The sequence below is a fragment of the Pectinophora gossypiella genome, chromosome 11 (genome assembly GCF_024362695.1).
Source record: "Pectinophora gossypiella chromosome 11, ilPecGoss1.1, whole genome shotgun sequence".
In the NCBI taxonomy this organism is placed as follows: domain Eukaryota; kingdom Metazoa; phylum Arthropoda; class Insecta; order Lepidoptera; family Gelechiidae; genus Pectinophora; species Pectinophora gossypiella.
Window position 1 is genome coordinate 9173472 of NC_065414.1, and position 69257 is coordinate 9242728.

General features: G+C 38.0%; 1 protein-coding gene across 1 annotated transcript; it reads right to left on the reverse strand.

Annotated features, from left to right (window-relative positions):
• Positions 1–30516: 30516 nt before the first annotated feature.
• Positions 30517–37535, reverse strand: LOC126371016 (uncharacterized). The gene is made up of 6 exons (XM_050016209.1): positions 36865–37535; positions 36268–36574; positions 34245–34341; positions 33574–33684; positions 32897–33064; positions 30517–30875 (listed from the first exon to the last, which is right to left on the reverse strand). The coding sequence occupies exons 1-6, from the start codon at positions 37319–37321 to the stop codon at positions 30822–30824; spliced, it is 1194 nt and encodes a 397-aa protein (XP_049872166.1). The 5' UTR covers positions 37322–37535; the 3' UTR covers positions 30517–30821.
• Positions 37536–69257: the final 31722 nt, after the last annotated feature.

The window sequence follows — 69257 nt, forward strand, 5'->3', positions numbered from 1 at the left end:
AGTTAAGCTAAGTTAGTTTAGCTTAGCCCGTATAGCTGACACAGTTTTACTAGTGTTTGCATAGATTGCAGTCAGATTTTTATATATATAAAAGGCTCTCGTTTGACCACAATCTCACCTGACGTTAAGTGACGATGTGGTCTAGGATGGATCACGCTTACCTAGCAAATGCCTATTCACTCTAGCCTTGACGACTCCTAGAATATAACGAGTCGGAAAAACAGACTATGGCAGACAGTTGCAAGAAAAGCTAAACTAACTTAGCTTAAATCTAGGTCTGCAATGCAACCCATCTCAGACTCGAAGGAGTTTAGAAAAGTGCGTTTTTTTATTTCGAAATAAACGAAGTACTATTTTACTGTTCAATGCTGCACAGAAACCATAAAAAATAAATTAAATCACGGTAATATGAGAGTTTGCAGCGAAGGCCAGAGTTTTTCTCATTCAAGACCAGCACGCTTGAGGTTTCCTGAATCGTGATAGCTGTTCAGTTACAGGTAGTTTTGTTAGCAGTTTTAACAATCCCTGCTCTGGACGAGTGGACCCAGAGCAATTTATTCCACTTTAGTGAAATTCTCGGTTTATAGTTACAGTAAAATTCGTACCGCCATTTAAATGGGTCCCAGAGCTGGGTTACCGTAGTTTCGAACTAGCCGAATTTGCGTTTTAGCAGGAAATACGAAATATTAGGTATGAATGTATTAGCTTTGTAAGCGACCCACTTTGGAATCGTGAGTCTTAATTACAAGTTGTGAACTTTGTTTTATATTACAGTACCAACGCATGATATGTGTAAAAAAATATATTCAAGAAAAAAAAATAGAGAATAGAATAGAGAGAGAGACTCTAATTCATCATCTCCATAACGTTATTCAGTTTTCACAGGGTCGGCTTACCTAACCTGAAGATGACAGGTTCGGTTTCGGTAATCGTTATTTCTCTAATTAAAAGTCACTATTACTTTCTGAATTGATAATCAGCAATCTTTTCTCTGGATATAACACTTCAAACTATTTTTTACAGTACATTGAGGATTATAATAGTGAGTACCCTCAATCGTTATAAACCGACTAAAGGTCGTTGGAATGTATGACATTGGTGTCTATATAAATAATGTACAGTAATGTAGTAGTGTATGTAGTGCAATAAAGAGATATTGTATTTTTGTATTGTATTGTAATCGCCTGTATCACGACCACACATCAGTATGACGACAATCTAAAAACAAATGTCGGCCAATATAAGTAAATTAAATAGTGTGTTTCTTGGAACAATCTTGGTAATGAGGCAGTAAGAAGGCGGAAGCAGTGTAATGGTCTGACGGCTGACAAATCGGGGAGTAGATCGCATGAAACTTTTAACGAGCCCCCAAATTACAAGCAATTACACCGACTTTCATTCCTTCTGCTATTTACTAAGAACACAGCTGTAATACTTTATTGTCGCCTTTATTAACATACGTAATGTTTATTAAACTTTGTGTAGTCGAAACATCATTTTAATACCTACCTACGTTCTCCTACAACAACAGTGTCTTGAACTTACTCGTAACCAGTAATGTATTCTTCCCGGACATTGCCAACAACAATAAACATTTTCTTCCTTTGGAAAAAGCGGAAAACCTATGTAACCGTAGCTTTATTACCTAACTTTTAGGCAGATAAGACCAGAGGACAAGGAAGAACAATTTGAAAAAGAAAAACAGCCAGTGTCTTTACTATTACTTTATTATTAAAGAGTTTTTACAACAGGAACAATTCCTCTTTGGGAACGTCCCTTGGAATGGCACATCACTGCTCGTAACTGCATAACATACGCTCACGAGTATATCCCAATTGGGGTAGTCAGAGGTACATCCATCGCCAGATGAAATAAAAAAGTCACTAATTAAGTGCCGAGGTTTTTCTTGCAGCTTCTTTTCCCCGGCTATACAGGTTGTGAGAAGCTGCAGTAGTTTTTGGCGGATGAGACAAAGTGTAACTATGTTACCTACTGAATAAAGATATTTTTTAATTTTGAATTATATATAAATGTAAGTTACTAAGAATAGCTTATCGCTCATTTTATAACATACTTCTTGACTAAATATAAAAGTCTAAACTTGTATTATTACTATCGCGATAGATTTAATATATAGGCTTTTGGTCTTGGTTCCATACAAGACCATTAACCCGGCCCCAGGGGGGACAGAGTCATCTTCTCTGCCCTCCACTGGGGCAATTCCTGTTCGGCGCGTCCTTGCCGCGGGGGTGGGCGCCTCTTACTTCAGTAGGCCGGAGTGAGATGGTGGCTGAGTTTGAATAGGGACCCAGACCTAAGGGGTAATAACGTAGAACCCTTGCCCAGGGATACGGGTGAAGATCTCAACGGTTGCAGAGGCGAAGATGGGAACCATCGGTACGGCAATGCAGGACGAAAGGGGCAAGTCTGTAACCTGGAACCTGACAGAGGGCAACAGTAACTGTCAGTCAGAGGCGGAGGACAGGAGTCCTAGTATGGCTTTGTAATAGCCTACTTTGGGCGCTATTCCACTTGCGTCAGACAGAGTACTGCGGGGCGGAAGGCAAGAGGGAAACCACTGCCCTATTTTTCCCTAAAAAAGTAGCATGGAAAATGCTGCACCGACAAGAGCGTGGCTCTTTAATTGATGATGATGATGATGATGATGAGATTTAATATCATAAAGCTACCCTGTTCGGACAATGCGTGACTTACATCGTATAGTCGCTGGTGCGAATCCCGTCTCGGGCTCTAAACCACTGCATTCAACTTTATGACTCTGAATTCATGTTTGGATCATAGACAATCGATATCACGTGTTTTGTCCACAGGAAATTAGGCAGTAGACTTGATGGCAGCATTACAAATAATTTTTGTCTATTGTAATCGCTTGTAGAAGTTTGATAGCCCCCTCCTACCGCAAGTTATGTGTATTTAAAACAACAGTTTAACAGTAATTTATAAAAAAATTACAGCCTCTGTAGTCTATTGGTTGGAACGTTAGGCTCCCGATCTAGAGGTCTGGGTTCGATTCCCAATGGGGACATTGTCGAAATCACTTTATGACACTGTCCTTTGTTTGGTAACGACTTTTCAGACTTGAATCACCTGATTGTCTGAAAAAGTAAGATGATTCCGTGCTTCGGATGGTTCGTTAAGCCGTTGGTCTCGGCTATTAGCCGTAAAAAAAAAACACCTCCATCAACATGCAATGGAGCAGCATGGTGGAGTATGCTGCATATCCCCTCTGGACGGGAGGCCTGTGCCCAATAGTGGGACGTATGCAGGCTGCTTATGTTATATTATTTAAATAATATAGAATTTAAATAAAACTGAACAACTACGTAAGTGTAGACGCACATAGTTGAAAGAAATACCCCGCGCACACAGATACGGTCCTCAAAAATTATCTGAGATATTGCTACGTTCACTCGTAGCAAATGCTACGGCGTAGTATATTGTAGCACAGCCCTATTATAAGGTACATAGATAAGAAAGCTTACAAAAAGCTCACCCGTCCGAAGCGGGCGGTTGAGATGAAGCAATTAATAGTTGTGAGCGGTTCGACTAACTTTTTCGGATTGTTCCCAACACTAATTACAAGGAGTTAGCGCGAACTTGACCCCCGGTTAACCAACGCCGCGATCCAATAACAAGTTTAATTTGAAGAAGCTACTGTTATTACTTTGATTCCTCTTTGTAGATAATTCATTAGGAATCTCACTGGATAATAATTGATGTTTGAGATATCATCGCCATACAGTCGAAACCACGACAAAGGCCTTTGTGATTTTTGTGATGAAAACCTCGTAGTAGATCTAGTTTCAAACCAGGTAAAAAATTGTGGTACTTATTAATATTAACTGTATCGATGAGGAGAGCGCCTTCTCTGGACACTTTTAAGAGTAGTGTGAGGGCATTTTTCTTTGCTGCATAACTGTGAAAGATTTTTACCTTCTACTCTATGTATGTGTTATAATACATTATGATATTTTATATGATTTATGTATGTATATATATATTTGTATATATACATACATATATATATATATATATATATATATATATATATATATATATATATATATATATATATATATATACTAGATGTCGCGTGGTTCGCTCGCAGCAAGCTGCTCGCGTGTCTTGTTTTCCCGCCATTTTTTTACCGCGATAGAATTTGACCAAGACTTGAATAGGTATCGTGAAATCAAAAAAGTTCTAGAAGCTATAGTTTTGCCAGGCCGTAGGGTGACCCCTGATGCGGAGCAGTTTTCAAAGATGAGGTTCCGAACAAATCCCCCACACATAAATTTTACCCCCGAGGCATTTTCGGGAAAAACGAAAATTTTGTATGGCGGCCATCTTGTTTTTCGGCCATTTTGTTTTTTTTTCATCGGCGATAAAATTTGACCAAGACTTTAATAGGCTTCGTGAAAACAAAAAAGTTCCAGGTGTGATACTTTTGCCAGGCCGTAGGGTGTCTTCCTGATGCGGAGCAGTTTCTGAAGATAGAGAAGTATTTCCATACTCGACAAGACACTCCGATCACATTCCTATACATCATTTTTACCCCCGATGCATTTTCAGGAAAAACGAAAAATTTGTATGGCGGCCATCTTGAATTTCCGCCATTTTGATTTTTTTTCAACGGTGATTGAATTTGACCAAGATTTAAATAGATTTCGTGAAAACAAAAAAGTTCCAGGTGCGATAGTTTTGCCAGGCCGTAGGGTGTCTCCCTGATGCGGAGCAGTTTTTCAAGATCGAGAAAAATTTCCATAGTCAACGGGATGTTCCGATAACAATCCCATACACAGTTTTTACCAACGAGACATTTTCTGGAAAAACAAAATTTTGTATGGCGGCCATCTTGTTTTTCCGCCATTTTGATTTTTTTTCACCGGTGATTGAATTTGACCAGGAATTAAATAGGTTTCGTGAAAAAAAATTTGATCCAGCTATAATAGTTGCGCCAGGCCGTAGGGTCTCTCCCTGATGCGGAGCAGTTTTCCAAGATCTGGAAGTTTTCCCATACTCACCGGAAGATCTCGATCACACCCCCCATACATCATTTTTACCCCCCGACGCTCCTTCTGGGAGAACAACCCTGTCAGTGAGTCAGTGAGTCAATGGGTTTGTAGCTATATATAGTATAACTAGATGTCGCGTGGTTCGCTCGCAGCAAGCTGCTCGCGTGTCTTGTATTAGTTCGCAGCTTTGAATGGCGGCCATCTTGTTTTTTTTTAGGCGATAGAATTTGTCCAGGATTTAAATAGGTCTCGTGAAATCAAAAAAGTTCTAGGTGCTATAGTTTTGCCAGGCCGTAGGGTTTCTCCCTGATGCGGAGTAGATTTCCAAGATGACGTTCTGATCACATCCCTATACATCATTTTTACATTTTTACACTCGAGACATTTTCTGGAAAAACAAAAATTTGTATGGCGGCCATCTTGTTTTTCACCCATTTTTTTTTTACAGGTGATAGATTTTGACCAAGATAAAAATAGGTTTTGTGAAAGAAAAATTGGTTCAAGTGCGATAGTTTTCCCGGGCCGTAGGGTGTCTCCCTGATGCGGAGCAGTAATCGAAAACCGAGAAGTATTTCTATACTCGACATGACGTTCCGATAAAAACCTTCATACACCGTTTTTACCCCCAAGGCATTTTCAGGAAAAACTAAAAATTTGTATGGCGGCCATCTTGTTTTCCCGCCATTTTTTTACCGCGATAGTATTTGACCAAGACTTAAATAGGTCTCGTGAAATCAAAAAAGTTCTAGGTGCTATATTTTTGCCAGGCCGTAGGGTGTCTCCCTGATGCGGAGCAGTTTTTCAAGATCGAGCAGTATTGAAATACTCAACATGACGATCCGATCACATCCCTATACATAATTTTTACCCCCGAGACATTTTCTGGAAAAACAAAATTTTGTATAGCGGCCATCTTGTTTTTCGGCCATTTTGTTTTTTTTCACCGGGGATAAAATTTGACCAAGATTTAAATAGGTTTCGTGAAAAAAATATTGCTCCAGGTATTATAGTTTTGCCAGGCCGTAGGGTGTCTCCCTGATGCGGAGCAGTTTTTCAAGATCGAGCAGTATTGAAATACTCAACATGACGATCCGATCACATCCCTATACATAATTTTTACCCCCGAGACATTTTCTGGAAAAACAAAATTTTGTATAGCGGCCATCTTGTTTTTCCGCCATTTTGTTTTTTTTTCACCGGCGATAAAATTTGACCAAGATTTAAATAGGTCTAGTGGAAAAAGAATAGTTCCAGGTGTGATAGTTTTTCCAGGCCGTAGAGTGTCTCCCTGATGCGGAGCAGTTTTTCAAGATGGAGCAGTATTGAAATACTCAACATGACGATCCGATCACATTCCTATACATCATTTTCACGCCCGAGGCATTTTCAGGAAAAAAGAAAAATTTGTATGGCGGCCATCTTGAATTTCCGCCATTTTGATTTTTTTTCAACTGCAATTAAATTTGACCAAGATTATAATAGGCCTGGTGGAAAAAATAATGTTCTAGGTGCGATAGTTTGGCCAGGCCGTAGGGTGTCTCCCTGATGCGGAGCAGTTTTTCAAGATGGAGCAGTATTGAAATACTCAACATGACGATCCGATCACATTCCTATACATCATTTTCACGCCCGAGGCATTTTCAGGAAAAAAGAACAATTTGTATGGCGGCCATCTTGAATTTCCGCCATTTTGATTTTTTTTCAACTGCAATTAAATTTGACCAAGATTATAATAGGCCTGGTGGAAAAAATAATGTTCTAGGTGCGATAGTTTGGCCAGGCCGTAGGGTGTCTCCCTGATGCGGAGCAGTTTTTCAAGATGGAGCAGTATTGAAATACTCAACATGACGATCCGATCACATTCCTATACATCATTTTCACGCCCGAGGCATTTTCAGGAAAAAAGAACAATTTGTATGGCGGCCATCTTGAATTTCCGCCATTTTGATTTTTTTTCAACTGCAATTAAATTTGACCAAGATTATAATAGGCCTGGTGGAAAAAATAATGTTCTAGGTGCGATAGTTTGGCCAGGCCGTAGGGTGTCTCCCTGATGCGGAGCAGTTTTTCAAGATGGAGCAGTATTGAAATACTCAACATGACGATCCGATCACATTCCTATACATCATTTTCACGCCCGAGGCATTTTCAGGAAAAAAGAACAATTTGTATGGCGGCCATCTTGAATTTCCGCCATTTTGATTTTTTTTCAACTGCAATTAAATTTGACCAAGATTATAATAGGCCTGGTGGAAAAAATAATGTTCTAGGTGCGATAGTTTGGCCAGGCCGTAGGGTGTCTCCCTGATGCGGAGCAGTTTTTCAAGATGGAGCAGTATTGAAATACTCAACATGACGATCCGATCACATTCCTATACATCATTTTCACGCCCGAGGCATTTTCAGGAAAAAAGAAAAAATTGTATGGCGGCCATCTTGAATTTCCGCCATTTTGATTTTTTTTCAACTGCAATTAAATTTGACCAAGATTATAATAGGCCTGGTGGAAAAAATAATGTTCTAGGTGCGATAGTTTGGCCAGGCCGTAGGGTGTCTCCCTGATGCGGAGCAGTTTTTCAAGATGGAGCAGTATTGAAATACTCAACATGACGATCCGATCACATTCCTATACATCATTTTCACGCCCGAGGCATTTTCAGGAAAAAAGAACAATTTGTATGGCGGCCATCTTGAATTTCCGCCATTTTGATTTTTTTTCAACTGCAATTAAATTTGACCAAGATTATAATAGGCCTGGTGGAAAAAATAATGTTCTAGGTGCGATAGTTTGGCCAGGCCGTAGGGTGTCTCCCTGATGCGGAGCAGTTTTTCAAGATGGAGCAGTATTGAAATACTCAACATGACGATCCGATCACATTCCTATACATCATTTTCACGCCCGAGGCATTTTCAGGAAAAAAGAAAAAATTGTATGGCGGCCATCTTGAATTTCCGCCATTTTGATTTTTTTTCAACTGCAATTAAATTTGACCAAGATTATAATAGGCCTGGTGGAAAAAATAATGTTCTAGGTGCGATAGTTTGGCCAGGCCGTAGGGTGTCTCCCTGATGCGGAGCAGTTTTTCAAGATCAAGCAGTTGTTTCATATTAAGCTTGACGTTCCGATCACACCTCCCATACATCATTTTTACCTCCGAGACATTTTCTGGAAAAACGAAATTTTGTATGGCGGCCATCTTGTTTTTCCGCCATTTTGTTTTTTTTTCACCGGGGATTGGATTTGACTAAGATTTAAATAGGTATCGTGAAAAAAGAATCGTTCTAGGTGCGATAGTTGCGCCAGGCCGTAGGGTGTCTCCCTGATGCGGAGCAGTTTTCCAAGATCTGGAAGTTTTCCCATACTCACCGGAAGATCTTGATCACACCCCCCATACATCATTTTCACCCCCCGACGCTCCTTCTGGGAGAACAACCCTGTCAGTGAGTCAGTGAGTCAGTCAGTCAGTGGGTTTGTAGCTATATATAATATAACTAGATTTCGCGTGGTTCGCTCGCAGCAAGCTGCTCGCGTGTCCTGTATTAGTTCGAAGCTTTGTATGGCGGCCATCTTGTTTTCGTGAAATCAAAAAAGTTCTAGGTGCTATAGTTTTGCCAGGCCGTAGGGTGTCTCCCTGATGCGGAGCAGTTTTCCAAGATGACGTTCCGATCACACCCCAATACATCATTTTTACCTCTGAGACATTTTCTGGAAAAACAAAAATTTGTATGGCGGCCATCTTGTTTTTCGGCCATTTTGTTTTTTTTTCACTGGCGATAAAATTTGACCAAGACTTTAATAGGCTTCGTGAAAACAAAAAAGTTCCATGTGCGATAGTTTCGCCAGGCTGTAGGGTGTCTCCCTGATGCGGAGCAGCTTTCGAAGATCGAAAAGTATTTCCATACTCAACATGATGTTTCGTTCACATTCTTCATACATCATTTTTACCCCCGAGGCATTTTCGGGAAAATCGAAAATTTTGTATGGCGGCCATCTTTTTTTCCCGCCATTTTGATTTTTTATCAACTACGATAGAATTTGACCAAGAATTAAATAGGTTTCGTGAAAACAAAATAGGTCAGGATGCGATAGTTTCGCCAGGCCGTGGGGGTGTCTCCCTGATGCGGAGCAGTTTTCGAAGATCCAGCAGTATTTTCATACTCGACATGACGTTCCGATCACACGTCCTATACTTCATTTTTATCCCCGAGGCATTTTCTGGAAAAACGAAAATTTTGTATGGCGGCCATCTTGTTTTTCCGCCATTTTGATTTTTTTTCACCGGCACATAAATTTGACCAATATTTAAATAGGTATCGTGAAAACTAAAAAGTTCCACGTGCGATAGTTTCACCAGGCCGTAGGGTGTCTCCCTGATGCGGAGCAGTTTTTCAAGATCGAGAAGTATTTCCATACTCAACAAGACGTTCCGATTACAACCCCATTCACAGTTTTTACCCCCGAGGCATTTTCTGGAAAAACATTTTTTTGTATGGCGGCCATCTTGTTTTTCCGCCATTTTGATTTTTTTTCACCAGTGATTGAATTTGACCAGGAATTAAGTAGGTTTTGTGGAAAAAGAATCGTTCTAGGTGCGATAGTTGCGCCAGGCCGTAGGGTGTCTCCCTGATGCGGAGCAGTTTTCCAAGATCTGGAAGTTTTCCCATACTCACCGGAAGGTCCAGATCACATCCCCCATACATCATTTTGACCCCCCGACGCTCCTTCTGGGAGAACAATTATGTCAGTGAGTGAGTCAGTGGGTTTGTAGCTATATATAATATAACTAGATGTCGCGTGGTTCGCTCGCAGCAAGCTGCTCGCGTGTCTTGTTTTCCCGCCATTTTTTTACCGCGATAGAATTTGACCAAGACTTGAATAGGTCTCGTGAAATCAAAAAAGTTCTAGGTGCTATAGTTTTGCCAGGCCGTAGGGTGTCTCCCTGATGCGGAGCAGTTTTCCAAGATGACGTTCCGATCACACCTCCCATACATGATTTTTACCTCCGAGACATTTTCTGGAAAAACGATATTTTGTATGGCGGCCATCTTGTTTTTCGGCCATTTTGTTTTTTTTTTCACCGGCGATAAAATTTGACTAAGATTTAAATAGGTTTCGTGAAAACAAAAAAGTTCCAGGTGCGATAGTTTCGCCAGGCCGTAGGGTGTCTCCCTGATGCGGAGCAATTCGAAGATCGAGCAGTATTTAAATACTCAACATTACGATCCGATCAAATCCCTCATACATAATTTTTACCCCTGAGGCTTTTACTGGAAAAAACAAAATTTTGTATGGCGGCCATCTTGTTTTTCCGCCATTTTGATTTTTTTTCACCGGCGATAAAATTTGACCAAGATTTAAGTAGGTTTTATGAAAAAAGAATCGTTCCAGGTGCGATAGTTGCGCCAGGCCATAGGGTGTCTCCCTGATGCTGAGCAGTTTTCCAAGATCTGGAAGTTTTCTCATACTCAACAATACGTTCCGATTACAACCCCATACACAATTTTTACCCCCGAGGCATTTTCGGGAAAAACGAAAATTTTGTATGGCGGCCATCTTGTTTTTCCGCCATTTTGGTTTTTTTTCACCGGGGATTGGATTTGACCAAGATTTAAATATGTTTCGCGAAAGAAAAATTGCTCTAGGTTTTATAGTTTTGCCAGGCCGTAGGGTGTCTCCCTGATGCGGAGCAGTTTTTCAAGATCAAGCAGTATTGAAATACTCAACATGACGATCCGATCACATCCCTATACATCATTTTTACCCTCGAGGCATTTTCAGGAAAAACGAAAATTTTGTATGGCGGCCATCTTGTTTTTCCGCCATTTTGATTTTTTTTCACCGGCGATAAAATTTGACCAAGATTTAAATTCTTTGTGCGAAAAAAGAATTGTTCCAGGTGCGATAGTTTCGCCAGGCCGTAGGATGTCTCCCTGATGCGGAGCAGTTTTTCAAGATCGAGAAGTATTTCCATAGTCAACAAGACGTTCCGATTACACTCTTATAAACAGTTTTTACCCCCAAGACATTTTCTGGAAAAACTAAATTTTGTATGGCGGCCATCTTGTTTTTCCGCCATTTTGTTTTTTTTTCACCGGGGATTGGATTTGACCAAGATTTAAATAGGTTTTGCGAAAAAATAATTGATCTAGGTATAATAGTTGCGCCAGACTGTAGGGCGTCTCCCTGATGCGGAGCAGTTTTCCAAGATCTGGAAGTTTTCCCATACTCACTGGGAGGTCCCGATCACTTTTCTTATACATTATTTTCACCCCCCGACGCTCCTTCTGGGAGAACAATTATGTCAGTGAGTCAGTCAGTACATGGGTTTGTAGCTATATATAATATAACTAGATGTCGCGTGGTTCGCTCGCAGCAAGCTGCTCGCGTGTCCTGTATTAGTTCGAAGCTTTGTATGGCGGCCATCTTGTTTTCGTGAAATCAAAAAAGTTCTAGATGCTATAGTTTTGCCAGGCCGTAGGGTGTCTCCTTGATGCGGAGCAGTTTTCCAAGATGACCTTCCGATCACACCCCTATACATCATTTTTACACCCGAGACATTTTCTGGGAAAACAAAAATTTATATGGCGGCCATCTTGTTTTTCGGCCATTTTGTTTTTTTTTCTCCGGCAATAAAATTTGACTAAGATTTTAATAGGTTTCGTGAAAACAAAAATGTTCCAGGTGCGATAGTTTCGCCAGGCTTTAGGGTGTCTCCTTGATGCGGAGCAGTTTTTGAAGGTCGGGAAGTATTTCCATACTCAACATGACATTTTGATCACATCCCTCTTACATCATATTCACCCCCGAGGCAGTTTCGAGAAAAACGAAAATTTTGTATGGCGGCCATCTTGTTTTCCCGCCATTTTTTTACCGCGATAGAATTTGACCAAGACTTGAATAGGTCTCGTGAAATCAAAAAAGTTCTAGGTGCGATAGTTTTGCCAGGCCGTAGGGTGTCTCCCTGATGCGGAGCAGTATTTCAAGATCCAGCAGTATTGAAATACTCAACATGACGATCCGATCACATTTCTATACATGATTTTTACCCCCCGAGGCATTTTCAGGAAAAACGAAAAATTTGTACGGCAGCCATCTTGATTTTCCGCCTTTTTGATTTTTTTCACCGGCGATTAAATTTGACCAAGATTTAAATATATTACCCGAAAAAAATATTGATTCAGGTTTTATAGTTTTGCCAGGCCGTAGGGTGCCGCCCTGATGCGGAGCTTTCAAAGATTGAGAACACTTTCCGTACTCGACAAGATACTCCGATTACACTCCTATACATAATTTTTACCCCCGAGGCATTTTCGGGAAAAACGAAAATTTTGTATGGCGGCCATCTTGTTTTTCCGCCATTTTGTTTTTTTTTCGACGGCGATTGGATTTGACCAAGATTTAAACACGTTGTGCGAAAAAATCATTGTTCCAGGTGCGATAGGTTAGCCAGGCCGTAGGGTGTCTCCCTGATGCGGAGCAGTTTTTCAAGATTGAGAAGTACTTTTATACTCAACAAGACGTTCCGATTACAATCCCATACACAGTTTTTACCCGCGAGACATTTTCTGGAAAAACAAAACTTTGTATGGCGGCCATCTTGTTTTTCCGCCATTTTGTTTTTTTTTCACCGACAATAGAATTTGACCAAGATTTAAATAGGTTTCGTGAAAAAAGAATCGTTCCAGGTGCGATAGTTTCGCCAGACTGTAGGGTGTCTCCCTGATGCGGAGCAGTTTTCCAAGATCTGGAAGTTTTCCCATACTCACCGGGAGGTCCCGATCACTTTTCTCATACATTATTTTTACCCCCCGACACTCCTTCTGGGAGAACAACCCTGTCAGTGAGTCAGTCAGTCAGTCAGTACATGGGTTTGTAGCTATATATAATATAAAACTAGATGTCGCGTGGTTCGCTCGCAGCAAGCTGCTCGCGTGTCCTGTATTAGTTCGAAGCTTTGTATGGCGGCCATCTTGTTTTCGTGAAATCAAAAAAGTTCTAGGTGCTATAGTTTTGCCAGGCCGTAGGGTGTCTCCCTGATGCGGAGCAGTTTTCAAAGATGAGGTTCCGAACAAATCCCCCACACATAAATTTTACCCCCGAGGCATTTTCGGGAAAAACGAAAATTTTGTATGGCGGCCATCTTGAATTTCCGCCATTTTGATTTTTTTTCAACGGTGATTGAATTTGACCAAGATTTAAATAGATTTCGTGAAAACAAAAAAGTTCCAGGTGTGATACTTTTGCCAGGCCGTAGGGTGTCTTCCTGATGCGGAGCAGTTTCTGAAGATAGAGAAGTATTTCCATACTCGACAAGACACTCCGATCACATTCCTATACATCATTTTTACCCCCGATGCATTTTCAGGAAAAACGAAAAATTTGTATGGCGGCCATCTTGAATTTCCGCCATTTTGATTTTTTTTCAACGGTGATTGAATTTGACCAAGATTTAAATAGATTTCGTGAAAACAAAAAAGTTCCAGGTGCGATAGTTTTGCCAGGCCGTAGGGTGTCTCCCTGATGCGGAGCAGTTTTTCAAGATCGAGAAAAATTTCCATAGTCAACGGGATGTTCCGATAACAATCCCATACACAGTTTTTACCAACGAGACATTTTCTGGAAAAACAAAATTTTGTATGGCGGCCATCTTGTTTTTCCGCCATTTTGATTTTTTTTCACCGGTGATTGAATTTGACCAGGAATTAAATAGGTTTCGTGAAAAAAAATTTGATCCAGCTATAATAGTTGCGCCAGGCCGTAGGGTCTCTCCCTGATGCGGAGCAGTTTTCCAAGATCTGGAAGTTTTCCCATACTCACCGGAAGATCTCGATCACACCCCCCATACATCATTTTTACCCCCCGACGCTCCTTCTGGGAGAACAACCCTGTCAGTGAGTCAGTGAGTCAGTGAGTCAATGGGTTTGTAGCTATATATAGTATAATAACTAGATGTCGCGTGGTTCGCTCGCAGCAAGCTGCTCGCGTGTCTTGTTTTCCCGCCATTTTTTTACCGCGATAGAATTTGACCAAGACTTAAATAGGTGTTGTGAAATCAAAAAAGTTCTAGGTGCTATAGTTTTGCCAGGCCGTAGGGTGTCTCCCTGATGCGGAGCAGTTTTCCAAGATGACGTTCCGATAACACCCCTATACATCGTTTTTACACCCGAGACATTTTCTGGACAAAAAAAAATTGTATGGCGGCCATCTTGTTTTTCGGCCATTTTGTTTTTTTTTCACCGGTGATAAAATTTGACCAAAATTTAAATAGGTTTTGTGAAAACAAAAAAGGGCCAGATGCGATAGTTTCGGCAGGCCGTAGGGTGCCGCCCCGATGCGGAGCAGCTTTCAAAGATCGAGAAGTATTTCCATACTCCACAAGACGTTCCGATTATAACCCTATACACAGTTATTTTCCCCGAGACATTTTCTGGAAAAACAAAAATTTGTATGGCGGCCATCTTGTTTTTCGGCCATTTTGTTTATTTTTCACTGGCGATAAAATTTGACCAAGACTTTAATAGGCTTCGTGAAAACAAAAAAGTTCCAGGTGCGATAGTTTCTCCAGGCTGTAGGGTGTCTCCCTGATGCGGAGTAGCTTTCGAAGATCGAAAAGTATTTCCATACTCAACATGATGTTTCGATCACATTCCTTATACATCATTTTTACCCCCGAGGCATTTTCGGGAAAAACGAAAATTTTGTATGGCGGCCATCTTGTTTTTCCGCCATTTTGGTTTTTTTTCAGCGGGGATTGGATTTGACCAAGATTTAAATATGTTATGCGAAAAAAAAGTTGCTCTAGGTATTATAGTTTTGCCAGGCCGCAGGGTGTCTCCCTGATGCGGAGCAGTTTCTGAAGATCTAAAAGTATTTCTATACTCAACAAGACGTTTCGATTACACCTCCCGTACATCATTTTTACCCCCAAGGCATTTTCTGGAAAAACGAAAATTTTGTATGGCGGCCATCTTGTTTTTCCGCCATTTTGTTTTTTTTTCAGCGGGGATTGGATTTGACCAAGATTTAAATATGTTATGCGAAAAAAAAGTTGCTCCAGGTATTATAGTTTTGCCAGGCCATAGGGTGTCTCCCTGATGCGGAGCAGTTTTTCAAGATCAAGCAGTATTTCCATACTCAACAAGACGTTTCGATCACATCTCCCATACATCATTTTTACCTCCGAGACATTTTCTGAGAAAACAAAATTTTGTATGGCGGCCATCTTGTTTTTCCGCCATTTTGATTTTTTTTCACCCACGATAAAATTTGACCAGGATTTAAATAGGTTGTGCGAAAAAAAAATTGATCTAGGTATAATAGTTGCGCCAGACTGTAGGGTGTCTCCCTGATGCGGAGCAGTTTTCCAAGATCTGGAAGTTTTCCCATACTCACCGGGAGATCCAGATCACACCCCCCATACATCATTTTGACCCCCCGACGCTCCTTCTGGGAGAACAACCCTGTCAGTGAGTCAGTCAGTCAGTCAGTGAGTCAGTGGGTTTGTAGCTATATATAATATAATATATATATATATATATATATATGTGTGTGTGTGTGTGTGTGTGTGTGTGTTTGTGTGTGTGTGTGTTTGTGTGTGTATAATTATGTATGTGTACTACACCGTCCCCGACTCCCAAATTTAGTAAGTTCTTTCACCCAAAGGTTGCCTGGAAGAAATTGTTATTTAGCGAGAAGGCCGCCGATTTTGTTTCTCTTGTCACGTTTGTAACTGTTTTCTTAATCTTGTTTTTATATGTGCAATAAAGCGTATTTGTAATAAATAACTGGTAATGTAAAAGGCCACTATTCAAATAGTGAAGTAAATTCTCTTACTTCAAATAAATAGCAGCAAACAATTATCACTAATTAGGTAATCCTAATTAGGTATAGACTCTAATTAGGTAATCCTAATTAGAGTCTAATTAGTGATATAAGTTTTCTGCTGAAAGTTGAATACTTGTATTAACAAGTATTCAACTTTCCTACGATAAAATCCAACCAAAATGTAAACATTATTAAGTGAAACAAAAAATAAGAGGAAATTGTGTACGCAACTCAATTATCAACACAGAGAGTGAAATCGCGCCACCCACTGCTAAATGAGCCGCATTGTTCCACAACTACTGTGGTTGCACTGTGAGTTCTAAGAAGCATACATAGTACACTAGCTGTTTCGCGCGAATGAAGCCGTAATACACTTTAAAATAAAAGTTATCGCATGAAAATAATATGTGGAGCTAAGTTTCGCTGTAAAATGTCGACTGTACTTACATAAAACATTCTTGAGAGCCGTAGTAACCCAGTTGGAAGAACGCTTGACTCTTACTTTGAGGCTCCAGGTTCGAAACCCAGCACAGGACTAAACCAATGATTTTCGAATTTGTATTCGAATTCATGTTTGGATCATAAATAATTCGGAAGTATGTGACCAAATCTAATCTAACTTAACCTGTATTGGAGTGGCATTTCCTTCGCGGGTTGGAAGGTCAGACAGGCAGTAGCTTCTGTAAAAAACCGGACCTGACAACACTTCAGGTTAGGTAAGCGGACGCTCTGAAAAAACGGGATATGAGTTTAATCTATCTAATAATAGCCGCCCGTAGTCGTGTAGAGGTGGCTAGGGCTGGCCATCACCAGAAAACAATTTGTGGCTACGCCTGGGGCTCTAGAACGCCATATTGAATTAATAATTTTTGATCTTTGCGCATATACGTAAACATTGCGCAACAAATAACAATGTTACTTTTTTTGAATTGCTATGATATAGCCTTTTCAGACCCCTATCGATATCCTGATATGAATATGTTGAACCATACGACAGAATATGTTGTGTTAGATACATAGATACCTTAAGAAAAATCGAGTGACCGAATCTCAACTGAATCACTAATGCTACACAGAGCACTGACTTTTCCCTTTGACAGATCTAACTGGTATCGCGCTTTAGAGCTATTGTGAAACTTAGTCTACTTATTGAAATATAAGTACTTACCCGTTAATTTTAGTGAACTAGACTGACTAATAATTTATATACTTATTTTTTTTTTGTTTTTTTTTTATTTTTTTGACGTGACTTATTGTAGATTTGCCGCAGATGGCATTAACTACTTGGCCGGACAAATGGGGAGCGCTGAAGGCTCTAACCCGGTAATTTATACAGAAATAGCGATATAATACTACGTATCGTTGTGTAATTGGGACACATATTCTGTACTACTAATATGTAGTGTATTCGTCTGAATATAATATATGTATAACTTAAATATCAGCTCACTCCCACACACTACATCTTCTTTACTTTTTAAATTGTGACCACCGCATAGTGCATTGCCCGAGACAACAGAATATATATATGTGTATCCATTATATCGAATCGACTAATTTATAGTATATTATATATTTAATTATACCTGCGTGTATTACAATAAGATGTATTTATGTACTTACCTATAGACAATACATAAGAACCGTGTCCCTTTTAAATAAAATATAGTTGTTTTTACTCCTAATCATTCAGCAACATGAATTAACCCATATTTTTTAACCAGAACAAAAACAATTTCCAAAGTATTTCATTATTTTTTTTTTCACATAAAACCACAGTGACAAACAAACAAATCTCAATGTACTGTGCGCAGCGTTCCGTACGTGTAACCACATTTCTCGGTGGTGTGTACTTACTCTGTGGCCGACAAAATGAGATGTAAAGCGTCTGTTGTTAGAGTTCACCAGACAAACAATCTGTTTGGATACACAGACCTGACATGATGAGCATGTTATTTGTTCTCCCACCACCTCTGACATTTGAAGAATTTAAATCAACTGGGGTGAAAGTGGCTTGCTCTTTCAAGTGAATTGTTTGTTTGGAATTTGTTACTAGGGTGACTTTTAACATAAAATGTCGCCAAGATGTTTTGATTGTCTAACGCAGACGAGATGTCGTTATCAAATATTAATAGAAAGTTCTCAGTAAGTACTCATTTGGTTTTCAATGAAAAAGTTTTTTGTAATATTTAATATTTTGAGGACACCACAGATACTGATTTTTGTTTTAGTCTGTAGACAACGTGATTATTCCTGTATATCTTTTGGCACAATAATATCAGTATCAATTATTCGTCCAACTGGAATAATTTAAAGCAGCTTGATAACCATTGTAACTGGTTTGAATATTCGCTCAAGAATTTAATAACAGTCATTGACATTGACGTTTGATGTTTTGCTCTTTATGTTGTGGAACAAATATATATTTAAGAACTTGTAAAACTTGTAATCCCATTAATTCCAATTTGCACAATACTTTGTACAAACAAACACACTCAGTAGATGGATTTACGACCATCATATCACGAAATTCTCGAAGGAAATGAAACAGAAAGTATAAAGTCCCGCAAACCCTCTGAAGACGTTACCCAAATCTCACAAACAAGTCGTGTTCATTTGATAAGATTCCTTCGAATACCTTCTAAATGAGTTAGAAAGAGTTATTTGGGCCGGCGTCAGGTAATTTCCAAGCTAAGAAGGTACATGAGCCGTGAAACATCCGCAGGGAGCGGCTGCGTCGCGGATCAACAGTTTTTCTGCCATGATTAATTCCAATTGCACGCTTAGGGGCAAACTCGATTAGGTAAATTCCCTTATCTTTACTTTTTGTGATTCTTTTCTGCAGGTACGAAAAATGTGTTACAATCTTTTTATTAAGTATGAGTGTTCCCTCAATGAAACGATCAGGTTGTTTAACTGTTAGTAATCTTCACTGTTTTTGTAAAACTGTTTTTTTTTTTATTTCAAGACTACTCAGATCTGGCTTTCTCTGGTTGATAGCAAGAACAATACTTATGTTTGATTTTTATCACATTCTGTAACTAGCATAAAGATTTATGTAACAACGTTGAGAGTGAAGATGTCACCCAACTTTACAACTAACAAGCTTCTTGTTTTATCACAACATCTGTTGTAGTGTCCCTCGTCCAAATACGTATACAAATGTGGAGAAAAAGTTGGTTGTAGTAGAAAAAGCCGTCAAGTGTTACTTGCTATCTGTTGGCTGTAGTAAAACACTGCGACGTCTTTCTGGGTCACGTTATTGTGTCGCAGCTTTATCCAAAATGGGTATCTGCTCTGAGAATGTTGTATGCATTCTATACACGAGTATATAACTAAAGCCAGAATGTAACATCGTTCGTTTTTTAAAATCTGATGCAGAAATTTTGTTACTCCTTTGTTACTATTAACTTGCGTTTCTATGTTTTGTCCTAGTTAAAATGAACATATAGACAATGCGGCTTATTTCTACTACTCAGATTTCTTCTTCTTTCTTTTTTCAAATAAACCGTCTTGTTACAAAATGAAGACTAAAGATAATAATACCAAGTTTAAAATAATAGTCCGCGCTACAGAAGATTTCCACTGCTTTTAATGGAACTAATTACAAACAAACATACATAAACAGCCTATATACGTCCCACTGCTGGGCACAGGCCTCCCCTCAATCAACCGGAGGGTGTATGGAGCATACTCCACCACGCTGCTCCACTGCGGGTTGGTGGAGGTGTTTTTACGGCTAATAGCCGGGACCAACGGCTTAACGTGCCCTCCGAAGCACGGAATCATCTTACTTTTTCGGACAATCAGGTGATTCAAGCCTGAAAAGTTCTTACCAAACAAAGGACAGTCTCACAAAGTGATTTCGACAATGTCCCCATCGGGTATCGAACCCGGACCTCCAGATCATGAGCCTAACGCTCTAACCACTAGACCACGGAGGCTGTTTAAGTCATAATATTTCTATGCAGAATCTGCGAAACTGGCGCCGCTGTCGCGGGACTTCTTTCAAGGTTCGGACTATGTTTTAAACTTGGGTGGTTAAAAAGGCCACTTCGAAGCAATTCATCTAAAAAAGCAATATTGCTATTAGACATTAGTTTGCATTGCGCATTTATTTGTGCTCAAATTGCAATATTGCTTTTTAGTTGAATTACTTCGACGTGGCCTATTTAGCCCGCCTGGTACTATCTTTTTTTTTGTCTCTTCGTTTAGTAATAACCACATTATGGTAAGTATTTGGAATTTACCTTGCCTCTGTATATGTTTCTCGTAATTATTGGTTGCAAATGATTACAGCATGCAACGCAAGTAATTACTGTCAGAGAAATAGACTTATTGGAATTTAATCACAATATGAACGGTATTATAAAAGCATTAATATAATATAGTTTATAGGGTATACCATATACCAACCATTGAATTAACATGGATACAATGCACATGACAATACGAGGCACAATACAATAGCACATAAGCTTTCCACACAGAGAGGTATCTCAATGACAAATACAATGATCGATACACAAAGGCACCTATCTGAAAACAAAAACAAAGCTAAAACCGACACGTAGCGTAGGTAAACGGGGGACGTTAAATGCGAAACTCTTGCGAAAATCGACGTACACCCTTTTCTTTATCCGTTTGCTTCTCATTTTAATTCAATTTACTGGATGAGGGAGAAAAAGTAATCTCCAGGGTCGGGTCGGGCCACGGTACATAGAGATTGGAAGTCATCGGCGCGGTATTGGGACGAACTCATATACTTTTATGGCGGCAAAAGTTTTTTTATTCACGGCAAAGAAAAAGATTCGCGAAGAAACCCTAGACGTGTGAGCGGCATACGAAGGATTGGGGTATGCAAAGTATGGAAACATTATTATTACAAGTTCATATTACTACTCGTAAATGCAAACCCTTTCTCGGGAAATTTTTCTTCCTTCTTTGGGTTCATGTGTTTGTTTCAATAGACGTCGTTCATAATATTTTTCAACTGTTTTATATTTAGATTGATCCCGTCTATTTGTTACGTAAACAACATGTTTCAAATCAAAACAAATTATTTTTGTGAATATATTTTTTAACACTTTTGAGATAATTCGTTTGGGGTTCGGAGTAGGAGTCTGCACCGAGGGTGGAGCTTAGGTTTCATCATCCATCGTCATCACCTTTCAACATTTCATAAATCATCAAGAAAAAAAAATACGTAAGACATGGCTGTATGGGCAATGTTCCATTTGCCTCACCCTTCGGGGAAAACCAAAAAAAATATGTCAGTATAACATTTTCTGCCACTTTTCGCGAAACGGGAAGGTGTGACACGTCACATTGTGGTTGTACTATGTACCCTGGTACATATAGGTTCGCAGAGGGGAACGCATGCATGTGTCTGCTTCCTCCCGTGTTGTCCTTTGTGTCAAACGGACACATCTCTGTCTCACTGTTCGGACAGGCAGGGCTTGATTACAAGAAACACAAATGTTAGCAAACTCTGCAATAAAACGTAAATTAGTCACTTTTAATCAGTAAATGTAGCACAAATATCACTCTTATTACGAAAACCAAATATTATTACTACAAATTATAATAAGAAATATTATACAAAAGAATACAGCAACTAGTCTTTCAGTTTTCGCTTCTCTCGACAATAATCGTCTTCACTTGTTTTTTTCTTCGTAGTCCCAGACGGAACACCCGCCAAAACGTTTTTCTCTTAAAAAGTGACGTAACGTTCCTTTTTTGAAATTGCTAACACGAATGAATGTAATGAGGTTTATTAGATCACATGAGGAACTTACAAGCAGGGAGGGGCGGAACCCTATAAAAAATAGATGTTCACAGCACCGCACTTATATCGAGAGTGAGAAATAAATCGGAATTTTAAATAGCTGTCTGTAGGCTGTCAATGTTGTAAAGACATTCAACCATTGAAGGTGGAGATTGCATTCCAACATGTACTTACTCTTTTTGGAAGTGATTTATTTCCTCAGCTTATGCAGAATCTCCTTCGAGTTTGACGATAATATCCACCTCATGATAAGTAATAATACGGCTTACAATAAAACCCTCATCATCACTAATAAGGGACTTCCCAGGCTACGTTCACCAATAACAATATAGATGGCGTTGTACAGCTTTAACGTGACAATTACCGTGTTTTTTAAGAATATATAAAAATTATTGAAAGAAAGAAAGAAAGAAAATATTTATTTCCATATTGGACGCCACATTTACAAACTTGCATTACAGAAATAAAAAAAAATAGAAAAAAAAAAACAAAGACAAAAACACAAATAATACAGACATTAAATACACAATGGAGGCGCCCAAAATAAAAAAAGGATCTCCCTCAGCATAATGCCGTGACACGTGCTTAGCACGGGCCGCGGCGCTGATATTATGGGAGACCTATTGTTGCTTGATATTTAGAAAGGACTGATCGTCGTGGAGATCCTTGGGGGAGGCCTATGCCCATCAGTGGGCGTCGTACGGCTGATGCTGATGATGATTTAGAAAGAAAGAAAGAAAGAAAAATCTTTATTTCCATATTGGACGCCACGTTTACAAACTTACATTACAAAAATTTGAAAAAAAAAACAAAGACAAAAAGACAAATAATTACAGACATTAAATACACAATGGAGGCGCCCAAAAAAAATAAGGATTTCCCTCAGCATAATGCCCACATTTAGACCACATTATGTATAGAATTATGTTGCTACCTATATTGCTTCTTCTTATTTTGATTAGAATTATAATGGGTAGAAGATGTAGTTGTGCCAGGGTGTAATAAAAAGGGTCTACATTTATATCCAAAAACAAATATAAAAAATGCATATGTCTGTTATCCATTAAATTAGATGTTTAACGAAGGAAGATACATACAGCGCCATCTATATTGTTTTTGAGGAACATAGCCTGGAAAGTTACTCATTTAAAAAGAGCCGGTGTAGCATTCTCCATTCTTATCTATCAAAAGCCAATTGTTTCACATCCTTATATAAGACACCGTTCGCCTTCAAACGTAAAATTATTTAGTTATTTAATTTCAATATTTGGCATTTAAATTTTAGATAATAAGTATATTTATTACAACAATGCGTCCAGTTTCAAGAATATTTAGTCCAAACATTACAACAATTGTTGTAAGTAACAACTGGTATTTTAGTTAACAAAACTAAGTTTTTAAGCTCCTACATAAACTTCCCTTCTAGACATATTTAAAGCGATTACATAAAAGTGGACGACTATTCTTAACTTCGTTGTAAACTTTAAAATACTACACTGTTTTCTATGTTAAGAGACTTTCCTCACGGCACGATAGGAATAAACAACGTTTTGACTCAAATCATCGCTTATCGTTTCGATATCGCATGAATTGCCTCGCGCCTTGGGGAAAGTCGCTTAATCGTAAGAAGAAACGTCAAAGACGTTAATGTCACCTTAAGATTATTAATAATAATTATATTCAAAGCTAGTCTAGCTCAATATTTAACGTAAAATATAATAACATTTATAATATATGACCTTTTGAACTTCTTATTAATAAGTAGGTGTTTCGAAAAGTTTTGATAACTTATACTGGTATAACAAGTCCAAAAACTATTTTTGAGCAACCTTTTGTCGATCTTTGGAGAACCAGATGCAGTAGCTGATTTAGAGGAGAGGCTATGACTACATAAGCCACGTTGATGGTCAGCCGAGCCGTCACTGACGGCTCGTATTACATAATAATTTCATATTAGTCGTGCTTACCGTCGAAGGACGTAATATACGATCCCGACGACCCGATACTCTAGCCATAGAGACGATCAGCTCGCGACACCAAACATTTCAGAACCCCGAAACCGACCCCGCCGGCGTGGTCGACGATTTCCCTCATTCAGCGCTTATCACTATCGCACCCCATTTGTCCGGCCAAGTAGTTAATGAAAATTTACAATATGTCACGTAAAAAAATCTTCGCTTACCTTCAGCGCGAATATATACCTCTGTATCATTTCATGATGTGGTCGACCATTTCATGAAATGGTCATACGTATATTTCATGAAATGGCCAACTTAAGTTGACCATATCGTTGAAACGTCAACGTTTAATGATATTTCAATCAACGTTTGGCCATATCATTAATGTAGGCAGTGTCCATGCTATGTGATGTAATAAAATGCGAATAGTCCATAATGTTACTAATTTTACGATATGATTGCCAACGTTTGGCCATATCATGAAGTAATGATGCATTTAGATGATCATATCGTTACATGTTTTGTGTTCATTGATCTGGCCAAACTACATCATGATGTGGCCAACGAATGATATTCTATTTCATGAAGTATGACCATTTCATGAAATGATCGAACACATCATGAAATGATCAATTCTATGATCTGGCCACGACACCTCTATATAACGATAAAAGAAGCTCTAAAAAGCACGCACACTGACCACATGCGCAGGTCATCAGCAGACTATGAACCACTTCTTATGTATTAAAGCCACACCTCGGACACTTCATATAAAAATCGCATTCTCACCGTGTGCTGTCTAACACGTAATTGCGAGTGAGACACAGTCGCCTCTCCTCTTACTAAGGATTAAAGACTATTTAAAACTAAAGTAAGACCCAGAGGGCGCCCGATACGATTTGATACGATAAAATTGTTTTATAAAAATATTACATAAAATTTGATATAATTTCTTGATACCTATTTCTTTCATGCGAATCATTTATTTATTACTTTTTCTAAAATAAAAATAATTTTAGCATTATAGATGTTTGAGATAGAATTATAATTTTTTATAAGTATTCTTTATTCTATACTTACTAAAACTCAATAAGTGTCTGTCCACCATTACTGTTTCGAATTCCCAGGATTTAATATGTAAGTAGCTGAATCCCAAAAATCTGGGTGTACAAATAAATATTTTTACGAACGATTAAAGAAGGAACGCGAAGGTATGACCCGGTGCGGGCGCTATTTCCTTGGGTCTTTTCCACTTCTTATGTTTCCGGCTCTGCAGAAAATTTATTTCCTTAGAAATAGAGTCGTACAGTAATACCTAGTGCATAGTAAAATATATCTAGTATTTTCTTATTTCTTGGACGCTGCGGTAGTTGGACTTTTTATTATTATTGTATTTCACTGCATATACAATAGTTAAACAATAAGGTTTGTATTTAAAAAGGACTTTGGGCCTTAAGATCATACTATAGTAAAAATACAAAACAAAAAAATTGTGGATTTAGTCGCAGCTACTCGCAAGGCAACTGGTTCTACATATGGATCCAGTCGACATTTTAACGACATTACTTGTAAGTATAACAACAGTCAGGAACATGCTTCCTTTATTTACAGACTATATATGAAACCGAAACATAAAAGACAAAAAAAATATACCCGCAACAATCCCTGAATTGACACCCGTGTTGTGAATAATAACGTCGTTCCATCCTACATTCGGCTCTCTTTCAACTATGAATTATTTACTTAAAGTAGAAAAGAAATGTCCATTGAGCCAACAACGTTCAACATGATCTAAAAAAACCTAAAACTGTCTATCCCAGGATCATATCAGAACACAGGCTTACGTAACTGGTATTCAAATATCGATATACTTACCTTTTATAATAGCGCTACATCTCTATACGAAAGGGAGAGTAATACCTAAGCCGAAACCAAGCGAATATGCGGCGCATGGCACCCAATATATCACGCGACAAAACTTTAATCTTCTTGCGAGTTCGCCTGCGTCGAGCGAAACAAATGTGCGGTGATGCTACCACATGTACGCCGAACAATACGTGAATATTTGTTAATTTTTTTGGTGTGTTAGGATTGCAACCAAGGTGTGACTGCAAAAATGTCCTTTCCATAATGATGAACTGATCATAATCAGTCAACGCCCATAGGCGTTAGGCTAATAACCTATGATAGTTTATACGCAATTCATAGTATCCATCTTAGCTCACGTAGAAATGGCTGCGGTTTGCATTATTGATGACTTTTAACTCTGCCCACTCCTTTAGGGACACGAACGTGGCTTAATGTATCAATACTTCTTGTAGAAATAAATCAAGCGCCATAATTTCGTCTGTTTTGAATAGATTAGTTCTCCTCTAAGTCTTAGCCGTGAGACGAAACCATCTCAACTTACTTGTATCTCTGTCATCCTTTGCTTTCTAATGCGTACTCTGTCTCAGTTAACGCCGTCTGAGGTAATAAATCACGCATTTGTTACTATAGTTGAAAGCACGTCAAAAACGAATCTGTCTCAGTTGGTTCTAAAGATAGATATTTGCGTCATAAAAATTCGCCCCCTGAGAGTATCTGAACGTGCCACCAATATTTTAAGTTCTATGCACGCACATATTTCAGTCAAGCAAACTTCGATGCGAATAAATGGCAGGTGACGTCTTTGTATAATTTTCTCTTGTTCTGTCTACGTACGTAGGCGCTACGTTAATAAAAACCATAAGGTACCTTTTGACATTGCTCCAAAGTTCACAAAACGTGCAAATCATAAAATATATAATATTAGTTTGGACAGACTTTAATAAAGAACCTAAAACGTTTTTCATTTGGGTTTATTTCTTAACTTATCCAAAGCCTTTTATTAAATGCGATTTATAGCATTTTGTATTCTATTAAAATATAAATATATATATTAATTTCAGACTGTATTTTCAGATACAAATAATCAAGGGATCGTGTTAGTACGCAGATTCAATTGTACAATTTATTACTTACACTCAATCTAAAAGTTTTACGCATGTTTTTATACATAAACGGCCTATTTTTACGCTTCTCTACTGAAAGAGCAGTAAGCATGAACAAGTTTGGAACAAAAACTATTTGGACCATTGTTATGAGGAACTTCCAACTCCTGAATAATACACTATTTCAGGTTAACATAACCTAATGCAAACATTCATAGAGTTATTTTAAGTTCAACACCGATATTCCGATCGCGCTTGCACCGGACACCTGACATCTCAGTCCGCTTAGCCACAAAAGCTTTCAAAACATTTGCATAACACACAAACAAACAACAAAATGAAATGGAATTGTTCAAAGCCGATTCATATGTTCATAATTAGGACGTAATGCGGTTTAGAAACGTTTCATTTATCAGACTGTGCTTACAGGCTAAAAGGATTTACTTATAAATTATTTAGAAACAGCAAATACTTTTGAGTCTTACACCCGTATGAAGAGGATTGTATTAAGTAAATGTGTTTACCAAATGATTTAGTTTGGCTTCTAATTGTGATTTCGAAGAAATATCAGACAATTCATGGGAATCAGTAACAAACTTATGAATTCGTGTAAGCGTACCTTTTATGTATCCACGTTTGGCAACAAGTGTACTTAATTTCTCTTTCTCCTTCTCTCTGCGACACTGATTTTATACGTGTGCTCCTTCACAAATAAATTAATTCAAGTGGTTTCGCCGTATTTTTATTGTGAAGAATACAATACAAACCTCTTCATAAAGCTACCTTGACTCCCTTCTCAGTTGAGGCGACCTTCAGTAAGACCTTGACCTCAGCTCAAAATCGGTATACTTAAACGTCGTGTCAACCTTATCTCGAGTTTACTCCAGAGATGTTGAGGGGAAGCATGACGTTATTATTATCGTATCATTTTATTGACAGTATGATATAACTCTCTTCACCGAGTAAAATCCTCAAGTCGATGACGTAAATGTCAACTTAAAATACGAAAATGCTCATCATGCCAAGACGAGTGGAGGAAGTTTCGAGGCGAATACGGGTGTCAGAGTCTAATTAAAAATACAACGTAGTATCAGGAGCTATTTTAATCGAAAATGTTGGAACATGATCCATCCATAGCTTAATTAAGGATACCTGTGCGCACAAACAAACCGTGTGCGTTGTGTGCACATATATCCTTCCACCCATCTTTTCTGGATTATGAGTAAATAAAAATCACAGAATACGTTTATCCTGGGCATAGCGTACATCTATAGAAATAATTTCCCACTTAAACTTTAACGCTGCTTCCTCACGACGCGATGCAATTCTTGCGATACCAGTCACTTCACGATATCAATTGCATGTAATATTCCACGGCACAAATGCGGTCTGATTGCAATATCAACAATATAACACACATCACACTATTCATGATAATACGATTTCCGTGAGAACATTTTTGCGACCGTCCATACATTTTGTTCAGTCGCTAAACGTCGCAGCAACGCAATTGGCGTCACATCGTTAGGATATACCTACATGCAAACTACGAATAAATAACATGCAAAGCGATATAAGTTATCCGTGCGAGCGATATTGACAGATCGTACGCTGTCGTCATCTATTCGATCGCATATCTGTGCAATATCGCAGCGATATCCGATTGCGTCGTGAGGAAATAGTCTTAATTGACCTATTTTAGATCGACAGGGAAATTAATACAAGGAGGATTGAACTGCTGAATCACCTAGTAAATCCTGTGTGTATAGGAAATTCGGCACAAAAGCTCGCGACATCAATGATGATCGAATGACAGTCCGCCAACCCGTAGTTCATACGGGTTGTATCGGATACGTAGTTATATCGAATCGCTTTCCGATATCGTCAAGCAATAATTGAATACCTATTGTGAAATAATTTCTTGCATACTTAATGCTATTTTAAGTGCTTAAAGATGACAGACACCATTATTTTATAGGTATCAGGTACTTTTTGTATTTTAAATATTAAGTAAAGCTCAAAATATTGACAACAAACAGATCACCAGTCTATCGTTTAACATGATCGCTGTATTCGCAATTAGTTACTTTACTCATCATCATCATCACCAGCCCATTAACGTCCCCACTGCTGGGGCATGGGCCTTCCCTATGGATAGATAGGGAGATCGGGCGTTAAACCATCACGCGGGCCCAGTGCGGATTGGTGGCTATTAACGACTGCTAATGCAGCCGGGACCAACGGCTTAACGTGCCTTCCGAAGCACGGAGGAGCTCGAGATGAGATCAATTAGTTACTATCACTATGCTAATATAACAACATCTGAGGTATGGACAAAATACGATAAACAACATAGTTACACTTGCCTTGACATCTTGCTGCTACAGTAGGGACTCGTTAACTAAACATCAAGTATGAAAATAGAAAATTACTGACGGTCTACTCGTACATATTGGAAGGTACGGGCCCACCGGATCTTTGGTCTAGAGTCTAGACGATGTATTCCATATATTCATGAACTTATTCCCAACACGCGATGCGTATGTTGAAACGTCGGTTTTGCATATGTATGTGATACAGAAATCTTAACGATACAGCCTTATCGGGACCTGCCATCTTATCTTTTTTTTATTTTGGATGTCTAATAAATATGTATCTGTGCCAAATGTAATCAAAACAGGGAATTGATAAAAAGATCTGTGTTTACTCTTTAATAATGCTATGATAAGTACTTACACGCTTCGTGACTACGCATGGCAAACTCCATTAATAAACCTCTGGACTTCGGTTACGGCACAGAATAAAATATTATTTTTTTACTTACATATAAAATGGTCTGTTAAAAAAAATAAAAATATAAAAAACCTAATTTATCGTTTTACAAAATTTTACTTGATTTACCTTATAAAGCCCCGATGCATTTTAGCTATTATCCCAGAAACGTACTTACCCTACGTCATAGAGTAAGGAATAATACTGCGTATCTGCGTATAGAACGGCAACTCTCCGCTCCCCACCAGCGGCTGAGCTAGGATTACCCCCTCGAACATAGTTTAGACTTGAACCGTGAATGCAGCGCGCGGACCGTTGATGTTCGAATTTTGAAATAGGACACCGACGTTCTTTCGTCTGATTCAAATATTTGATCTCACAGTAATTCCTTGCCCAATTTCTTTTGTGTGTGATTTGTGCGGTAAATAAATAAATAAATATTAACTCATTATTATAAAAACATCTTTCGTAAAGTATCACTACCTACCTAAGTAAGTACTGACGGTTAAGTTAGGTATTGTAATTGACAGCCCTCAGACATCACACACACAGATGCGCGTATACGATAACATCCATATGTAGTGTCTGTGTAAAACGAGGTTGTTTGTATAAAGCATCCGGGGTGCCTACATTTTAATACAGTGCTTTAGGTTTTCCCGTCTAGCCGTTTAGTCGTTAGCTAGTCTTTCTTACATTATTATTATTAGATTTTTATTATTATTTCGGCTCTATAAAATGTTAAAATATACCAACTTCTTTGTTTTTTTGCGTATTAAATGCAGAACGTCCAGTAAAGCTACAGGATTTTCCTCAGTCCTTATCTCCATGTTATACTAATGACGTGTTCGTACGAACTAAAAGTGGTGTTTCGTTCGCATTATAATGGAGACATTTTTCTCGAGACTACATCTCGTTTAGTTAGTGAGGGTCTGAAGGTACTATAAAGCCACTTTGAGACGTCGACACTGCTGTTGTTTTACAGCACTATGGTATAGAATATAAGTACCTATATATCAGATTATAATGACCCAGGAGATATAAAACTTAGGCATAAGTCACTTATCGCGAAATTGTTGTCAAATAAGTATCCTCTAGTAAAATAAAAAAAAATGTACTGGATATTTTTTTATTACTATGTGACTACATGAGTGTTAGATAATCTATGTGTGTCTATACTTTTTACAATTACACGTCCAGCCTTAAACACAATTTTTATTTTGTTAAATATGTTTTTTTTCTATAGTTTTTACCGACTTCAAAAAAAGGAGGAGGTTCTCAATTCGACCGTATATATTTTTTTAAAGCTGTTAGTCTCCCAAATATTAAATAAAGAAATAAACAAATGAAAGCGGGAAATCTGTGTCCACTGTCCCTCGCAGTTTCGACCACATTTTCACTTTGGTGGCAGACGCGAGCAGCTGAATTGGATTCTTGGACGCCACCACATAACTGAAGATATTGAAATACCACGACTTATTTGTTTTGGGCGTAGAATAACGCGAACACTGAATAAGTGCTTCTCATCACCTGCAATTAAAATGACACTTGTACAGTCATGAGCAATATAATGTACCCACTTTAGAACTCTGTCGCACTAACATATTTGACATTTAGTGAGACTTACAGTTCAATTTGTCAAAAAAGTTAATGTGACATGGTACCAAAGTGTATACATATTAATGCTCGTGACTGTACATCAGTATCATTAATATCATATAAAGTCACGACAATACTTTTTATCAAAACTTTTTTAACGATCTCTGTAATCCAGAGATTGAGCGTTGTGCTCACGATGCAGAGGTCCCGGGTTCGAATCCCGGTGGGGACAAATCACTTTTTGATCCCTACTTTGGTTAGGACATTACAGGCTGATCACTTGATTGTCCAAAAGTAAGATGATCCGTGCTTCGGAAGGCACGTTAAGCCGTTGGTCCCGGTTATTACTAACTGATGTAAGTACGTAGTCGTTACATGAATTATGTCAGGGGCCTATGGCGGCTCAGTAATAACCCTGACACCAGGGTCGATGGGGTTGGTAATCCACTTCACAATCCACACGATAGAAGAAGAAGCAAAACTAAATGATGTTAGTATTGAGGATTAGTGTTGATATTAGTGGTAGAGTGGCAAGCGAAAACGATGTTTTGAACAAGGGTTTTCTATTTAACATTCATGAAATCCTACTTCTTTTCCTTTTTCTTTTCGTTTTAATTAATCAACTTCTCTGCTGTCTGGGAGTAAAGAAAAAAATTCAATTGTTTATCAAACCGGGCATATCGGGAAAGACAACAGCGACGGGTTGTGTCTATATCTAAGAGAACTTTGTTCAACTGTTTCTTCTTCTACTTTTTTTATTTTATCTTTTTCTTTATTTTATGCTGGTTTAATAAACGGGCTCATAACCGATTACCAATTTATACGGTTCAATCTTAGGATTCCAATATCTGTTATCAGTGCAAGTAGCCTTTTGGTGGCGAGTAGCTATACAAATGATGGGCGTATTGGATTGCGATGATTTTATGGCTTTAACTACTTGGCCGGACAAATGGGGAGCTCTGAAGGCTCTCACCCGCTACAACGTTTAAGACAACAGGCCTGAGGGTGCCCAGTTGGGCGCGAACCTCGGCTCAGGGCGTCGTCTGAGAGGAAAAATATTTTAAAGAATTAATCGACCCTAGTGGGTCGATAGCGATAAGTGCTGATTGAGGGAAATCGTCGACCACGCCGGCGGGGTCGGTATCGCATCGATTGTACTACGCCGCCAGTCAATAGTACTCTTATTCGACGAGCATTCATAAAGTCTTTAATTAGAGTTGAAGAAGCGAAAGTGGTGTATCAAGATCATAAGAAGTGGAATATCGTTCCGTTCATCATCATCTCCCTAGAGTTATCCCGTCTTTTACGGGGTCCATTACCTATCCTGAAGATTTGACAGGGCCGCTTAGGGACGGTACTTTCCGCTTAGGGACGGTACTGAAAAGTATCGGCGTCCGAAGGACGTAATATACGATCCCGACGACCCGATCACTCTAGCCATAGAGGCAGCCAATCAGCTCGCGACACCAAACACTTCAGGTCCCCGATACCGACCCCGCCGGCGTGGTCGACGATTTCCCTCATTCAGCGCTTATCGCTATCGACCCACTAGGGTCGATTAATTCTTTCAAATATTTTTCCTCTCAGACGACGCCCTGAGCCGAGGTTCGCGCCCAACTGGGCACCCTCAGGCCTGTTGTCTTAAACGTTGTACCGGGTGAGAGCCTTCAGCGCTCCCCATTTGTCCGGCCAAGTAGTTAATGCCATCTGCGGCAAATCGACAATAAGTCACGTCAAAAAAAAAAAAAAAAAAAAAAAAAAAAAAGGTTTTTTACAGAAGTGACTGCCTGTCTGATCTTTCAATCCAAGCGATAACCAGCTCAATACAGGTTAGGTCACATACTTCCGAAACGCATTTCGCGAGAATGTGAGTTTCCTCCCGATTTAATCATTTAGCGCGTGATAATCATGTGTATGTGTCTGTGTTTGTCACACAATTGATTTATTCATACCCACAAAAATGTGCCATAGGTAAGTTCGAGCATCTTGAAGCCCTTCATGACAAGCGGGCGTTGTCCCTGCGCCACTGAGAAGGCCACGATGCGGCCCATGCGCCGCTGCGCCTGCGCATCGCACGCGTGCCAGCCGCAGTAGAAAATCGCGTCGGAGAGGAGAGATGCCTGAAGAAAATTAAATAATGTAGGTAAGTTCGTGAAATTTTTCCTAAAACAGCTTTAGAGAAATCACAGACTTAGTACACAGAGTTAGTTTAAAAAATAGGTTTAAGTATTCCAGGAATTGCGATAGCCAAAATATTAGCAAAAATCGACGTCATTATATTGTCTTCGAAAGCTAAACTGGTTCATTTTTAGTTTAGAAGCTAATTTTATAAGTAAATATTTTATGTTGCGTTAATTCATTTGTTTCACTATTACATTTAGACAAGTATACTTATAAACATCTTACGATAAAAACAAGATAATTTTAAAGAACTATTTATTTACTTTTCATCTCTTATTTAGGCAGGTAATCAACCTAAGTTTCTCTAATACAAAATATGTCAGGACATGCTGTATAAATCGAGACTAGATGTGCTGTTTTTCTATTCTATACGGCTGCACACCCTAGGGATCATAATATCTTCCGATCTTTGATCAGATAGGACAGACTGAATAAAATGTAGGTATACCTGATAAGTGATTTCCCCAGCGTTGCATAGAAACAAAGCTAGAAGGAAGAATAAAGCGATAACGAAGAAAATAATCTTCATGCTCGCTATAAATGTTAAGTCCTTGGACAGCTGAAAAAAAAAAGAAAAAAGTGACTTCCTTTCTTTGTTAACAAAGATAGTAGTCTGAGTGTTTAACATTATTTTCTTTTTTGCGTCGGCAAAGTCGCACTCTGTGGCGCAAGTAAAGTGCGATAAAAATTATGCGCTTTTTAGACTGCGATAGGCAAATTCAAAGATTCCCTCTCTTTGTAATGATTTGCACTTTTTCGACTCCATAAAACAAATCCGAAACCTCAAAATTGTGAAGTGGCAGTTTGTGTAAAAGAACGTAATGCATTTTCTTTTTCAAACAAGTATTCGGTACTACATTTTGTAAAGAAATATATATATAAAATGAGCGTCATAGTCTAGCTACAGCTAGGCCGTGACATTTGCTGAGCTGAAGCCGTTTCGGCATAATTATTAAGTAATTTAATTACTTACCTATGTACGTTATGTTCATTAATGCTAAGTGTGCCGAATAAATATTTTTTCTTTCTTCTTTCTAAAGAAAATTTTACATTCTTAATTACTTATCGCGTTGCCTCATGTTCAGACATTTATAAGTACTCTGACTTAACATAACTCACAGCCATTTGTAGTAGAAGTGAAACCGCCGAACCCGAGCTCTGACAAACTTGTAAAGCCATCACCGTGCCAAATGCTTTGTGTATATCCTTGCACATTCTGAAATGAAGTTACTTACTAGTGGAGTCAATAAAGCCGAAGCTTCCTAACTAACTTCTAATTTTCCAGGGACAAGTCCGATTTTGATATTTTGTTTGTAAGGCTAGTTTGCCCAACTCAAGATGTTTCTGATTTTAAATTATATTTTTATATAGTCTTGTGGGCAAACAAATATTTCGATCATATTAAAGAAAAATATTAGTTTATTTTTATTCCAACGAAAAATGGATTTAAAGCACTATTAGAACATTAGAAAGACGATTTGGTTTTTGAGTTCTTATTTTAAAATTTATATTAATTGCGAAAAACCATAATATATTTTACAAATCAAATCAATAATCACAAAAACAGGGGAGTGTTCGTATAACTCAGTTTCCATTTTGGTAGAAAGAATGCTATCTCATGACTGGCTAAAATATCAATTAATTTATATTTTAGCTGCCGAGGTCGGGATCATTGGACCGGTTTTGTCTGAAAAGAGGATTGGGAAGACCAAGAGGTGCTTATATGGAACAAGATAAACAGAAGTCAAACCCTTAGAAAGAGGCCAAATAATTAGTCTTGGATAAATAAGAATGGAGAATGCTACTAGCGAGGGGCTTAAGTTAAAAATGATGATGATGTCAGTTTCCACCACCAGCCGTGGTAGCCGAGTACAAGCCGTAGTAGCTCAGTAGGTAGAACGCTTGCCTGTCACCTCACTTGCTTACCTATGATTGTCGAATTTGTTTTTGAATTCATGTTTGGATCATAAATAATTATCACATGCTCAGCGGTGAAGGCAAACATCGTGAGGAAACCCACATTCTCGAAAAATGCATTTTTGGAGGTACATATGTGAATAAACCTGTATTGGGCTGGTTTTCCCTTCGCGGGTTGGAAGGTTGGAAGGCGGGAAGGCAGTCGCTTCTGTAAAAACCGGTCCTGTCAAATCTTCAGGTTGGGTAAGCGGACCCTGTGAAAAACGGGATAAAGCTAGGGAGATGATGATGATGTCAGTTTCCACCAATGTAGAACTTGCGTTACATGATTAGACCTTTGATAATTTTATATTTTACTTGATAAGCGCTGCACCCTTAAAGTACCTATCACAAAAAGCAAGACAAAGCAATATATAAGATGAGCAGAAATACATTTTCATGCTTGGGATTTTTATCACCCCATAACTTAACACTGCAGATTGTGAAGTGACTTAGAAAGGGTATGGTTGTATATCATTACGCCACGACACTATCGCTTTGTAACTAAATAACTTCGTGGAGGAAGGAAATAGGGTATTTTATTGTAGCGACTTTATTTTTCGCGACGTGAAAGGTAAAAGACATTTAATTTACGACCCACCTGTGTTTATCTCAATATACATGTAAGTCTATGTTAGTGTTGTCAGTCGAAACAATTCAACAATGCGACGTTATTGCAGCTGAAAGCAGACCAAAAATCTTGCCCATCGTACGCGTTTTTTTTTTTTCACTTTGATATGGAAATATAATCACAGTTGGTGTGTCTCTAATGCGGTGGTAGACCCATTGGAATGCTTAACCACGAGTATTTTTTTTATTTATTTATATTTGCATGCATTTTTTTTTCATATTTGCATGTCACAAGTATTACAGTTCTTACAAATAAATATGGACAACCATTTAACCCTATACGGGCACCGCAAAAATAGCGTACATAATGTGAGAAGAAGAGAGTTTTGTCTCTGGCCAAGACCATATATTTAATACTAATACATTCATACATACATACATAGCGGTCAAACACATCATCATCTCCCTAGCATTATCCCGTTTTTCACAGGGTGCGGTTACCTAATCTGAAGATTTGATAGGTCCGGTTTTCTACAGAAGCGACTGCCTGTCTGACCTTCCAACCCGTGAAATATACATACATGTGGGAAACCTCAAGCTCTAATTAAGTACCTACCTTATCAATTCACTATGCATCACAATCCCTTTAACAAGTCCATTCGACAACTCCTCTGACGCGGACCTCAAATCTCTTTTACTTTCTCTGTCGAATTCCTTGCGTAGGTTCTCCAAATAATGCCTCAAGGTAATGATCTTATATTTGAGCATGATGAGGTACATCATCGTGTAGCCGTCGACTGATACGATCATCGTCATCAACATCATTATCAGGATTAATGTGGTGGATATACGGAATATAGTTGCTGCTAAGGAGTTGTCGCAAAACGACGGGTAGTAAGTCACCACAGTTACGAAATGGGAGCCTGAAATAAATCTAATTTTGATTAAGTAATAGAAATTGCATTATAAAATACTTATAGAAAAAATTACGAAACGACTTTTTACATATATGCTGCGCGTATCTTGATAGCTTAGACAGTCTAGCTTGGCACAAATAAAAAGAAACCTACATTTTAGTACGGAAATTTTGCTCATGCACATTTATTTGTATCTATAGGTACTCATTCTTCGAGGTCAGACACTAATACTCAATGATAACAGGTGTTTTTATGACGAATAATAGTCGTACCTAAGTAAAACAAATAAAACTTACCATCTTGAAACTTTTTTCTTAAACCTTCAAAAATAAAGCACAGCATCGACCCATACACATTGACAAAGTAAGCCACCACATTGATATTTATAATCCTGGACATATCTGCCATCAAAGTTTTCTCTTCATATTCTGCGCAAACCTTCACCATATTCTTATTCATTATTTTAATCAGCCCTTTATTTCTCATGACGGAAAATATTTTTATCATGACAATAATATGGCTTACAGTGAAGGCTACCGAATCACCCTTCTCATCTTTTGGGAAATCTCCTAAAGCCGCGGCCATAGTTTCCAAAATCGTCATAGAAATGTACAAAGTGAATAAAACGAATTGAAATACTCGATATAACAAGCTGGTATCGTCTCCTATGACGCCTTCTTCGTACCAGTAGTTACCAGCGCCCATTAAATAGACGTTTTTACAATGTTTTTTTAAAATAATGAACGTCTTCATTGTAACTTATTCAAGATCAATTAAAAACCGAATAATATAAATGTAAAGAGCATAAATGTGTAGTTATAACGAGAATCGGAACCCTAAAATCTTTTCCTGAAAGCCAAATTCGATCTACGACGAAAGACGAATCATATTCCAAAAAGTAGAAGTTACTACTTAATGCCCCCAATTTGTTACCAGTTCTCAAATCTTTGTGAAAAGCTCTTACAAATTAAACCACGTAGATACGTCTGCCCTCTAAAGTATCTTTGTCAGAATGTCGTCAGTTTGAATTACCTATAATTGATGTAATCACAGTTCCATTACAATTTTACACCTTTATTGTATAAGTTTTAAGTACTTAATAGCCCGTAAACGGCATATTTAAAGGCTCTTTTACAACTACTTACATAACTACATAATTTACTCGTGCGTATAAAATTTTCGTATAATATGTATGTTATAGTATGCTGCCTAGATATGTTATAGTATGCTAGATATCTAGGCAGCGTAACGTCCTCTCATAATCAACCTGTCGTCTTCACTATCTTATACGTTCACACAGTTTATGTTCAATCTCTGTACCTCTATACATCAGTACACCCGATCAAGTATTGAATGCCATCCGAAGCTAATCAACAATAAGTTACTTACGTAAAAAAAATATAACCCCTATATGCTGTCAAACGTGACTTTTCAATGAATCACGTAAAGAATCTAAAACTGCAGACTTTTTAAACTCATGCTTATTTAATCCTGAAATACTTTTGACATTAACAAGAACTTCGCACCTTATTTGGCCATCCCTAATGTTCTGCGCAGGTAGCTATTTAAAAAGTTTTCGTAATTTGTGTAATAATGTCTAATGACGTAGTTGTGGAACTTCTCGGCGCGAACAGTTGAATATTTTATCAGGGAAACCTGGAAAACACACTAGTTCAGCAAATACGACTTCATAAAGTTAAATTACTTTCACCACAAGTAGATAAAATTAGGGTTGCCGTTGCAATTACTGCCATCATTAAAATAGTGAAACAAACTCCCAGCTGATACGTGAAAAGGATGAATCGGATTTTGCAGATGGTCGAATTCGGGCGTCGAATCGAGTGACTGCAATGTATTCCCGTGACGCTCATTCACTTACATTTTAGTTGACGTAAACGGTTCAGTGAAATTCAGTGAAAGTTCCCGGTTTTGTCGCTGTACTTAAATAATATTTATAAGTGTTTTTCTGCGAAGCTGAACTGGGAGCAAGTAGAAACTTCCCGATAGGGATTGTGACCTTTCAAACTCGTTAGATCAATTTATGGAAGTTAGGCTAATTACTTTTAATATCGACTATTGGCATTCCTATCATTGCAATTAAAAGGTGTAATAAGCCTGTTTTATATAAAATTTTATTTTTATAAATCGATCAATCATTATCATGAAATGAGACAGATACCTAATTAATTATCTTTTATATATTATATGAGAGGTTGAAGAGAAAGATTTAAGACAATATTGCTATTTTATATTTTATAACGAGTAATTGTTTCTATGTGCCTACCTTGGCTTATATGAATATGAGCAAGGTATGTGGCAAGTTAAAGTTAAATAAATAGTTCAAGGATTATATTATAAGAAGTAAACTATCGACACGCTATGATGATGGCCGTTTTGATATAATAAAGTTCAGCAACTCGCTGCAATTCGCTCCCTCAATATAGGTACAAATTAATACGAAACAATAAAATACAGCTATTTTTTTTTCTTTAATATAGTTATTAATTAATACGATACTTCACTACTCAACCACTGGACTACGGAGGCCGTAACTTTGTGACGTCATGTCAGGGGCCTTTGGCGGCTCAATAGTAACCCTGACACCAGGGTTGATGGGGTTGGTAACTCACCTCTCGACCCACACAAGAGATGAATACGATATTTGGTAAGCGAAACGTTTTGACGTTTGTTATGTCAAAAATCTGTTCACTAGTAGTTTCACTGTAACTGTCGTACCTACTTATATCAGTCTGCGAAACTATCTCACTTTAAATGTTATCATCATCCCACCCATTTCCTAAAAGATATCATATTACGATCAACACTATTCACCTAAAAATGACCCATCTTAAAATTATCCATCTATGGAACAGTAGCAACGTAGATGTTCGTTTTCGAGTAACACGCGCTACTGCCCTAGTTCTATCACTCACTTCCCAACACTAATTAAATTGAAGACTTGTTCTGCCGCAATAGAATATGATATATAATGCAGCTACACGGAACATTCGCCAGTTTATTGCACTGTACTGTAATATAGAAGACTCTAGTTCACAACTGGCGGTACGGCGAGTCATAAAACAGAATTTTCACCACAACGACCTGCAATTCACCGATGGTTATTGGCTTCTATTCCCCCATATAAATGTAATGTATTATTCCAGTCATTATTGTGTCATAATATGTGTAATACAATTATTATTTACCTGATTAAATTATGGGTAAATTGATAGATACGCTTAGTTATTTGGAAGCTGAAAATCATTTCGGGACTTATTGACGTTAAGTACTTACATAATTGATAAAAAGGATATAATCCCTTCCTACTGAAATAGGTCGTCTTCTATCGTGTGGATTGTAAGGTAAATTACCAGCCTTGTCAAATCTGGTGTCAGGGTTATTATTGAGCCGCCAAAGGCCCCTGACATGGCTCATGTAGCGACTATGTACTTGCATCAGTAAGAAGTAACCGGAACCAACGGCGGTGCCTTCTGAAGCTCGGATCATCTTATTTTTGGACAATCAGGTAATTAGCCTGTAATGTCCTTACCAAACTAGGGATCACAAAGTGATTTTTGTGATATGTCCCTACCGGGATTCGAACCCGGGACCTCCGGATCGTGAGCCCGTTCCTGACTGAAATAGGTAGAATGACATGTTATCAGGAAACCGCCTTGCAGACAGTAATTATATTTAATATATAGACTGCATAGTAAGTTACAACAAAAGTAGAAGACAAAACTCCTGTGAAACCCAATTTCATTATACTTAGTACAAAAATAAATAATATTAGAAACATCTTTAAGCAACTACGACCTAAACCAACTTACAGCGCATTACAGATAATATATAGGTGACGTTTAGTGGCTTAGCATTACGAGGTCTTTTATGCTTCTTCTTATGGATGGCATATAAAACTGTCGGTCCACGATGGCGTGTCTGTCCTAATATTTATGTACAAACAAATAAGTTGTCGTAGTAACCTACCAAATAAAAATAATAAATGCAGCGCAAAGTCCAGTCCAATATAAATGTCCGATATCCTAAAATAATACTAAGACTGTCTACAGGAAATTAGAATCAAAATAGTGCCGGAAACTTTTGTTTATAGTTTACGTCACTTTAGCGCAACTTGAGTACAGGTATGAGTGTGCCGGCACACTAAAAGTGCCATATCACATCATGAAACCGCTCGTAACTCTGCGTCGGGCGCAAACTGCACAAACCACTTCCAGTCCAGGGTGGCTGTATCAGTTATTTATTGTCCACCAGTTTATTGCTCTGTGGCTTCGGAACAAACCGTTGCTGTGGTTTCTGTCCAATCAGGTTGAATTCGCTGACCCAACTGCCGCACGCCGCCACCGTGGTGATAATTTAATAACACTTCCGACCCAATACTAGCAATACCCTCAAATTGTTCTGTGGTTATACGGATTATTGCTGTAGTGGGTGATTAGCAGTGATAGGATATTCGGCTTGCTTACTTAAACTTCACAAAATTCCACGAAAAGCCACGAAAGTTTGGAAGCAACTTCTTTAAAAAAAACTGGGAATCACAAAATGCTCCGTTGCTTTACATTTTTACAGGTTTCTTCAAAATAAATTTTTAATTAAGCTACCGGTTCTTGACAATCCCGGTTTTGCGGTATTTTCAATACAAAAGTGCTATCCAATTATCCATATTGTCTTTAGCTTAGAATTCCTATAAAAGTATTACGAGTAGGTATCTGTAGTGCGCTGTACGTTGATTAAGTTTGTAGTTTCTAATATTATATTCTGGTACTTTGACACGTTGTTTAACAAACGATTTCGAACTTTATACCTAGAACTGAAATATAAGCTAAAACGGTAAAGTAACAGCTATGATAATTAGAAAGATATGTATTTGAACCAGATAATCTAATTCATTTTTTTCATTTTTTCATTCATTGCTCTTGCCGCAGGGTTCATCAATTTATTTACATGATCGAACATTCGGTTCAAGCGTCGAACACCTTCGGCCATATAATCGGCTTAACATGGAATATTAATTTTCATTAACGTTCAAAGCTCCCTGTAGTTATTTTGCACAGATTGAACCAGTGATTGAATTCACGTTTCAGAAGAAATGAAAATAAAATACATTGTTTTAAGTTTACGCGGTTATTATCATAATTAAAGCACATAATAACGGGCACGTAAAACGCAGTAAGAACCCGTTATTATGTGCTTTAATTAAAATAAAATACATTAATTAATGCATACCCGAAAAATCTAAGGGGCCATCAATTTACAACTTGCAGACACTTTTGATTCGAAGTTCTAGATAAGTTATTGTTATCAGTGTTGTTGTAAGTTGTTGTTAGTAGTTGTTATTAGTCGATAAGTTATTGTTGTCTAGTCTGTTGTTAGTGTTGTGGTTAGTTATTGTTACCCATACAGTCGTCTGACATGCTTGAAATGCTGACCTTTGAAACGCATAAAAATTGTATTGGCATAAAAAATAAGGTACTTACAACAAGAAAATAAGGATTATTTTTAACTAATTGCCTTAAGTCTTCTAGAAGTAACTTCAAGTGTCTTCATTATTTTTAAATCTCTTTAAATGATCATAAACCCAACGAGCCACTAAGCTCAGTTATAAAAAATATATGTACCTAGTATTTACAATAAAACTATTAACTATCCGTTTTACAAATAAAAAATAAACCAGCGGTGAACATAATGTTTAAGTATTTGACAGCCAAGCAGAATTGAATCCAAGGAAGTACCGAATAGTCGGGTTTTAGTTTTTAAACTTTTTTTTATTGTTAAACCAGTATAACTTTAAGTAATTAAGTAATTTCTAAAAATGTATGTCTATCTATATAATATTATACGTTGAAAGTCTCTCTTGTCACGTAGGTCAGCTGGAAGAAATCTCTTTGTTTAGAGATAAGCTTGCCTGTACCATCTGTTTTCTTTGTATGTTTCTTGTGTCTGTTTTATTGTGTACAAATAAATAAATAAATAATAAATAAACTTTCCGCATGTTGATCACGTAATCAAATTGATCATAGTCAAGTTTGTAAATTCGTTTTTGACGCAAAATATGCAAGACATACATTAAAACAAAACTTAATTATAGTGTAGTATACTTAAAAACTATTATTTGAACATATTGTTTTTATCTTCAAGTAAAATACGAGTAACAAATAGCTTATCATTATAGAAGGTAATAAGGATCTTTTTTTTGACGTGACTTATTGTAGCTTTGCCGCAGATGGCATTAACTACTTGGCCGGACAAATAGGGAGCGCACTCACCCGGTACAACGTTTAAGACAACAGGCCTGAGGGTGCCCAGTAGGGCGCGAACCTCGGCTCAGGGCGTCGTATGAGAGGAAAAATATTTGAAAGAATTAATCGATAGCGATAAGCGCTGATTGAGGGAAATCGTCGACCACACCGGCAGGGTCGGTATCGGGGGATGGTAATAAGGCTCACCACCTAACACGTTGGTCTAACAGAAAGCTAGGTGAACGTGGTTACTCAGTTCTTGTGATGGATGAACCTATGACTAGCCCAATTGGATATATAGTCGTGAGCGTATGTCAGGTTATGTTACGAATATACCTAAACTCGAATGAGTCCGATAAATCTTGTAAAGAGAAAAGTATTTCTCAGGAAACCTAACATGGATTTTGTTTTTAGTATCTTCAAAGGCCGCGGAGAGATAGCGTAAGTATTTTCTGAGATTCAAGTACCCACATAAAGCATTTCCTTGTAGTACAAGTATAATATATATATATGTTGATGGGTATAAGGGTTTCTACTCAAGTATCTCGGTTAGTAAAGTGCTAATTCTTCCTCGGACATTGAGCGATGCGGTGCTAATTGAGGGGCGGACCCGCTGACCCCAAACAGATGTACATGTACACTTACTTCGCTATAGTATCTAAGTATAAGTATTCGTGTAGTGTATACAGGTACTGTTAGTAGCGGTGTTCATCATTGAATACATTCAATACTACTGACCTTGTGTTATTTATAGAGTAGGTAGGTAAATGTGGTAATATCTGTGATAAATGCCCTCTAGCAATGTTGGAACACTACTAATTAAATAGGATGACTAAATTACATCGAAACTTCGGCGGATTTGAACCCGCGGCCCACCATCCCGTCGACTTTTTCGATTCTTCTATCGTGTGAGTTGTGTGGTGGCGTACCAACCTCATCAACCCTGGTGTCAGAGTTACTATTAAGCGACCAAAGGCCCCTGACATGTATCATGTAAGGATTACTTACTTACATCAGTATGGCCACAATAGACCTTAATAGGTCGCAGTGGCCATTCGGGCTACATTAGTTCGAGCCCTCTCAAATACACAGTACTTACATCAGTAAATAGTAACCGGGACCAACGGCTTAACGTGCCTTCCGAAGCACGGATCATCTTACTTTCGGACAATCTGGTGATCAGCCAGTAATGTCCTATTCAAACTAGGGACCACAAAGTAATTTTTGTGATATTTCCCCACCGGGAATCGAACCCGGGACCACGGGATCGTGAGCCCAACGCTCAACCACTGAACCACGGAGGTCATTGACTGTTTCGATTGAATTTTCTCTTTGTGTGTTTCCCTGAGCACGACAAGTGATATCAAAACAAAAAAAGCCGTAAAAAGGGACTAGAATACAAAAACATACAACTGATGAAAAATATAGGCAAAACTCCACGCTATTAAAATAAAATAAGATAAATGTACATTCGCAAAAATAAGTGAATGAAGAAAGAATGAATTCAGAATTAAAAATTATTTCACATAAGTACTTACTTAATGTCACGAAAACAGAATTACTCAACAGAAATTTCGAAATAAAATATTATATGTACTAAATTGCAAAAAAAATGTTTAAAACAGCGGTACCAGAACGTTAGGTACTCTCGGAGCTTTAACTTTTGTATGAAAAATTTACAATTTCATTCATTTCATTTAGTCCCGCTGATGAAAGTTTAACTTCATTTGTGGTGAGTTAAGAAAGTTTTTAGTTTCAAACTTGAATTTCAGTGAATAAACTATCTTGATGCTCGCTCTGCGTTACGTGATTATTTAAAAGATTTTCAAGCGAGTATAAAATATGAGGAAATATAAATCTCACTTTTATGATTTAGTGTGAGAAAATGAGTCCTCTTATTGTATAGAATAACAAATCCATTATCTTCAGTTATTCTTAGTTTAGTTAGGTGTATACTTTCACTGCTCTATACTAGAGTTGTACCGAAAACCCGGTAAGTACTAAATTGTATATTTGGATTGCATCAACGCCCATACCTATTGGGCCAAACGTTCAGGAAATGACTTCACCTTCTTGTCCTCCCATAACCATCATAATTACTACGTACAGAACGATAACTCTCCACCCCATACCATTTCGGATCGGGTGCCGACTTTAACCCCTCTGAGTCTTCTACGACGTTTTCTTATCGGAACCAGTGCAATGAAACCTTCTTCATCCGAGTCCATTATGATACTGCATTCATTGGTTAAAAAAGTAGTAGCCACCGACCAAAAATGGCGACCACCGGCCACAAGTGGCTTTCGCGCGCTTCAGCTACTTTTGTAGCTGCGTCTAGCTTCTCGTGGCGGCGCTAGTGGCTGTGGCTCGTGCCTCGTGTGGGCAACGCTTAGTCTTAAATGGCCATAAGCCGCTGAGGACTAAGGGGGAGAGCTCGCGGGCTGTGCCTCGTTTGAATGTACAAGTTAAACGGTAAAAAGGAGATTCTCGTATGGAATATCTGGAGAGTGCAATAAGGGAAATCATAAGTAAGCTGCCGCAGTCGAGCAGCGTGGTGGTGTAAGCTCCATTTATGTACCTATGTATGTTTTAAACATTCGAATGATACCCAAATTTGTGCGGGAACAAAATAAAATAAAATAACGTATCCAGCCATAAATTACCCGTGGCATTAATTACATTACAATTACTGTGTAATAAAACATGAAAGTGAACTAATTAAGTGTATTCCCGGTACATAAATGTTTTATAATGTTTGTCCGAATGTTACTTTTAATGGATCCCATTCAAATGAAGGACGGGGTGGTTACTTTAAATGTTGACCAACTCCTAGCGAATCGCGGGTGGAGGTTATTAAAGATAATATTTACGTAGTAACTAACTGTACTTTATCTGTAGAAAATTATCTTTTTTGAAGTCAATGGCAGATTGATCCTATGATTATACATATACAAAGAGATGAATAATATAACTTTACATGTAGTTTCTACACTGGTTTGGCAGCTACCTACATATAACTATACTACTTAAAACTACACTACATAATTTTATCATACATAGAACACTTTTAGTGTTCTTTTGCTGTCTGTTTTTTTTTTTTCATGGGCATTTCGTAAATCCGACAGAGGAATTATACCTTTACTAACATGATGGCCAATTATGGGCGATAGGCTGATCCCCTGTCACCTACCTGTCACCATAAGATTCATTATACCATATCTTAGGACTTCGTATCAACAGTGGCTGCAAGTCGTCTTCTGATTACTTGTGGCGCTGCTCACCCTATTGGAATTACGGGCTTTAGTTTATTTACGAATGTATGTATGTTATTTTTTGTTTGGAAAATAATCCAAATCATGTAAAATCTTCTTCTCTTCTCTTTTATCGTGTGGCTTGTGAGGTGCAGTACCAACCTCATCAACCCAGGTGTCAGGGTTACTATTGAGCCGCCAAAGGCCACGACTACTAACTTACATCAGTATGTAGTAACCGGGACCAACGGCTTAACGTGCCTTCCGAAGCACGGATCATCTTATTTAAAAAACATAAAACATCATGTAAAATTATGTAGGACTTCTCTCGTGTGAGTTGTGTGATCAATGATCGACCTCAGCTCACCCCTGGTGTCAGGGTTACTATTGAGCCGGCGGGACTGAGAAGTGACAAAAAAGAAAAATGGAAGAGAGGAAGGGGAAGACCAAGAAGAGCTTACATGGAACAGATTAAAGAGAAGGTTAACGTCGTGTCTTTTAGGGAAGTGAAGGAATTGGCCTTTGATAGACTGGAATGGAAAATGCTACACCTACAAGAGCGTGGCTCTTAAATTGATGATGATTATGAGGAGTGACACTTTGCCGCCACTGGCCGGGACCGACTGCTTAACGTAGACTGACTAAATAAACGTTAATATGTCTTTTAATACGTTTGTTATGTATGTTTATGTTTTAGTACAACAAGCTTCCGGGTTCCACCGCAGCCGCTCCAAGCTCGGTGTTCAAAGTCCAACTGAAACGATGGCTCGTTGAACAATCGTTCTATAGCTAAGATGAATTTATAAATCCGAATAAGATTAAATTATCCGCCAATGTGACGTCACGTCTGTCGGATGCCTAACGACCTGTGGGCTAAGATCACCACAGAATGGTCTCCGAATAGAGACAGACGCAGGTGTAGCAGACCGAAGCAGAGATGGCGCGACGACTTGGATGCTTTCCTGGAAGGCTGGTCAGAGGAAGCACTGGATAGAGAGTCCTGGAAGAAATGGAAGGAGGCCTTTGCCCAGCAGTGGGACACTTTGGATTAGATAAGATGAGATTGAATTATATACATATTATAGAGGTCTTGATGTGTTCCATGATGCGCTGAATGAGAAACATTCTAGATTATATAAAGCTCAACAGATGTTTATCATCATCAACCCATTAACGTCCCCACTGCTGGGGCACGGGCCTTCCCTATGGATGGATAGGGAGATCGGGCCTTAAACCATCACGCGGGCCCAGTGCGGATTGACGGTTATTCACGACTGCTAATGCAGCCGGGACCAACGGCTTAACGTGCCTTCCGAAGCACGGAGGAGCTCGACATGAAAACTTTTTTTTTATGGTCACCCATCCTATGACCGGCCTTTGCGAAAGTTGCTTAACTTCAACAATCGCAGACCGAGCGCGTTTACGGCTGCGCCACCGAGCTCCTCAGTCAGGTGCAGATGCAGTTCTAAATGTAAAATGTTTTAATGTATGTGAAGTGGCTGTATTTTATAAATAACTGAAATATATTTTAATTATTACTAATTTATTATTCGAAAGAGAGTAGAGTCTGAAAAGAGACTGTAACAACAAACAAGCAAACAACACACACTGAGCAATAAAAAGTATATACACACAAAAAAAACAAACTATTGTCAAACGCATATTGTATGACGCGTAAACATTATTTATCAACTAGCGGACCCGACAGACTTCGTCCAGTCAAAAAGATTTGTAATGATTGTAAATTTGCAGTTTTTTGTTCCTACTTATGGTAAGACAACGTTTGTATGGGAAAAGAAAAGGGCTGTTTTTAGAACTTTTCCGGCAAATATACGATTTTTTCTCACCGTAAAAACCATAATGGACTTCTAAGAACATTTAAAAAAAAAGAATTGGCCAAATTGGTCCAGGCGTTGTTGAGTTATACGCTTACCAACACATTTTGCGATTCATTTTTACATTATAGATAAATGAGTTGATTAGATTTGGTTATTAATATGCTTTTTCTTGTTATGTTGTTTGTTTGAGCTACATAATACGGGGTTAAATAGCCACATCGAAGCAATTCATCTAAGAAAGCAATAATGCAATTTGACATTTGCGTATATAAAAGTAAGTGCGCAACGCAAACAAAATGTCAAAGAGCAATATTGCTTTCTTAGATGAATTGCTTCGATGTGGCCATTTTAACCCCCTTTCCCCAAAACCCCCCTTTCTTTTTTTCCTTTTTTCCCTTGTCACCCGCCGCTCCAACGCTCACTGTTGAACAGATCCCTTAAGTAAGTAGTTACCTTAATTGGGACGTCATGGCATCCCATTATACCTGGCGCGTCGCCCCCGCAGCCTAAAGGGTTGGAACACTGACGCAATTAAAACGGAACTTTCTATTCTTTTTATAGCTTCTTAACTTGAAAATCTTTCAACGACCTCTGTTGTGTAACGGCTGGGCGCCTCACCAAACCACCGGTTTAATTTCGGAAAGTACATAAAACATAAACAGCCTATATAATTATGTCTCACAGCTGGGCACAGGCCTCCCCTCAATCAACCGGAGGGATGTAGAGCATACTCCACCACGCTGCCCTACTGGGGGTTGGCTGAAAGGAACTTTCTAAATTCTTTATTCTTAACTTTTCTTCCTTTTCGCTTTAAGCGATTTGTTTCATGCAACCACAAGTTGAAGAATATGCAAAAGTGCAAATGTGGCGTCCTCAACTTTTCTAAGTTGAGAAAGGTATATGCATGCCTAATGGCCCCGAATCCTAATTTTATTTTACGTTGTACCTGTCATTTTCTTATCCTCGGAAAAAGAAAGAGACAGATGATTGACAACTGTTAATTTTAAAATGAATGAATAGCCCGGCATCGACGTCGACAAATAGGCATCTCGTTCATTTGCAACCCGTTTGAGGCGTGATATCAACTTAATTCTGTCGGATTTTTTTATATTGGCCAATATAAAATTTTGGAAGGGTTTTTTAAATTACTTGCTAAAATTGACGTGAATTGAATCATAAAATTGACGTGAAGAGAATTGAAATTCCATAAATTTTATATCTGTCGTTTACCCGTCCTTTTATTTTTCAACGGATAAGAAAATGACAGGTATAATTTAAAATAATTTTATTCTCTGCCAACCCGCAGTGGAGCAATTCAAGAGTAGCCGCAAATATCCTTTTGAAAATAATGGTTTTAATGGCTGACAACCAAGCACCTTGCACATCATATCCGTCTTAGCTCGAATATCACGAACGACTACGGGTTGCCTTATAAATGACTCATGGCTTTACTTACCCCGTTTGGGATAACAAGCGCGGCATAATGAATGAATGTAACATTGAGAAAATTGACTCGAAAATGTCGTCTACGACGGTAATTATCACGTACGCACCTAACTCTCGTGTTATCTTCATAACGTGCATTTAGTAACACAATAAATGACATCGCTAATGGTGAAGTGAACAAAGCTTAAACAATGATGGTGACTTAGTATCTGTAATATGGTTATGTATTTCACTTAATTAAAGAACAAGGTAAACAGCTTTTAATTGTATAAATGTATACAGGGTAGCCCAGAAGTTCACGTTCAAAATGAAAAATTAGATAGAGGGGCTCATTAGCTACCAGAAACACCCCCATGTATGTTCAGCAATTATTTACGGTTTATTTGCGCTTTAATACTGTGGCGTTCTAGGTTTAATTATTAAGTGGTGTGCTGGTATTCTAATTAAACGACCACATAAAGTAATATTTAAAAAGTTTATTGTTTTTCACATATTTACACGTTTTACACTTTTAATGTTATTATTTAAGTTTTATAAATCACTGTATTTTTTGTATTGTAATTATAATTGTAATTAACTTTTTAACACAAGAAAATATTAATCATGAAGAAGAAGAAATAAGAAGGAAGTCTCCGAACAAATACATAATATTTATCGATATTCTACTCTAAACCAGCGTGCGTATATGAAACGATTTATGAATGTGGAAGAAAGAAGAGAAGTGTGTCAGGTGTCAACAAATGGAATACCATAGTCTCTGCTGAACCCGGTGGGAAATCGGCGTGAGTTTATGTATGTATGTAGTTAACGATATATCTTTCTTTTTTGTTTTTATAGCACTTACCTGTGCTTAGGGAAACTCACAAAGAGAAAATTGATACGAAAAAATCTAACTCGGACGGGAGTTTAACCTTAGCTTAGCTTAGTTAGCTCTTGTCAAGCCAAGACGTTCGGCGTGGGCGCAGCTGCGGGTTCAGGTCCCGTACGAATTAGACTTTTTCGATTAAATTTTCCTTTTTTGCTATTTTTTTTTTCAATTTTATAGTAATAGAAACAATATTTGACTTCGCATACAACGAATATTTCACTGTCCACGATAGTAACCTTAGTTTATCGTATCATAAAACAACGATACAATTCAGAAAGACACTGATTCCTGCAGAGAACTCTTATACTTACCTCCAGCTCGCACAATTTACATAATATCATGGCCTCCGGGAAATTTGTAATTCAATTTAGCTTGCACCTAGCTTATCAAGATTACGACGGTTTGTCTTTCATTACAACGTGATTCGCGTGAAAAAATTCGCCAGTTTTATGTTACTGTCGCTATTTTGCGATTACAACGAACCGAGCGAAATTGTTTGCGTAAAAAAATATATATTTTGTTTTCTAAGCCTGTTACTACGCGCGTTTGAATTATCAAACTTTTTTGTACGTACTGCGTTACTACGTTACGTACGTACGTTATTTTGGGGGTCTAAAACGGGCACATTTAGGTAATTCATCCAAAAAATTAATATGGCTATTTGATATTACGCATTTACTTTTATATGAGTAAGTAATAGCGCGCCGCTACAGCTTCAATCTGTTCTTTTAGATCCCCTGAGGGTAATTTAAATCATATAAGTACTTATTGAAAAAAGCGGGGCGGCAGAGCGAGAAACAAGTAGCGCAAGACACGTAAGAATACCTCTTAAAAATGCTCGGATTGCTCATTGCCTCAGAATTCCCAGGCAGTTGAGCATACCTTTACCTAGAAAGTATTTTAACCAATTATATGAATGTAAACGGAGACTTTGTATTTAGTACATACATACATACATAAACTCACGCCTATTTTTTTTTTGTTTTATTTGTATATTTTTAAGTGTTATTTAGGTACTTAGATTATAAATTTCAGATTTGGTATCCCTCAAATCAGAGTAAATAAGCGTGAATGAGAATTATTCAAATTCAAACATATCTTCATTTAGCAGGTAACATAGTTACATTTTGAATCGTATTTTTTTTACATAACGAACGACTCATCCGCCTAAAACAGCAGCGTCTCATAACCTGTATAGCCGGGAAAGAGAAGCTGCAAGAAAATCCTCGGCACAGGGCCCTAGATGTTCTTTTTAAAGTAAAATACTGATATACAATTTAGTAATTTGGCTGCCTTATATCAGTATCGAAATATCGGGAGTCTCATATCCCCATTTAAACGCGGTAAGAACCCGTTATTATGTGCTTTAATTATGCCTAATATCATTTACCAAACAGCTAATTCCATGCATTCATATCTTCTAAATAATTACTAATCTTATAATTAATATTATAAGACACAAACATTGCTCTCAAATAAGTAAAAATAAACATCTAGATACGTAAATACCTACACACGTACTTACTACTGTTATTATTTAAAAGATGTACTTACACATAAATCATTCTTATAACAAAGAAAGGAAGTAAACGGAAATAGATAAAGCGGTAAACAGATATTGAAGATCATATTTCCGAGAGAACGTAGATGACCGAGCTGCCGACCGGGCGGTGACGCCGACGCTTTTCCGCACCATGATGACAGGATAAGACATAGTTTAATGAAATACCAGATTATCTACTCCAAACATTTTCGGTAGAAGTAAGTAAAGATCATTCAAATCAAATCAAATTATTGTGATAATACTACAGCTCTCGAGGAGGTGTTCGTCGTAATCAAGCAATTCAGCTCAACAACAACAGTTCAACTCTTGAATAATGTTATATTTTCATAAACAATGTTAACTCTCCAACTCTTCATAACCGATTGCCGCAACCGAACAAAATTCCCGCCACCGCCTTTCAAAAAGGCGGGAAAACGTTCCCGTTCGAAAAAGAAGAAATTAAAAATAAAAACAAAAGAAATAATATGCCAGTTCCAAATTAAAAATCAAAGAACCAATGAACAAGCTGATCCCAAAAATAATACAACCGCAATGTCTTATTAGCGTGTATTTCTTACAGGTTTTGCAGCTCTTCGTGGAAGTATTTATCTTGATTTATCTTTATACATATCTTTAAACTTTCTTGAATTTCTAAACTTTCTACCCAAGGACTAACTTTTTCTTTTCTAATTAATTTTCCAAATCTTTTGCAGAGAGCCACAACACGGATGAGTTTCCTAAATGATGAGCACCTTTCTACGAGCTCTTCAAGTGAATTTTTATCTTCACTGGTGTAAGTATTTACTAAACAAACCTTACTTTCCTTTGCTTCCAATTGTGTTTCTTTCACAACTTCCTTTTTATACTTGATTTCCTTTTCTTTCAGCCAGGATGGACCTTCTCTCCATAGTGTTTCACCTTCAAGATCTTTTGACCCACGGGACGCGCAATCTGCAGGATTATCTTTCGTCGATACATGTGACCACTGTCCAGGATCTAATGATGTTACAATTTCAGACACACGGTTTGCAACATAAGTCTTCCATCTGTTGGGTCGACTGTTCAGCCAGGCAAGAACTACAGACGAGTCCGTCCAAGCGCGAGCTTGTGATTTATCCAATCCCATTACCTTGGCAACTTCAATTAGCAATCGCGTTAACAGGACTGCTCCACACAATTCCAATCTTGGAATCGATATTTGCTTAATTGGGGCCACTTTGGTTTTCGAAGTGATCAGTGTGACATGTACGTGGCCATAATTATCTACAACTCGTAAAAAGACAACCGCAGCATAGGCATCATTAGATGCGTCGCTAAATCCGTGCAGTTCGCGAACAACATCATCGTCGCTAGTATGGATCCATCGTGGAAGTCTAAAGGTGGTAAGTTGATTCAAGTTATTTCGGTAAGTTAACCAGTCCTTCAGTAATTGAGGTGGAAGCTCATCATCCCACTCAATTCCCGATAGCCACAATTTCTGTATGAAAATCTTGGCTGAGATTATTACTGGCGCTAACCATCCAAGAGGATCAAACAACCGTGATATATCCGATAACACTCTTCTTTTAGTTACAGGTGTCTTCAGGGGTGGAAGCTGCACTGCGTACTCAAACTCGTCGGTTCGTCGGTTCCAGGTAAGTCCCAGTATTTTCATCACCGTATCTAGTTTTAGTTTCCCTTTGATTGTTTGATCTTCCATGTTTATTTAGATTCACGACTTTATTCCGTCTGTTATTAAGTTATATAATCTAATAATAATTAAATAATACAATAAACATTACGAACCCTAACGTTATTATTTCTATTATTGCGTATGGCATAAATATCCTGCGTGGATCATATCGTCGCTGATGTCGCGAATTGACGTTACTGCATTTTTTGTAGAAACTGATTTACAACTTTTGCAATTGTCATAAGAGACAAATAAATCACTTTGGCAAAAAATTGCAGATACGTCATTTAGCTAGTCACGGTATATTTAGTTTAAGCTCCCTCAACCAAGTCTGCCGCATACGTCACACAATGCAGATCGACAAAAAAACCAAATGCACTTAATTTAAATGCATTTTTGATCAAATCAAATGCATTTATTGTTATGTGTGTTAATCTGTAGGTTAAAAAATTGCAGGCCTTATGCTAATAGTACGCATACATCCTCTATAGTAGTAGTCTATTTGGTAGTCGTTCAAGATTTAAACGAACTAAGCTAAACATACTTAATTGGTGAACTCCGGTCTTGATAAATCGGGAGAGCATGTGAGACTCGAATGCTATATTTAACACATTATAGATAGTTCACATAATAAATAACTTGATAAACAAAACTTCCTGTAAGAAATACGATTAACAAATAATACGAGATTTGTTTTCATTATTTACCACGATACGGTTCGCTACTTATCCCGTTCGTCTAACAGAATGCGCGGTGAGGCGTGGGTACTTAGTTCATATTGCGATGGATGTACCTCTGACTACACCAATTTCCTCTTCATCTTCATAATCTATCTACTCCTTTTCTTCCATAGTATATGTGGTAGTTTAAGTAGTGATATTTATTTATTATAACAATTATAATTATGTGTATTATTATTATGTAGTTTATGTAGTCGAAAGTGTATTTATTTTTATATGCACAAGTATTCCCATGCTGCACTATCCCGCTATATTACTTAATATTCAATATCTCCTATACTTAAAGGTTGCCTGGAAGAGATTGCTACTTAGCAATAAGGCCGCATATTGTACTAATTCTATTTCTCTTTTGTTTTTGTATTTTGTTTTTTCCTGTTTGTGCAATAAAGTATTTGTTATGTTATGTTATGTTAATTGGGATATAGTCGTGAGCTTATGTTGTTGTTGTTATAAATGTATTTACCATAGCGACAAAAGTGTAATCTAACGTGTTTTTAATTTAAATGAGACATTTTTTAAGTAGGTAAATAAGTGACGTATTTTATGAATTTGCCTTTCAACTGTTTTAAGGCAGTAGTTAAACAAAAACTTAACAACAAAGGTTATTACTTATAAAGTTAGTGATTATTTAGAAGATATGAATGCATGGGATTAACTGTCTGAGAACTGATATTAGGCAGCTAAATTACTCAATTGTATAAAAATATTTTATGTTTATTTTCTTTTTTTAAAGATCGTCTAGGGCCCTGTGCCGAGGTTTTTTTGCAGCTTCTTTTCCCCGGCTAAACAGGTTGTGAGAAGCTGCAGTAGTTTTAGGCGGATGAGACGTTCGCTATGTGAAAATTGACGATTCAAAGTGTAACTATGTTACCTACTGAATAAAGATATTTTTGAATTAGAATTTGAATAAAATAACAAGTCTGTACGCATGTTATTGTATATTCAGTGACTCAAGCACAAAGAAAAACAAATGCAATAACTTTTCAATCAAAAACTCACTGATCTTTCTACCCTACATTCAGAAACTCCATACATCTTAGGATATAATCTGATGTAAACGTCGAAAGCGGCCGTTTATCTCGGCGGAATAATGCTTCACATTAGTCTTGCCACCCCGCCGCCATTCTTCTTCATCTATCAGCATCATTAAGAAAAAGTGGGAACGCACCGCTGACAGTTATCTGTAATGTTCCAATGAGATAGCGGATGGTTGTTGCTTCATATCGTGCTAACGACTGGCCACTACTTATTTTTTGAAGAAATACTACTTATGTCTTTTTATCGTGTGGGTTGTGAGGTGGAATACCAACCTCACCAACCCTGGTGTCAGGGTTATTACTGAGCCGCCAAAGGCCCCTGACATGGCTTATGTAACGACTACAAAATTACATCTGTAAGTAGTATCCGGGACCAACGCCTTAACGTGCCTTCCGAAGCACAGATCATCTTACTTTCGGACAATCAGGTGATCAGCATGTAACTACATTAACGAACTAGGGATCACAAAGCGATTTTTGTGATATGTCCCCACCGGGATTCGAACCCGGGGCCTCCGGATCGTGAGGCCATCGCTCAACCACTGGACCACGGAGGCCGTACTACTATTGAGATACTTATACGTGGTACTATATTTTTGTACTCATAGCATATAATACTATGTACAGAACGGAAACTGTCCGCTCCCATCAGCGGCTGAGCTAGGTTTACCTCAATCCCCCCTCCCCCCCAAGTCTACTTTAGTCTTCAATCATATGGCGTCAGACGTCACACATACAGATGAGCGTGTACGATGACGTCAATATGTAATATCTGTGTAAAACGAGGTGTTTTGTATGAAGTGTCCAGGGTGTGCTTATACTTGACTTGTACAGATTTATACATACAGTCACGCCCGTATCCTTGTCAAGGTTCGCAGAGCTACAATACACCGGTGTAGCTAGTATCACCGTACGGTTCATAGCATTTCAAGATACTTAGCTATGAACCGTACGGTGACAGGTTTTAAGCCCAAATTTGTAGTTCATCATTTTTCAGATTTATACTGTGACTTTATCCCCGAAAAGCTTCAAGAGAGCAGGCTTCGTTGGTTTGGGCAGAAGACCTCCAGATTATGAATAGGTATGTAAACATACCAGGGCTTAGACCAAGAAGACGACCAAAAACAAGACGTGTACCTATGGTCAAAAAGGGCGGGTGTGGTCAAAAAGGACCTGTGCATGTGCAATGTCTCCGAGAACGACACGTCTGATAGAGCGAAGTGGAAGAGAAGTACAAAGAAGGCAAACCCCACCATCAGATGGGAATAATAAATGCCAAGGAGAGAGAGAGAGAGAGTACAGCCGTGATCAACGGCATCGTGTGGTTCGAAGCACATCCCAAGTAGCCCAAGTAGGAATTAGAAAGACTTTCTTTTTGCGTGGCTTATTGTAGATTTGCCGCAGATGACATTAACTACTTGGCCGACATTAACTACTTAGCCGGCATTAACTACTTGGCCGGCACTGACGGCTATCACCCGGTACGAAATTTAAGACAACAAGCCTGAGGGTGCTCAGTTGAGCACGAACCTCGACTCAGAGCGTCGTCTGAAAGGAAGGATATTTGAAAGAATTAATCGACCCTAGTGGGTTGATAGCGATAAGCGCTGAATGAGGGAAATCATCGACTACGCCGGCGGGGTCGGTATCGGGGATTAAAAAGCCTATAAATAGTCCTTTTATAAAATGATGAAATAGCCGGACTAATTTCCTTTTGAACAATGATGATTTGGGCAATGAGTCACTCTAAGATGCAGAATTAACGTGGATAAGATAAATCATAGCGGTTACACGCTAGCAGTCTTCTGGGTGAAAGAAAACTAATTCAGTTGCAACACATTAATTTAAAGCCTGAATAGACCATAGTATTAAAAATTTCATGTTATCAATATAAATTGAAACATGTAAACGGAAACTGAGTAAATGTTTAATTGCAAAATAATTAGAAATTAATATGGTTCAAAGGAACTAATTGCTCGAAAATTATGGTTTATTGCAAACAGGCACCGGTTGACTGCACTTGTAATTCATATAAACAGGAATCTAATTCACCTATAAGTAGTTCTTCTATCGTGTGGGTTGTGAGGTGGATTACCAACCCCTTAAACCCTGGTGTCAGGGTTACTATTGAGCCGCCAAAGGCCCCTGACATGGCTCATGTAACGACTACTTACTTCCATCAGTAAGTAGTAACCGTGACGAACAGATTAACGTGCCTTCCGAAGCATGGATCATTTTTCTTTCGGACAATCAGGTGATCATCCTATAATGTCTTAACCAAACTAGGGATCATAAAGTAATTTTTGTGTCCCCACCGGGATTTGAACCCGGGACCTCCGGATCGTGAGCCCATCGCTTAAACCACTGGACGACGGCGGCCGTTATTATTGTTATATTCTACGACGAAAATTCTACGTTGCAGCATGACTTACTTATTACTTCCTAGAAAAAAAATTAAAGTTACGTGACAAACCTATTTAAAAGAATAATGATTAGGCGGAGGATCTGCTATCCATCGATGTATAATAATATATTATACTTAAGTATAAAAAATCGGTCGACGTAGAGTGTTGGTAACATAGTTATAGTGTTATAGTTATATTAATATATTTGTTTAAATTTTTTGTAACATTGCCACATTCTGTTTACATTTTTAAGATGTGCGTTTAAACCGAACTTCCCTGTCATCATCATCATCAGCCCATTAACGTCCCCACTGCTGGGGCACGGGCCTTCCCTATGGATAGATAGGGAGATCGGGCCTTAAACCATCACGCGGGCCCAGTGCGGATTGATGGTTATTAACGACTGCTAATGCAGCCGGGACCAACGGCTTAACGTGCCTTCCGAAGCACGGAGGAGCTCGAGATGAAAACTTTTTTTTTGTGGTCACCCATCCTATGACCGGCCTTTGCGAAAGTTGCTTTACTTCAACAATCGCAGACCGAGCGCGTTAATCGCTGCGCCACCGAGCTCCCGTAATTAGAGCAACTAAATTTTACAGTGTAAATTCAGTGCGTATTATTTAATAAAACACGCAAACAAAACATAGAGGGAAAATAAAACGAACGCGACGTCAAGCCACTAGCCGTAAAGAGACTCGCTGTAGCGGGAATGGCGGCTCGGGGAATCGCTGCCAACGCCTTAATTCGTTACTATCTTAACTTAATTTTACAAAAATATTAGTGTGCGTTACCCCAACAAGAAAGTATCTCCTAGAGTTATATGAGTAGAACGTATAGTTGGTGCCTTATCTGCTGTAAATGTGCCCCCACATAAAAAATGTGTGCCCCCTGTCGTTTCGAAAAAAAATCGAAAAAACGATTCTTGCTGGGGTAACGTTTTTCTAGCAGGAAAATTCTAAACGAATGATCGGAGAGAGAAAAACTGTGCATGAATCCGTCGCTTTTTAGTAGTCATTCAGATTTGGTCGGATAACCAGCCGTTGTTTACATATTTTGGTTTTTTGTTTATATTTACTTAATGCGTAACATTTGAAGCTCAATATTTTCACCATATATTTTTGACTAAAGGCACAAGATTTTGGTTTACACCTACTACGTTCTACTCATATAACTCTAGGAGATACTTTCTTGTTGGGGTAACGCACACAAAATATTATCATACTCAATAAAGTAACCCTGGCCCATCCGGGGACATTTTTAAAAAGGCGCGAAAGTGAAAACGTTAGAGGCTATCAATTTAAGTCGCTCCCAAAAACTCATACGCACTAAATTATGTAAATGTAATGGAATCGCCGTACATTTCGCTACCGTCTCGTCGGAATACGTTGTTAACATTTGAAGGTAAGCATATAAAGAGTCAATATCGGCAACCCACGAATAAATGGGACATAATGAAAATATATTACGGGGGCCGGTCCCGTAAACGACTGCGGTGGAAGCGAATGTTATTCAAATAAACATTGCCGCGGGCGACGACGTCACGGCCGACGAGAAATCGTAAAATTTATAACTTCCATACAGAGTACTTATATGCCCACGGAGACGGAGGAAGGTCACATGAAAATCAATTTAGAGTTACGACTTTTTGAGTCAAAGGACGTGTATTTACTTAAGCGGTTTGTTGGGTTTGCCTTCAATTACAGTTCTGTTTATTCAAAAGCCGCATGTCTCTACGTGGTGAGGTTTGAAGTTTTTCTAAGATTCAAACAAACAAGTTTTTTCAGTTATTATTCAGTATCACATAAATATACCAACTATACTTTAAAATAGGCTCCTGAAACGTAGCAAATAAATAACGAGTACGTACTACGAAAGCTACAACTTTTTTCCTTTACTTTATTAGATAATACAATAAACTGATGATTAAATTAATGTGAACCATACATATGACAGCTAACTGATATATAGATAAAAGATCATATTTATGGCCATATCCTGATGTCAGGGATAAGGCAGTTGTATGGATAGTCCATAATAATCATATAATTATTTAATGTTTATTTTTTTATTTCTTATAAATTAAGACATAGGTAATACTGTACCTACGCGTGCGCGTAACTGTGATTTACATCAGAGCAACACATATATAATAAAAAGATATATTTAGTTAAGAGAATGTGTGAATGTAGACCATGTGGCAGTACTAGTAAATAGATAATTATAAATTATATAAACATAGTGATATAGTAGGTAACTATAATAACTATATATGGCTTATTCTCGCCGATTTAGGTTAAAGTTAGTAGTAGGATGTAATGCGAAGGATTTAAGTTATTGAGTAAGACCTATCGTGGTAATCCATCACTTATCTACACACCTTAAGGGCTTAATGTATCTAGAGGTAAATGTCAACGCAGACTACAGTAGATACAATAATAACACGGTTCACTTTGTTTCTGAAAAAATAAGAACATTACAAATAAAAAAATCTTTTTTTGCACTTAAAATAACATACACACATACATACACCTCACGCCCGTAATCCCTAATGGGGTGGGCAGAGCCACAAGCAATCAAAGACAACTTGCAGCCACTGTTGCTACGTTGTCGTAAGCTGGATATGATGAACCTTATGGTGATAAGGGATCAGCCTATCGCCCATAACATTAATCCATCATGTTAGAGGACACAATCCCTCTGTCGGTTTTTACGACACACTAAAAACAAATACACTTAAAACAAATATTAAAATAAATACCACATAACATTGAGTTACTTGTGTCGACATGCAGACGACCGGGGTGGCAGGGGGACGGCCTGTGTGACCCGTGGTACAACCGCTTGGTACAACTAGTTGTACCACAGGGTTTATCTCCCGATGGGCCAACCGTCTGATGGTACAACTAAACACATTCCCTATGGAACAATTAATAATTAATATATACCCGTGGTGCAAAGAGACAAAAAACATTACCAATATTATGGAATGACTTCCATCACTTCTTTCTCTTTACTATACTTGATTCTATTCTATTTTCTTTTGTTGTGTCAAATAATTTTATATGTCAATATAAATAAGCAACTATTTAATTTATGATTGCGTAAAACAATCTACCTAGCGTTATCCCGTTTCTCACAAGGTCCGCTTACGTAACCTGAAGATTGGACAGGTCCGGTTTTTTACAGAAGCGACTGCCTGTTTGACCTTCCAACCCGCGAAGGGAAAACCAGCCCAATACAAGTAAAACAATTTTGTATAAAACTAATACATTAGCAGTTGTACCACGCGTTACGTACAAAAACAATCAGTACGGAAACTCAAAACACATCGAAAAGCGACTAAGAAATCTGATCAGGGAGGATACAGTGTAAAAATGTATAAAGCCTTCTTACTTTTTAATTATTATTAGGTCCATAGAAATAATGTGATTTTATTATGTTTTAAAAGTTAAAACAAAAGCAGTGACATTGATTCAAACTCTTGCCGAGCACTTTATAAGTGATACAAATGTATGGATGGAACTTCGTCAGCACATTTGTCTTAGTTACGAGTTACAAGATATTAGCATCTACAATCCAAGCATTAATCTAAGCTAGTTCGTTACAAGGTGACCTGTCTGACCTACATTCTAGTTCTACAATAAAATTCGAGCTGAATGCGAAATGCAGTGGAATAGGCATCTCAAACTATAGACTAATTTATGGACTTCCTGATACTAAACGCCCGTAGAGAAACTTATTTCAATAGATCTTCGAACTTAATATAATAAGTTGGAGCGTTTAATTAAAATTAAGTGTTATGTTCAATGTCGAGAATGTTGATTATATTTTGATTTTATTGTTTTCGCGGACATTTCGCAAAATCTGACAGTCGGATTGTGTCTTTTCTAACATGATAGATAATTGTTATCGAGAGGTTGATCTCTTGTCACCATTAAGGTTCATCATAAACATCATATAATTCGAGATTTATCTATCTTTTACCCTGAAGTTTCGCACAGCAGAACTTATACTATCTTTTCGGAAGAACTTGAAAATTAATTACCATGTCAACGATGCGTGTACATGCGATAAATAGACTATGTATATGTTTCAAATAATAACGAAAATCTTATAAATCTGTGACAGGTATCTACTACACTGCAAATGCCACCAGGGGGGTAAAAAGCCCACATCGTAGCAATTCATCTAAAAAAAGCAATATTGCAATTTGACATTTCATCATCATCATCAATTTAAGAGCCACGCTCTTGTCGGTGTAGAATTTTCCATTCCAGTCTATCAAAGGCCAATTCCTTGACTTCCCTATAAGACACGACATTAACCTTTTCTTTAATCTGTTCCATGTAAGCTCTTCTTGGTCTTCCCCTTCCCTTTCCCTTCTTTTAATTTGACATTTGCGCATATAAAAGTAAGCGATGCAAACAAATGTCAAATAGTAATATTGCTTTTTAGATGAATTGCTTCGATGTGGCCTTTTTAACCCCCCAGAACCTAAATGGACATCGAAACCACGATTCACCGTTCAAAAACTTCCTTTATTTCTTGGTCACGCATTCCGATATAACAACCTCAATCCTTGTAGGTAGGTATTCAAATTAAAATACTTAGTGTAATGTATTCGATACCCGAACTTAATCTAGAAAATAATATATAGTTGTCGGCCGACGAAGGGTTGAATGGCAATGAAGTGATCAGGCGGCGGTACGCGTGTAGATAGATAGCTGACGGCCTGATGACGGCCATTACGGAAATTCGCCGAATTTTGGGGAATGTCGACGAATTCGCGGCCTCACCCCTTTCCGTGACGTGACCTGCCGACCAAGTGGGCTCGCACGTGAGCCGCATACTCACACTTCCAGCGAAAATGATAGCGTTGGCTATCTCTGAGCCGGATTCAATGAAGCTCTAAGAAAATATATGTCACCTGAGTCTAGACTGCAACGAATTTTAAACTTCATACCTCCCCGTCATAAGTTCGCCTTTATAGCTCTTAAACTGCTATAAAACGTAACTTTGTTATACTTTCTGAATCTCGAAACCACTCATCTTTCTTGCGATATATGTGCAAAATAGCTTTAGAAGCTGAATAACTTTCAAGTTTAAATCATAAACTAATAAAATTAAAAATAGTTTCCTCGTCATATACTAAGGCAGAAAGATTCTATCGTTACTTTTAGCACTTCAATAGTGTTTTGCAACGATGGAGACACTTCATTGTACTATATCAACTAGTTAATTTTAAATAATACTCATATTGTGATAAATGTTTTCTTGCCACTGGTTGCCTGGAAGAAATTGCTGCTTAGCAATAAGGCCAGATTGTACTGTATCTTTCGTCCATGTGTGTAAAACTTGTTTTGTATGTTGTGTGCACTAAAGTATATTGGAAAAGTAAAATAATGTACCCAGCACTAATAGGGACATTGCAAGAACAATATCATAAGCTACTTACGAAGCTCGAACATACATACACGCCTACTTCCCACTGGGGTAAGCAGAGACTATGGAATTCCATTTGCTTCGATCCTGACACACTTATTTTCTTCTCTTTTCTTTTATGAAGCTCGTAATCGCCTTTAACAACAACATTCCGAACTAAGAGTAGCATTAAACACGCATAGAATAAAAATAAACGGATAAATCAAGATATTAACTGCTAAACCGGTACGGATAACGTAATTCACGACGGATAAGCGAGTTGTTAAACACTCTGGCAGTGTCAGCAATGCTACAAAATGTACAGGTCACCGAATTTATAATTAACTTGCGTTCGCTGACGTTTCCTCTACTACGAGCCTCGGTTTTACACCAACACTCGAAATTTCACGCAACAATTAAATTTAATCTACATAATGAATACCTTCGTGTGGTAGTGCCGAGTTGACGCGTATTACGACCACGACATTTATTGTGAACTTTAATTGCTTTTCGAATGCAAATGAAAATACTGCACACTACTCACTATGTGGGGCTGAAAATACGAGGGGAGGTCAAAAAGTTCGCGGAATGAGGGGGAAGGGGGTCGAAATTAAACACGAAACTATTTTTCCTTTTCAATATATTCTCCCTTAACCTTAACACATTTTCCGGATCTATCAAATAATTTGTTTATTCCATCATAAAAAAAGATTTCTCTTTGCTGTCAAAATAGGCCGAAATTGCAGACTTGACTTCTTCATCATCGCCAAATTTTCGTCCACGCAGTTCCTTTTTCATTTTTGGGAACAAATAATAATCGCTGGAGGCCAAGTCTGGACTGTAAGGCGGGTGGTTTAATTTTTCGAACCCGCATCGGTGAATGGCAGCCGTCGCAACATGGCACGTGTGGACGGGTGCGTTGTCGTGCAAAAGGAGCACACCTCTTGACAGCTTTCCTCGTCTTTTTTCCTTGATAGCCTCTTTCAATCTATCCAGTAAAGAAGCGTAGTAATATCCCGTTATAGTCACACCACGATCTTTATAATCAATCAGTAAAATACCTTCTGTATCCCAAAAAATAGTGGCCATGATCTTTCCGGCCGATTGTGACACCTTAAACTTCTTTGGAGGAGGTGTGCCTTTTTTATGCCACTGCATCGACTCTTGCTTCGACTCAGGTTCATAGTGGTGAACCCAGGTTTCATCTCCAGTAACAATCCGGGCCATAACTTCTTCCTTATTCTCTCCACAGAACTCTAAAAACTGGCGAGAACACTCGACACGCTCGCTTTTTTGAAGTGGCGTGAGCATTCTTGGAACCCATCTTGCGCTGACCTTAGTCATCCCAAGATGTTGATGTAGGATATTTAAAATACTTGTTTCGGATACACCGACCATTGCTGCAAGCTGCTTCTTCTTCAAGCGGGTATCTTCTAATACAAGTTTCTCTACTTTTTCGATGATTTCCGGTGTGGTGGCCTCAATGGGCCGTCCGGAGCGGGGGTCATCTTCAATCGACTCTCTTCCTTGCTTGAAAAGACTATGGCACTTGTAAACCATGGTTTTACCAGGGGCAGAGTCCGCGTAAACTGCTAACAGCTCTTGAAAAATCGTCTGAGCGGATTTTCCTTGCTTGGTGAGGAACTTAATGACGGCGCGGTGTTCAATTTTCTCCATATTCGCTGAGTTCTTCCCGATTCACTTGTTTGCTGGTCGATAGTTCAAACGTTAATGACCCGATTTGCTTCAAACTTGGTACATATACTGTTAATGAGGTGTGCAACTAGAGGCTACCTGTACGAGCAAACCAACCCCCTCCAACCCCTCCATTCCGCGAACTTTTTGACCTCCCCTCGTATGATCCAAATTACATTAAAAGTATTCATTAAGTCAATGTGGTGAAGACCGTCTGGGCTAAAAGACCGTCTATTGCCAATAACTTCTAAATTTGAATAACTAGCGCCTTACGTCTCTGTCGATAAAATAGTCCCTAAAGAGCCAGTCCGAACTAAAAACCGTAGACGGTGCTAGTATGATTAGTTTGAACAATATAGGTCCTGCAATTTTTTTTACCATTTCGCGCTCTAGAATGCCGTGGCCAGTGGCGGATTTTTGATCAAAAAAAAGTGGCAAATCGGAGGATTCTCAGAAGTTTTTCTGATCACTTAGGTTATTTATTGATCCATTAATGTATTCGTTAAACATAATGCAGGAATACAGCTTTTAGTTAGAATTTATACCAGTGTGAAATTTTAAATTAGAAAATATAATAGTTGGAAAGACCGTCTACATTAAGAGAGGGAAGTCCGTCATATGCCGATCTTGCCTCAATCCAGATATTGACAACTATTACAGCATCGAGCGTATTTTATGCAAGACTAGTGAGATAGTATTTTGTGTCCCATTCTGTTAATATTTTGTGTTTGTGTGTGTTCACATTATAAATCTTATTGACTTATGCCTAATATTAAGTAATATGTGTACGTCACATAGTCTACCAGCAGACAATCAAGACGCTTTTTAGTGACACCTCATTTGTTTAACTCTGATTAGTGCTTTAGGGGTTAGGAGGGAACAAACGTGTATACACACATACATACACACATAGCGCATAACCCTCCTTTTGCTTCACCGCAGTCGGGTAAACAATATGAAGAAATGTTTACAACCACTGTCACCAAAGATATGCCGGTCTTGCCTTGTTTCATAAAAATAATCATTTATCTATGTAATGAAAGCCTTATTCATAAATCGGTAAAGTACGTATCAGAATGGCATTGTTGGTTCACCGCCTGAAAGTATTTTTATACGTCTGGGCCTACGATTTCTTACTAATAATGCGTTTTTTCTTTTGTGGACGGACTTGCCTCGCACTGTATTGGAAGACCGTCTACTTTGACATGTTTTAAAAAAACGATTGTATATCAAAAGATTACGGCGCTTTCTCTTATATTTAGACTTATAAACATAGCCAAGTAAATTATCTATCATACCCGATCATATGACTTGGTCTACAAATAATATCTTCTTCAATAAACTCAATCAAACTCAAATTTTAGAACAGTATGCCGGTCTTCCCCACATTGACTTAATAAAAATAATGTAGTCACAACCTGAAACTGGGTAAGAAAATATATTAATTAAGCGAGTAAGTACTATTTCCACACTGAATAGGCATAAAGTAGCTATCCAATCTTCCCATCATATACCTGTTAAATAAATTCAGGCATTACATAATTATATAAAAATGATATTTTCACAATCACAATATAGAAATAATTCCAGCACTGGGTTCCATTAGTGTATAGTAGCGCCATCTGTGAACGCCGAGTGAAATCTTTTGAAAAGCTCGCAGCCTCACACGAAATCCCAGAGTAAGTACTTACTAAAAATAAGACTACAAATTATAACTAGCTCAAAAAATCACAATGAAAACCTTCGATCTGGAAAACCTTCATTGTAAGCACCGCACTGAACGACATAAGTGACACGTTACACGATAATACAAACAATGGCCCCGATTCCTGCAGACACTTACTAATTTTATTTTAAGTTATACCCGTCATTTTCATATCCGCCGAAAAAGAAAGGGACGGATGATTGTCAACAAGTTAATTTTAAAATGAATGAATAACCCGTGCGAATAAAACAGGCATCTCGCTGTTATGCAATCCATTTGACGTGCTGTCTACTTAATTCTGTCGGGTTATTGGCCGATGTAAACATTTTAGACGGTTGTTTTAGATTTCTGCTTACATAAAATTGACGTATACTTATTCCATAAATTTTATGCCTGTCGATTCCGTCCCTTTCCTTTTCAACTGATAAGAAAATTACAGGTATAACTTAAAATAAAATTAGATGGCATCTGCAGGAATTAGCACCAATGTCCAAGTAAAATATACAGGATGTTAGTGGCACCGTAACGAATACAAAGGGGGATGATTCAGACCATGATTCTAAGTTGATATCAAGTGGAATTTTCCGTCGCAAAATTCATGATATTTTTTGTGTTTTTTTAATTTTCAATTCTATACTTTTGCGATGGTAAATTCCATTTGATATTAATTATCTACTTGTATGGTACTTCTATGCACTCGTACAAGGAGTAAGTGACATCGTAACAAATACTGAGAGATATGATTCAGCTCATTATTCTGAGTTGATATCAAGTGGATTTTCCTGCCGGAACATTAATGGATGTTTTAGAGTTTATTTTTTTAAATTATTTTCAGTTCCATACTTTTGCGACGGAAAATTCTACTTGATATCAACTCAGAGTTCTGGTCTTAACCATCCCTCAAAGTTTTCGTTATGATATCACTAACACCCCGTATCTATTTAAATTCGTACATTAGCAACAAAACTCGTTTTGCGTCTGTCCTATTAAAATCATGAATCATAATACCGGGTCACCATATCATAAAATTATATTATCCTTATTAGAACTTCGTAAAATTGCCTGCAAGTTGTCTTTTGTTTACTTGTGACATTGTATCTATGTATAAGTTTATGAATCTGTTCGATTATTATTTATTCGTGGGTTCTATTATATTTGATACCAAATAAACACTACCTTATCCTTCTACCAAATACCACATAATCGGAATACTGCGTGGTTCCAAGTACGTATAGTGGTTGTTTCATGCTATCTTGCTTTTTATGACTGACTGGCTAGAGCAGGCTGTAAACGTGTCTGGCGAGCCTATCTGCTTCGTAATGAACGTGATGTGTCCTTGTCTGAGATCTAGAATTATAGCTAAGACCAGACCTCCTATGTTAATGTCCGTAAGTAATGGCGTATCCGAGACGTGACCGTAAAATTGGACGAGGCTATAAACTACTTATATAACATAACTAGCATAATGTAATTGATTTTTTTTCAATGTGACCACTAAAATTATAACAAATTTGAGTCCGTAGCCTGTAATCCAGTAAGTATAGCAGTTTTTGAAGAGGATAGACAAAAACAAATATTATTTTAGACACACACCTCACACACATACCTACATAAATTTCCCCTAACAGATTTTATTTCCCACCGTTATGAACAGTGCGTTCAATAAGATAATTCATACAAAAACGGAAGTAAGTAAGTAACTTGAAAATGTTTTATTAAAAGCACGAAAATAAATGGAGCATGAAAAATATTTCCTATAGTCTTGCGGACAAGTGTGCTGAAAACTCTCTTAATTCCATATTCTTTGGTCCGAATGTAGACGTGTTCGATGCTTTCAAACTTATTCGAAGGTGAATATGGTAATGTACAACATGCACGTAGAAGCAGGATGTATACTTACTGTTTGTACGGAACAAACACACGGAGATCCGTGACACGAAGTATTATTCTAGTTTTTCAAGAAATTTAATGCAGGGGTCGACAACTCAAGCTGTTTATCGTGAAAACCCCGTAACCGCCATTTTGAAATATCACATTCCGATGTGTTTTTCTTCAACAGCACGGACACTCTACTTTCAATAAAAACAGATTACTTTTTTCACGTCAGAATTCGATTTTTCAAACGAGATTTTTCACCATAATAAGACGTTATACAGGATACAAACTAATTAAAGCCGTGAGCTGCCTTTCAAAATAATCATCAATAAGTACCTACTCGTCATCAAGTAAGACTAAATCTCCATTAGGAAGAATGCTTATCCCCATATCAATCATATTATATTTGGTCGACTGCGTACTTCGTTCGCTGCTGAATAACATCTACCCAAGGTGAGGCGTCACAGATCTTTTAAAAGTCGCTGCGCAGTAGGCAGCAATGAAAGTTTGTCCATGTCGCATTGTGCCAATATAGCCGGCAGTAATCCCGACCGCCTCAACTTTTCCAATTCCGTCCTTATACCATCCTTATCCGGGCCAACCATTTCTCAGGGCGACCATACTAATCCCGGATCCAACTTTCATAACAGGAATATTCAAAAATGTTTCGGAAGTCGCAATGTCAAAAACTACAGCTGTCCTTTGTGCTACAAACTTTCCCAGGCGCCTATTGTGTTTTCAGGAATATCGTTCATGTCATATTGCATCCATGATACATGAAAGTTACCAAAATACGCTTCTGGATATGTTTATTTCATTCTGTTTAATAACTTTTACAGTCCTATTCAAATTGTTGTTGGGTAGTTCCATTGTGTAATGAAATGCAATTCCTAAACTTTTTATGGGTTCTTTCCAAATATGAAGCACTGAAAATAA

Excerpts from the sequence above, each read along its gene's own strand:
- LOC126371016 (XM_050016209.1), bottom strand. The coding sequence starts at position 37,321 with ATGAAGACGTTCATTATTTTAAAAAAACATTGTAAAAACGTCTATTTA. Across the intron at positions 36,575-36,864 it reads AAGAAAAAAGTTTCAAGATG|GCTCCCATTTCGTAACTGTG; the intron begins GTAAGTTTTATT and ends GATTTATTTCAG. Across the intron at positions 33,065-33,573 it reads CTGGGGAAATCACTTATCAG|GCATCTCTCCTCTCCGACGC; the intron begins GTATACCTACAT and ends AATTTTCTTCAG.